At 38.8% G+C, this 72,089-nt stretch overlaps 4 protein-coding genes across 5 annotated transcripts in view; 2 read left to right on the top strand and 2 right to left on the bottom strand.

Annotated features, from left to right (window-relative positions):
• The window catches only part of LOC149004856 (putative E3 ubiquitin-protein ligase RING1a), a 17,641-nt gene extending 3,054 nt beyond the window's left edge, over positions 1-14,587 (bottom strand). Inside the window, exons 1-6 of the mRNA XM_089167923.1 lie at positions 14,107-14,587; positions 13,960-14,002; positions 11,555-11,613; positions 1,164-1,245; positions 867-987; positions 738-779 (exon numbers count right to left, since the gene is read on the bottom strand). Coding sequence (XP_089024049.1) covers positions 738-779; positions 867-987; positions 1,164-1,245; positions 11,555-11,613; positions 13,960-14,002; positions 14,107-14,251 — 492 coding nt within the window. The 5' untranslated portion in view covers positions 14,252-14,587. The remainder of the gene's footprint in view (positions 1-737; positions 780-866; positions 988-1,163; positions 1,246-11,554; positions 11,614-13,959; positions 14,003-14,106) is intronic.
• Positions 14,588-34,426: 19,839 nt separating this feature from the next.
• On the top strand, positions 34,427-34,963 carry LOC149004855 (uncharacterized). Its single transcript, XM_089135733.1, has one exon. It carries the CDS (start codon positions 34,427-34,429, stop codon positions 34,961-34,963), a length of 537 nt encoding a protein of 178 aa, XP_088991859.1.
• A 4,013-nt stretch (positions 34,964-38,976) lies between these two features.
• Positions 38,977-46,030, top strand: MBAC1 (Mitochondrial substrate carrier family protein). The gene is made up of 9 exons (XM_089169062.1): positions 38,977-39,164; positions 39,242-39,421; positions 40,963-41,052; positions 44,321-44,422; positions 44,575-44,679; positions 44,750-44,848; positions 44,915-45,115; positions 45,201-45,293; positions 45,408-46,030. The coding sequence occupies exons 2-9, from the start codon at positions 39,329-39,331 to the stop codon at positions 45,540-45,542; spliced, it is 918 nt and encodes a 305-aa protein (XP_089025188.1). The 5' UTR covers positions 38,977-39,164; positions 39,242-39,328; the 3' UTR covers positions 45,543-46,030.
• A 9,996-nt stretch (positions 46,031-56,026) lies between these two features.
• Positions 56,027-61,560, bottom strand: LOC149004853 (squamosa promoter-binding-like protein 4). Of its 2 annotated transcripts, XM_089169138.1 has the most exons (3): positions 61,372-61,560; positions 60,647-61,060; positions 56,027-59,843 (listed from the first exon to the last, which is right to left on the bottom strand). In XM_089169138.1, the coding sequence occupies exons 2-3, from the start codon at positions 61,000-61,002 to the stop codon at positions 59,633-59,635; spliced, it is 567 nt and encodes a 188-aa protein (XP_089025264.1). In that variant the 5' UTR covers positions 61,003-61,060; positions 61,372-61,560; the 3' UTR covers positions 56,027-59,632. The 2 variants fall into 2 exon arrangements, with proteins under 2 accessions (XP_089025264.1, XP_089025263.1); XM_089169137.1 differs by lacking the exon at positions 61,372-61,560 and having other exon boundaries at positions 56,028-59,843; positions 60,647-61,232.
• Between the last annotated feature and the right edge of the window lie 10,529 nt (positions 61,561-72,089).

Below are 72,089 nucleotides of genomic sequence, written 5' to 3'. Positions count from 1 at the left end.
TATTATGGTGAGGCAGTGTGGATAGCCTCTCATGGATTGCAGTCGAATTCTAAATATCAATCAGAAAGGAAATTTTGTGCTAAAAAGCGACAATGAAATATCTACCATGATAAACCCCGAAGAACCTGGTTGTTTTGTTTTCCTACCTATTGCTTTTCCAGATATACCCCCATCGTAACTGAGTAATTAAGGGAATTTTTTGTTTTGGTAGGCTGTGCAGGGGTGGGGTTGCAGGGAAGCAAAGGGACAAGAGGAGGAAAACTGAAAAGAGGGAGAGTGGGTGGATAATGCCACAATGGTGGGGAGTTGCAAGGTTAGTTTACAAAGAGGTGGGTGGGGCGGCCTTGCAGGGTTGGAGGGAGGATGAGTGGTTATAGAGATTTTCCTTCATCTAAGGACAAAGAGTGAGCTTTTAATAAAAGAATAAAAAAAATAAAAAGAAATTATAGAGGTTGAAAAGAAGGGAGAGAATGGTTTCTTTACCCTTTTTCACTCGTGGGGATTTGGTAAATTTTTCTACAAACTTGCAATTGTATAACATAATGTACATCCACTAGCTTGTAAAACATTTTCCTATCTTGTACATCCAAGCAATTTTCCCTGATTTTTAAGCATGATCACAGTAGATAATGTATAGCTTTTGACTAGCCAGGGAAGCAAAAAGATTAAGGTTCTTAACCATATGAAGCAAACCAAACTTAATTTGCAAGCAACCAATGGAATGGAGACCCATTCACCTGCTTATTCCGATCCTTCTCCTCTTCATAGAAAGCCAGTTCCTGAAAACATACTCACAAACAGTAACATCCTATACATGTGAATTGCATGGTTCATTGCTAAAGAGAAGGATATTGAGTCAATTATACCTCTTCCTCATACTTGTCAATATCTGGATATAAAGCTGCAATTAGAGAATCATAGTTTGGATCATCCCTTAAAGAACGACGACTTGCACAATGTGTTCGGCAAGCAGGACATTCATTATTCCTGTAATGAAGGCAAAGAATTTGTTTTAAGGCATATATCTGATTGCTGCCACTACAATAAACAACCATTTGTAATATCAAGATCACACAAAAAAGATAGAAATGGGGGGTGGGTGAATTATGAAGCCAGCCTCCCAATTGAACAAGGACAGAAGGTGACAATGTTGCATAACATACCCCATTCGCATTGATTTGTCAATGCATTCCCTGCAAAAGCGATGCAGGCACTCCATTACAGTTCTTGTTTTCCGAATGACACCTGACCAATAAAATGAACGTGAATTGCAGTTTCTTCCACATACATAGAAGCAAGTGTCAGCTTTTATTCCAGCTCCCTTGACAACCAACACACTAGAAATTAATAACAAGGTCAGAAGCACCCGTAGAAAGATAATGAGAAGTCCTAATTGAGGATAAAGAAAAAGAGGGGGGTTGTATGCTATGAGCAGTATGGTGGTCCACAGGAATTACAGAAAGACCTTCAATACAAACTAGAGCCGTCTGAGCATTGAAGTACCCATCCAGACCATCACCACCACCACCACCATCGTGATGATGAATATTTCCATCAGCCAAGCAATTTTATCAACCTCAGAAAGTTATAGACCAATGTCCACAGAATCAGAAGACATACCTATTTACTCTTCCTCTTAACCAAAAAAGTTGGGACTCTTATTTCTGAGCCTAATCCAAGGTCTTAGAACTCAACATGACATAAATCAGATAAGTTGTATTAGATTGATCCCAGAAAAGTTGTGTGTAAAACAAACAAAAGAAAAGAGAACGAATTTCATATCTTATTATAAAATAGTTTGACCACTTGAGACAAGATGGAGACATTAAATGTGAGCGGGTGGGTGGTTCTCTTCTTCTTCTTCTTCTTCTTTTCGTTGGGCCGGGGGGGGGGAGGGGGAGGGAAGGGGGAGGTGTTGGAAAGAATGAATAATGATGCAAATAGAACATAAATAAAATGTAGACCAACAGCTTTCAAGGTTAATTCCTTCTGCACTACTTGTTCATTAATATATGGGAAAGGTAGCAAATAACAAGCTTCACCTCAGCCAGGTACCATTCCAGCAAAATGGCTATAGCTTTGGAATGTCTATTTAACAGTAAAGCTCCCCCCCCCCCCCCCCCCAAAATTAACATACATAAAGGTTGCGAGGAGCAAAAGAAATAGAACCTTGCCCATTTCCACCACTTTTTGGCATGTGGACACACTCACACTTTTGCCATGTGGACACACTGATAGATGGGAGATCCCTATGGTAGGCTACATGTAAAATTTAGTGCAAAACCTAATGACCTAGGGGGCCTTTCTCTTGCTTTATCTTATTATTGTTATTTTTCCAATAGTCCCAGATCTTTAACTAGATCGGAATGTTCCAAACCATTTTCAGAGCATTATTTGACACACTGTTACTTAACACCATGGTATAGATTTCAGTCGAAACCCCCAATATTTCGACTGAAATTTTGGCTTTGGAAAAAATGAGAAGGGACCTGGGTGGAATTGATAATGTACTAGGTTCTGACCAGAACACTTGAAATTTTGACCGAGATGGGTTAAAAGCTCTTTAAAACCTGTGAGATTTCGTAGGTTTCAACAGCTTCCTCCAGATTTCACCCTTTGAATTTCAACCCCCCAAACCATTTTTTTTACTGGTTTTTTGTGATTTCAACCTATTTTTCGCCCTAAATCAGTAACTCCTTTGCCTTGAATCACACCATTTGCTCCTCCTTTGGAGATTTTGGAAGATTTTTGCAAGGTTTGTTCCAAACTTTCCATTATTATTATTTTTGCTTTGTTGATAGCTTGAGCGGGTGTCATACAAAGTATTTTCTCTATGACACATTTTCTAGGATGGGATGTCTTACATTATATTGATGATCCCACCTATAGTAACACATTGAATCAATTTTCAGATAACTTTAGGCATAACATGTAATGGAAGCTTTGATCCAGTATTCAGAGTACTTCTATAGACAGGGATGGATCCACCAATTCCAGCAAGCACTCGGAAATTCCAGCCAGGCACTTAACTTGGACTTGAAGCCTGGGATTGCGTTTTTGGTTATTGTATTTTGTTGTATTTAATTTTCTATCAAACAATTCACGTATGCAATACAGTTTGTTCAATTTTACAAAGTTTGTAATCGAAACCTCTCATGCGTTAGCATACCTAAATGATAACCTTTCAATGGCTTTTGTTAGCAAAATATCAATTCCATTGTGTTCATCATGCTTAAAATATGTAGGAGGCAAGAAATCAAACAAAAAAACACATCAAGGGTTGAAACCTGCTGTCCAAACTTGGTCAAAATGTTCCAAGTTTTCAGTCGAAACCAACATATCTCAAGGTGCCTCGAAACCGAGATGTTGATCCTTGCTTAAAAAAGAAATTTAACTCATTCCTCAAGCAGGGGATCAAGTGGACAAAGATGCACACAAAGATGGGTTGTCAAATGTCAATAGACACTGCCAAGCAGAGTGGAAGGATTATAGGCTGCTATTCCCACCTCATATAATACTTTAGAAAGTTATTTTAATATGTCAATCTTTAGGTATATATTTTAAATACTTACAAATGCAATCAAAATCAATTTTTCTCCACTACGATAAGATTTGTTATTCATCAAAATAAAATTACACAGGCTACTAACATCATGTTCCATACAACTACAAATGTAGTTTGGAATGATCTGAAACAAACATTCCCTCCAAAGGAGAATGTACCCCGCATTTATAACTTATAAGATAAATTTTCAATTTATTGGTAGGTCTTACAATGAATATCTCAGTATGTTTGCAGGTGAGCAAAGAAATGCATGGCTTGGGCCTTGTATCAAGTATGACCTCAAATAGAGCTGATTGAAAGGCAAGGATCCGTCTAGCCGAACACATAAGGCTGAGTTGTTGTATAGAACAGCTCAACATTCATCAACCCTCGTCACTAATCTGGAAAAGATGAAGCTTCAGCAAGAAGAATTTCAAGTTGCCATATTCATAGCCAACTTGAGTACTCATTATCAGTGTGGAAATAATTGAATACTCGGATGATCAATGTGACCCCCCAAGCCTCTTTATTTATAATAATGTGAAATATACAAGATTACATAATTACGCTCACTGGGAAATAAACAACTGAATAATAATAAACTGAACCACAGCTTATAAAACCACCCACAAACCGACCGAACCAACCAACACTCCCCCTCAAGTCGAGGCATTGATGTGAGTCATGTCCAACTTGCTCAAAATAGGGAAAAAGTCTCCATCCTTTAGTCCTTTGGTGAAGATGTAAGCCACTTGGTCTCCAGACCTCACAAAAGGCATGCATATCAGCCACTGATAACAGGACCCTAACTGGATTCAATTTTGCAACAGGGACAAAGGTCTTTTGATAATCAATTCCATAAGTCTAGGTGAACCCTTTTGCAACCAATTTAGCCTTCAACCTGTTGACTAAATCATCCATGTTCTGTTTGACCACAAACATCCACTTACAACCTACTGGTTGTTTCCCTGGATGAAAAGTAACCAACTCCCAAGTATCATTCTTGTTCATAGCTACATTTCCTCTACCACTATTGCCTTCCAATTTTTATCAGCATAGGCTTCCTACCAAGTCTTTGGAATAGAAGCAGTAGAAAAAGATATAAAGGCTCGAAAGGAGTCAGACAAAGCGCCATAGGAAACATATTTAGATAAGATGTTGAGTACATGATCTGACTCCTTTTCTAACACCAATAGGAAGGTTAGAAGAAGATATCTCAGGGGAACTTTCAAGACCTGAATCTGGATCAAGGGACTAGAGTGGGTAACCTGTCAACCTTCTCTACCTGCTGCGATCGGTTGGTTTTCTTCCTCTGATAAGTCTGAACATCCTTGTTCTGGTTGACTTGCTTTTGAAAGACCTTAATGGTGTTCTCACAGGAGTGGTCTCCCCTTGGATAGGATCCTCACAAGGTGCAGAGGAGGAAAGGGGAGATTAAGCGTCCATAGGTATGCCATCCGAATGCTCCCCCGATCAAAAATCTCTTCTTAAACCTCTAAATGGGGCTGAATTGGGTTTGGTGGGTCTCTACATGTGACAGGAATGTCCAAAGTGGGAAAGAACACCTCTCCTCTTGGGGTCTCCCCCTAGAGAGGTGTATAACAAGGGCTAGAGTCATTAAAGATGACATCTATAAACACAATTGTCCTCCTAGAATGAGGATAGTCAAACTTGTAACCCTTTTGAGTAGCGAAATACCCCAGAAAAATGCAGCAAAGGCCACAAGATTCCAACTTACTCTTGTGGGACAAAGTCCTGGCATAACACACAACCAAACATTTTTGGAGGAACTATAAAGGAAGATGTCCCTTGAAGAACCTCACTGGGACATTTAAACTCAAGGATTCGACTGGGCATCATGTTCATAAGGTAGGAAGAACTAAGAACTACATCACTCCAATATTCGTCAGGACATTCATGGCAGTCAGAAGAGAACGAGCAATCTTTAAGAGATGCCTATTCTTTCTTTTGGCCACTCAATTTTGGGCAGCTTTATCAACACAACTGGTCTGGTGTATTATGTCAAAATTAGAGAGGTATCTCTAAAATTCTTTTTCACTATATTCAGTTCCATTGTCACTGCTAAGAACCTTCACAGCATTGAATTGAGTTTTAACCATGTTATGAAAATCTTAAATGTCATTTTTTTTTTTTTTGTTTTAAAAGATAAATACATGTGGATCTAAAATGACAATCAATAAAAATCATAAAATATCGATGGCCAGTAACAGACATACGTCCATAACGCCCCCACAATCAATATGAATTAACACAAAAGGAACTGAACTTCTATTATTATTAGAAGGCAAATAACTTGAATGAGTCTATTTAGCAAAAACACAAGCTTCACAAAAAAAAATTCTATGAAAAGATGAAAATAAATAAGGAAAAAGTTTTCTTAAAGTTCCTTTAGAGTGATGTCCTAGCCTATGATGCCACTGGTGAAGGTTTGACAAGCCAAATTGATCTAATGAGGAGTAACAAGCATAGCAAAAGAAGATGTTGTATTTGGCTCCAGCAAGTGAAGTCCTTTGTCCAATTTACCACATCCAATCTCCTTCCCCGTTACCAGATCTTGGAAGGCACAGTAAAAAGGAAAAAAGGTTACCTTAAAGTTCAAGTCATTGTAAGACTACTAATTGAAAAAAGATTAGTAGAAAAATATAGAACATGTAAAACTAAAGACAAAGAAAGGGGTAGTGAATGTTGTATGGTTCCCTTTCCAGTAATGGAATTGTAAGAGCCATCAGCTATACGGGCCTTATCTTTCCCTGAGGCAGGTAAATAATTTAGGAAAAGGGAAGCAGAACCTATCATATGGTATGTTAGTCTAGCATCAATAATCCACAAAGCAGAAAGTGAAAGCATGGAAACTTGTAAATAAGCTACCTGAAATAGCAAGGTAGGAGTTCAAATGTGCAGCTGAAGGAGCATTAGAAGAGGAAGCGGCAATGTAGAAGACTGTAGAATGCACCTCAAAGCAAGCAACTCTTCCAAAAGCCAACATCTATAGTAGGTGTTGCAGGAACAGTCTCTAAATGATTAGCCTTTGGTTTACGCTTCTTTTGGGCTCTTTTTTGTTCAAAATCAATAGGCTTTCCACGTAATTTCCAACATGTGGCTTTGGTATGACAGGGCTTGTGGCAGTGCTCACACTTAACCACATCTTTGGCCGATTCAATTTTGGACACCATACTTACACTCTGAAAGAGCATATTTTTCTACTACCGGGTTGGTGCAACATAGCCAGGTGACAACTCTCGACACACTAAACAAGTGCATAGGATTGTTTCAGCGTAGGAAAGGGAGAAAGACTTAAAACTTGTACCCGGATCTGATCTACTCCACATCCAATCTAGCCAAAAAATCATAAACCCAAATTTTGTCAACACGCTTCCTATAAACAGCCACATAATCAAGATTAGTAGGGTGGTCGTCGCCATAATGATGAATGATCCAATTCTTGCCAAAGAGATCGTAATTCTGCATACTATTGTGCAACGATCAATTCCTTCTGTGTAGTTTTATGGAGTTTCTTCTGTAACTGATAGACCTATGCATCATCCTTAATTGTCCACAGGTTTCTTTAGTGGCCTTCTAAAAATGGGCCATTGTGTCAAGTAATAAATATCCCCGTGCAAGATCCGGTTGCATGGAATTCTAAATGAATGACATAATAAGAGAGTCATTTGAAATCCACTTATCCTAAGGTGTGCCAGCAATGATGGGTTTGGCGGTAGTGCCCGTAATATGGCCAATAAGTCCTCTCCTTGCAATTGTAGATAGGAAGAATGAGATCAAATCAAAAACTAGTTCCATCGAACTTGGCAGAGAGTGCTAGAAGAGTAGGATAATTTTCTGGACCCATCGGAACAGCAATAGCATCAGATATTGCCATACCTCCAACCAGATCATCCAAATCACAACAACAAAAAATATTTGGAGAAGAAAAAAACAACCACTGATCGATCCAAAAATTTATTTATGATCAAACCTGCTGTTCTTCAGCCTTCAACCTTCCAAAGTATCTGAAAATTACCTCATAGATGCTGCCCTAGAAGGAATTAAACAGCCAAGGAAGAGCCAGCAATGGAAGAAGTAGCCAATGGAAGAGGAAAAAGAAGAAAGAAAGAGGCAGAGATGGCTATCAGTGATGGTGATGAAGGAGAGGGTGGGTGTTGTAGGTGGAAGAAAGGAAGAAGAGAGTTGTCATTGGCAGAAGGAGGGGGGGGGGAAGGTCGTAGGCGGTATTTTTTGCTTCTTACGATTCTATTTTTCCCTTGGCTCTAATGCCATGTGGAACTTGGATGATCAATGTGACCCCCCCCCCCCCAAGGTTCTTATTTATAATAATGTGAAATATACAAGATTACATAATAATGTGGATGATCTATTTTTCCCTTGGCTCTATTTATAAGATTACAAGATTCTATTTTTCCCTTGGCTCTAATGCCATGTGGAACTTGGATGATCAATGTGACCCCCCCCCCCCAAGGCTCTTATTTATAATAATGTGAAATACACAAGATTACATAATCACCCTCACTGGGAAATAAACAACTGAATAATAATAAACTGAATCACAACTTATAATTGAACCAACCCACAAAGCAACCGAACCAACCCACAATTAGTTTGTTTAAAAGCCAAATACTTGCTGGAGAAAATGTACCCTCACTCACTAAATGAATATTTTGCACATTTTCAGCATCCTATCATACCTTCTGGCCATGATGCCTCTCTCAAAGATAGTTTTTGAATTTTGCTGACCATTGCTTCAATGTCTTGCTAGAGGGTGTGGCTAATGGGGACGACATAGTGCAGCCCGTGTTTTAGCTTGAATTCAAAAGTTTTTTTTAAGGGTTTATATAGAGCTACCTTCAGGGTATGTTGCTCGAGGGGAAAATGCATTCAAAGTATGCCATCTTCTTTGGGATATATAAGAGCTGAAACACTCTTGTCTAGTTTGATAAGTTTAGTAAAATTATTGGTGGATATTGAATCACTTAGAACTTCTCTAGTCAATCTTAGCCCGTAAGTTGGCGTGCTGTGATCCTAGTTGTCTACATTGTCATGTCAATTATATCATAATTTAGGTGATGACTAATCAGGCATTAAAGTGGTCGGCATTACCAGATGAAGGACTTTGGAGTCCTCAGGTATAAAATGGGGATTGAACTTGTTTGTTGCAAGAAAGGTGTCAGTAAACTTGTTTCTCAAAGAAGAACATTCTGAATATTTTGTTGAAACCGGTATGTAGGGCTGTGAACTTGTTGAAACCCTATATAGATCCAGAATTGGAACTTGGGATGTGTGATGGCGAAGACTTTGAGGATAAACCTCAATTCAAACATCAAAACTTGTTAGGGAACTTAATCATTTAGTTGTCACTCATCTTGATATTTCCTATGTTGCTGAAGTCATAAGTCATCAATGGAAAATCCTAAGGTATCGTTTGTTTGAAAGAATTTGAAGTGGGGTGAGAAAAAAAGTGGTGGAAACAGTAAACTTTTCCACAAAGTTCCAAAGCATGGTTTGTTTGGTTCAATGGGGTGGAAAAGTCAGCAGACAAGCCTCCTGAAACAAAAGGACCCCTATCTGTTGCCATGGCACCCTACTTTTCCCACCCCACTCTTTTTAAAAGTCCCACATATTTAGTGGGACTTTGTGGGAAAGTGAAAGACATAATAAAAAGTAGGACCCGCATTTGCAACTTTTCCACAATCCTTTCATTTCCTTTTCTATTCTCCCACCCCACTACATGGTCCCACATGTTTATTTTTCCCACCGCTTTTTATCTAGCAAACAAATGATGCCTTAATGTGCTCATTGGGATGCCACTTGTCATATTCTGAAGTATCTTGTGAGTGCTCCTGCCAAAGGTATCATTTATCATAGTCGTGGCCACACTTATATTGTACAGTACTCAAATGCTGACTTGGCTGGTGCTTCCAACAACTGTAGGTTAACCACTGGATAATGAACTTTTATTGGTGGTAATCTTGTTTCCAGGATGAGCACAAAGCATACTACTATGGATAGGTCAAGTGCAGAAGCTAAGTATAGACCTAGGTTCATATTATGGCTGACTTGATGTGGTTGTAGTCTCTCCTATAAGATTTGGGTTTCTCACCTTCTCAACTACTGAAGCAGTATTGAAAAAATAATCAAGTAGCAATCTATATTGTTAGCAATCCAATTTTCCATGAATGAATCAAGCATTTTGAGGTTGAACGTCATTTTGTACAAATGGCAATCATGCAAAAGCTTATTTCAACTCCAATCTGTCTGCATATACCATGCCTTGAACCCTTTGCCGTGATGTTAGCTACATGCACAACTCATCTCAACAATCAACTTGGTGAAATGTCGACGAAGTACTGTTTCAACTAACATTTGTTGGTGGTTTTTCCAAAATGGGTATGATAATATATACTCCACCTTGAGAGGAGTGTAAGAGTATCTGTATCAGTTGTACGGAATGAGGTCTCCCCAAGATGGCCAAGATACATCAGTTCTTTTAAGGTCCAAGATGAGAGAGAGGACGACCTAAAGAAACAGTATCAACTTAAGATCTCAGTATCTTGACAACATTTCGTTATTATCTCAGTATTCTACATGAACTCCAAGCTTCCCGCCCAAACCAGCAACAAGTTCAAAACAAACAAACAAAAAACAAATGAAACTAAAAAAGCACCAACTCATTGATCTTGGCAAGATCTTGGTCCAACTCAGTTTTATGCCTGCCTGAAACCATATCCAAAACCAACACCTTGAAAAATAACCAATCAGAGGTATATGGGAAGTGCTTTTCTTTCTAAGTTCATTACAGTTACCTATTTTAACTAGGTAATTTCTATCATGATTAGGATCAGCTAGCCAAGAGGTTTGTTTCTTTTCTGATTGTAATGTCGATCTGTTATAAATAATAGCGGCTGGCTGGCAGTACATCCACACAGCCTTCCTCTGTGTCTTCATCTGCTTGCTTTCATTTCTTCTTCTTTCGCTCTGGTTTTGGTTGATCAACTTCTGACCTAATTACAACCTCCAATATGGATGCTCTCCATGCTCTCACAATCCAATAAACATCAAAAAAATCAAATCTTGACTTCCACATTCATTAGAAAAAAGGAATCTAACCAGGGCATGAATGCCACTGACAGCAAGCAGACAAACACATTGTGTTTGACCAAAGAATGACCTGTACATATATGCGACTAAAGCTTAGTGAATTTATGCATGTCACAGCTTAACATGGTAATTTAGAGTTGAAACTTTTTCAGTCTCGCTCTTGGAAAGGCATAGGGTTGAGTTACATTTCAAACTATGTAATGCATATTTATATGGAAAAAATAAGAGGATATGTTTCAATTTATTGTTTGCTTTATAACCAATCCAAAAGAAATCAAAGGGCGTAGCTAGTGTACAAAGTTTTCGTGTCTAGCAAGGTTTGTGGAGGGTCAAACCTACACAGCCGTCCCCTGTTTCCAGGAATAGGAATAGAAACCATGACCAAGCATGGAGCAACTCAGCGATTGACCAATGTGCCAAGCCTGACCTTCTTTATAACCAATGTAAGTAGTTTTTTTTGGATGAACAAATAATATCATAAACCAAAGCCCCAAGAGGGGAGAGAAAGAATGTACAAGAAGAAGAAGAAAAATTTGGGGGGGGGGGGGGGGCGGGTTGGAGAGGGATGGGATTATAGCCTACTAGCTGGCAAAAAGGAAGAACCTAAACCCCAAGAGACAACAATAGTCCTATTCCCTGGGGTGTCACAAACTGGGGGATGGGGAAAGGACTGTAGTCTAGCAGAAACTCAAGGCAGATGGCTCTCCAAATCAAGGGTGGAGAGGTCCATCTCCTCAGAGATCAAACACCAATGTAACTAGTTTAATTGTACTGTATGATGTCAATAACTACCAATCTTCCATGGGAAACATATGAGCATAAAAGTTCACCCACAGAATAATATTGTTCATGGTCCACAAATAGACTAAATAGTCATACCTAAGCATATTGGGCACTGCACTTCTTTGCGTATGTCTGACAATCTCACTAGAATAAATCTGCAAAGAATTGACAAGAGACAGCAATGAGACCAAAGTAAATATTGGTAAAGATATTAAGCAGGGGGAATTGGAGACTGATTCATCTACCAGAATACAATACATATCAGCATAAAGATTTATTCCCCTCAATAACATGGCAAGAAATAGAAGGAATTTCTGAATTTCCACTGTGCTTTGCCTTCTTTAACCCAATAAGTAGTAGAATATACAGCACACAATATCCATAAAGACGTCAGTGAGCAGGCACCTGTCAATATTTTTTGTATATTATGATTGGTATGGGTCAACATCCAACCCAATTCGACAGACACCGACAACTTATGAACATCAGCACATGCTTGTAGACATTATGCAGATCAACTAGTCGGTTTACAGACCACACTAAATGGCACAAAAAGTAGTCAAGTGACATAACATGTCATCAGCAAAAAGACAAATGATGTAGCTGACCAACAACAGTGTCAATGAGATAGGTGGCTTGATGCAGTTTAAGAAACTATAGAGTAAAACCCATTCAGAATGGAAGTGGGCTGTGGTGGTAAGAAAGATTGAAGACTAATAATTTAAACAAAGACATGGACTTGGAAAAAAGGGGGATGACTCTGAGACGAATGGGAACCAAACATACAAATTTGATACAAATTGCAGACCCACTAACATTATATCTGGCAGCTGTGTTGGCAGCCCATAAGATTTCAGTGGATTTGTAATAGTTTCAGCTATTCATGTAGAATGTTACAACTTGGTAGAACTTTTCCGCGTGGCAAAAAGAAGCTCTTTCTTGTGGTTGGTCCTCGAATTGAAATTGTGGAGTATCAACAGCCACCAAAAGAATATACCAAATAGCTCTTAATTGAAAAAACCTTCTATTTTATCAGAAAATTCTCCCTGTAGACCACTCTTGGGAGTTCCTGGCTGATTCTCATGCTTTTTCTTCCACAACCTGGTGGCATGGCTTGATTTGGCAATGAAGATCTACAATAGTCCAATCAAAACTACCTTTCCCAAGACTGGATTCCACTACAGGTGGGAGCTCTGGAATGAAACAGAAGAGAGGGAAAAGGTTCTTCAATAGAAGGAGAGGAAAATATAATGAAGAAAAAATCTTGAATTATTAGGAGAAAGAGTTGACAACATGGTGTGATACCGAATGGACATGGATCCCAGCACTGATCACACTTCCAAACTAAAGTTTTCAAAAGGTCCCCGTAAGATGAACTTTCAGTATCCAACAAATAATCCACCAAGGAGAAATTCAGCCAGAAATCTCAAGACACCACGAAAATCATTTTATGTATAACTAAATCTTGAGAAACCCTTGTAATGGGAAAAAAATCAAACAAAAATGTGTTTACATTATTGGGAATCGACAAAGTGTAATTTAGCTGTTCCAATTCATGAATACAAGTAGCAGAACATTTTCCATAAGGGAGAGAGAAAATACAGTAGCTGACCGACACAGAGAACAGAACTTAAAAAAGGGGAGGGGGGGGGGGGAGGAATCATTTTACAACAGGATATCAAAGACGGACTTCAGTTGAAAAGCAAAACTAGTAAGTATTCTTTCAGGTTAAAGAAAAAAAATTTCAAAGACGCTGATTGAGAAGAAAAAGAAGTGCGCCAAGTTCTTCAATTAGAGGTTTTCCCTTGTAACGGAATTGTTTAATGAACTAAAACGATCAAGGAAATTAATTTATGAAGAAGATCTGGCGGGAAGGGACGGAAAGCGAAGAGAAAAAATAAATGGCCACAATTCCTAGTCGACGGTACACACAGCATTTTCTCGGTCTCTAACTGAAGGATGCGACAGGTTGAAGATATTCAGCAATCATAACGAACGGATTAGCAAGAACAGGAGAAAAGAAGATATGCAAGAAGCAGTACTCACATGAAACACCAGAATAGTTGGTGTTCCCCAGGAAAAACATCGAAAACTGGAGAGCCCGACATTTTCTAAGCAGGATTTTCCCAGTTACGCCAAAATTCTCTGCATGGCGACGTTGTGAAAGTTGGTTGGAGCTCAATTGGTCCATTACCAGAACAGAGAGCATGAAACATTTCTGCAACTGATGGAGAAGAAATGCTTATTCATGAAGTTCAAGGACAAACGAAATCCCATCGACGAGAACAAAAACAGAACATTGAGCTTCAAGTGCGGACAAATACATGAATAAATCACAACATGCAGATGATCTTCTACGCATAAAATCAAGCAGATCTAAGACGTAGAAAGGATGACCCACGATCCGTAAGATCGGAGGATAGAACACCACCAACATTGATGAAGAAACAATCATAAAAAAAAATACTCTTAAAAGTAAAACAGAACAGACAACAACATACTCATTTTTATCTCCGCTACTAGACGAAGGGCTTCCATTGAAATCTGAGAAAACAAGATGACGATAGTAAGATTGTGAAGGAGATAGTAACTAGAATAACGAATTCAACCACACTAAACTAAGAATACCGCTAGATGAGTACACGTACCTTCTCCATCTTCTTCATCTTCATCATCATCTTCTTCTTCTTCTACTACTTCTGCTGCTGTTTGTTGTGCGTAGTCGTTGTGGTGGTGGTGGCGATTCTGAGGTTCTTCCTCGAGATTTTCTGAGGAACGCTTTTGAGCAGGCATTGCTGCTTTCACGGTGAAAACCTTTGAAAGAGAGAAGCAAAACAAGAGAGGATTTTCTCTTCTCTTCTCTTCGCTTCTCCTCTCTCCCTCTATATTGCGTGTGGTGAGAGATTTCTCCGGGGCTGACTTGTCTTCCTCGTCTCGCTCTGCTTTTGCTTTGCTTTGCTTTAATATTTCTGCTTCTCCTACTTTGTGCCGAGAAGAAAGAGAGGAATGTAGTGAGCGAACGAGAGAGCAAGAGCCAGGAGATCTCGCGTGCCCCTTGCTTGCTGAACGGCGTTGGGGGTTAGAGGGGTAATATCGTAGTTTCGGAGATCGCGTATGCCTATTGCCTAATTGCCTATTGCCAGGCTTGCCAGCTGATCCGCATCGGTTGGCTCTTTCTTAATTTCTCGTGCCCTTGTGTGTCCGCGTCACGTTTGAATATTATTTTCAGAGTCGCCGGCGACACGGTGAATACTATTTCGCTCACGATGGGTCTTCATTAATTAAATATTCTCCCCTTTTTTTCTAGTTAATAACTTAATATTACGTTCTTATAAGAAAATACGGAAATGTAAAGTAGTTGATTCAGCACCAGTAGATGAGAATGAGATGACAGGGTGTCCTAGCAAATATGGAAAAGTTGAAGGGAAATAAGGAAATGTAGTATTTGCTGCACTGCAAGTCTGCAACAGACGATACATGAGACCATGAGAGGGTATACGTAGCAAATATGGAGAAGTTTAAGGGTGTGTGTGGAAAAATACAAAAGATATGCTCATATTTGGCATGTGACCTGCACGTGTTACAGCTCCAACTTCGTAACTTTCACTTGGAATTTAGAAGAGTGCCAATGAGACCCGAATCCCTGACCAAATGAAGTACCGATTTTCCTCTTCTTAATTTTTGAGCAATTGCACTGGCACTCCAAAATGGAGACCTTAAAGTATTGACACCCCACTTTATGTATAAAATGCACAGAGACCCCAAAATTGAATTTTTATTAGATATAAACAGTTAATTTAACTGTTTATATCTAATAAAAATTCAATTTTAAGATCTCTGTGTTTTATAAACATAAAGTGGAGTGTTAGTGCTTCAAGGGCTCCATTTAGAGGTGCCAGTACAATTTACTCTCTCTTTTTTCACTTGGAATTGAGAAGAGTGCCAATCAGCCCCGTATCCCTGACCAATTGAAGTACCGAATCCCCCCCCCCTTTTTTTTAAGTACTGGTCTGAAGGGTCTAACGAACCGTTCATCAACATGTTATTGGTTTTAATATTTAATATGTCATAATAATAATTTTACCCAAAAAGTTGTCTAATAAATCTAAAGTATTGGATGGACTTGATCGGATTTTCCTTAAGAAATGGATTTTTAAAACTTTTTAGTGGTTGCTTGTAGCACCTAATTGATTTGATATTTAGCTGCCAAAGAAAAATAGGATTTGATATTGGTTTGATATAGATATCAACAATATTAGAACCGACTGTCACCCTTTACAGAGGATGTTATACCTGATAGAGAGGAATAAGGAACCCGACGGTTATAGAAAGAAATGTGTCTTTGTGGAATTCGAGATACACGATCGTGCCATACGAAGAAACTGTAACTGATTCCGAAAGAGGGGGAAAACCCTATGATTGAACGGCCACAAAGAAAAATCACGAACAAATCCAATGATTAAGAATGACAAGTAAACTCTATATAAACTAGATGATTGCTCATTGTGAAGATATATGAATTGTTTCCCTCCATTAACATTATTTAATTAAGCTCTACAACTAGCTAGAGCTCTGTGGTGATCCATTATTGATTTAACCTTCGAATGTGGCTTCCCAACCACTGAGTTGGCCCACTTCTAACGATTGTTTTGCAGGAACCCAAGGGTGGAACAATTTTTGGACGCAGCATTTGGCGCCGTTTGTGGGAAAAGCTTCAAAAAAGATATGGTAGACACCAGATCTCCAAGACATCAAAGTCATAACTTCCAGCCTCCTCTAGAGGAAAACCTTCCCCCTCCTGAGGAACATCGCATTCGTGAAGGAAAGCAGCATGAAGACAAAGAAATCTCCAGAGGAGCTCTTTTGAATGATAGAGATATTCAGTTGATTCTGGTCATTCAAGGGCAAATGAACCAAATGCAAGTTTAGTTTTTGGAGATGCAAGCGATGCCCCATACAATAGCCAAACGCTTGGGAGCCCCAAGGCACCCGAATCCTCACGATCATGAGGAAGCTGGAAGGCAACCTAGAAGAACTGAAAGGAGAAATTCTCCAACAAGGGGACATTCACCTCGAAGAGCAAGAGACCTGACCGAGGGCCGAATTTTCCGTCAATAAGGGAACGAAGTCCTGCCAGATGCGCAGAGTGACCAGTCGAGAATAAGGTGGATGGTCGAGTTACCAAGAAGAGAAGCACAAGAGGTTCGGGATCACCCACAAGGGAGTTGAACAGGGAAGCTTACCAGGTTCAAGCGTGGGGTACGAACACACTCAGCAACATTTCAATGATCGGATAGGGACAGCATTTTTTACCCCAAACTCTCGGGTGGTACAGATCGATCGGGAACTGGAGGATATAAATCAGATATTATGACAGCTTACGAGGGGCAAAAGGATAGATGACATATACTTACTCATCAGAAAGACCCCATTCGTTGAGGCAATAGCCAGGTATGAATTCCCCCACAATTTCAGGCTCCCAACGTTCTCCCTATTCAATGGATTTGGAGATATAGTTGCCCATATGAGTTATTACCAGCAGATGATGGCGGTCGCTGGCAACTCGGATGAAATTTTGTGCAAAGTGTTCAGGTTATCACTGACGGGAGCAGCTCAAAAGTGGTTTTCGAACCTGCCATCAAGAAGGATAGCTAATTTTGATGAACTTGTACAAAAGTTTATCAGTCGATTCTAGAGTGGGATTTAGACTAAGAAGGCCGAGGAGACTCTGTTCACTGTTAAACAAGCAAAAAACGAGTCTATTCGAGACTATTTACAAAGGTTCAACAAAGCAACCATGGAGATTGAGAACCTAGATGAACAGGTGGCCAGGACAACACTTTTTACAAGCCTTTCCATCAAGCGACTCCTAGAGTTACTATTGCAGGATATGCCAACCACCTACCCCGAACTTGTTTAAAGATGCCAGAAGCTAGCAGAAGTGACGAAAATCCTTGATGCTCGACAAGGAGAAATGAAGGTAGTTAAGAAGGAGCACAAAGCTTCAGAAAAAGGCCAAGGCTCGAGAGCTCAGAATAACGATTAGACAAACAAAGGATGATCGGGATGGAGAAAACGTTCACCCGACTGTGTTGAGTATACTCCGTTGAATGCTCGATAGTCAGAGATCTTGATGCAGATTAAAGATCAAGATATCTTGAGATGGCCACCCAAGATAGTTGCCAAGCCTGAAGAGAGGAACATGAATAAATATTGTCATTTCCATAGAGACTATGGACACTACACCAATGAGTGCAGACACTTGCTATCTCAGGGGCATCTGGACAATTATATAAGGCGTCGTGATGACAATCTAGAGAGAAGGACCACTCAAGAAAAGAGAAGAGAACAATCGGGGAGCAAAGGTTGTCGGCTTGAAGCCTCCCAATCTAAGAAAGGGAAGGAGATAACAAGGATCAGTCAGTCCCCAATCCTCACAATATTTGTAACAACCCTCGTATTTCTAACCCGGATTCCGTATTGCAGGTCTAAGAATCCGAAGGTCTAGTCAGGTTAATTTGTGGAGTGTCTGGATAGAAGTCCATGATCCATATCCAGAACCCATGGATTTGGATTCTCTAGATGAAGAACCTGCCTTACTTGGAAGTTGGATCTTTGGTAGAAGGCAAGTGGTGTCTGGAGATGTCTGGAGTGAAGGTAAGACCTCTCCCATATGTTGATTAGGGTTACGTTGTGTTTAGGTTTCAACCCCTTGAGCAAAGCACCCTTGTATAGCAATATACTAGGGGGCGGTTGCTTGTGGCGGTTGATTGAACCAAGCGACCACCTGGTCCTAGTTGCTGGGTTTTTACCCTAATTTGCCCCTAGACCTCTATAAATAGCAACCCTCGCCCAATTAACGAATATTATATTTGGGATTGCTGTTTTTTGTGGTTAGGAGGCAGTGGAGACACTCTAGAAGGTGAGCAGACTGTGGACTGAGATCTAGAGATTTTCCCTTTCTTTATTTGGTGATTATGGTTAAGGTAATTGGATCTTCTTTCACCTTAGTTGGTGATTCTGGTTAAGGTAATTGGATCTTCTTTCACCCTTTCTCTTCCTTTAGCTTTTGATTGGTGTTAACCCATCCCCATGTTGTTAGTGGTAACCCAATTGGTTAGTTGTAGCTCTCTTTCCAATGTTTTTGACGGGATCTTGTCCAAAAACGAATCCCTGCATTCATGGAAATGATGGATCTAATCAAGGGGAGGATTTTGGGTGATAGATTTACGTTAATTTTAGGGTTTCGTGTTACCCCTTGGTTATGGATGTGTTAGGTTCAAAATTCGGATTGAGATCATCCCAAAATAGGATTGAAATCGGATGATCAAAAGCCTAAGTTTCGGATTGAAAACACACTGTTTTTGGGGCGGTTGCTCAAGGCGGTTGCTTGAGCCAAGCAACCGGCCCAAGCGACCGGCTGGGTCACAGTGACTATGTAGGTTTGAGTTTGGCTCTAATTTGACTCTTGACTCTTACATTATACCTTGTTTGTAGATGTCCTCTAGTTCTACTGAAAGTCTTATAATTATTTGTGGATTGCATTTTAAAGAGCTTTTACGTAATTCTAGTAAGGATATACATTCTTATCTTTATGCAATGACTTGAACATGCTAGATCAGTGTCTTTCTTTACTATTCTTTAATTGTATATCTTGCTATAACTGTAATAAGCATATTGATCTTATTGTATACTTGTTGTTTGTAATATTCTTGTATGTACTTTATCAATTATGATTGTGGTATGATGATGATTGGTGTATTGTGGTTATGATGGAAAGGGTATTCTATTGGGATATCTTGGCTTGAGATATCAGACGGTTGTGGTATGGGACACATGATCACCGATGCCTCCAGCACTATGATAACTACTAGATGACATACCTAGGGAGAGTCTAGAGTTGCATGGCTAGGTACCCCATATACTACTACCCTTTTGGTAGGGGAATTGAAGCCGGATGACACGTGACGATGGTGATGTGACTCTGTTTCATCCTACAACGATAACCAGTTCGTGTGGAGACTCAGTGGTCCACTGTTGTTCATACAATGGTAGGGTTGCATATGTTAGGGTTGGGCTCATGGACATCCAAGGAGCGGACCGGGTGTCGTGAGGAGTCATAAGAATTTTATGCCCAACAATATGTGGATGACCATAGGGTTAAGGAGTGGAGTTTAATAGCGGTAGCTTGTCCATGAGGGTTCTCATTCCTAGGTTGCAAAGGATACATAACCAAGTTGGTTGGTGCTATAGGGGATGTATCTTGACTTCATGTAGCATGTTACCATTATGACTTTCATTGGATTAGACCCCGACATGCGTCAGTACTCATGCCAATGGTCGTGGTAAGAGAGTGTTGACTAAACCCCAGCCATGGTTTGTGAGCCAGTGTGGACTTACCCCTTTACCCAGGATCCCAACAGAGGTATCCAGTCCGTGAGGGATCAGAGTGAGTAGACCTACCCAGAGGAGGGCTGGTGTATATCTTAAAGCATGTCAATTGTTAGAGACTTGCATAGTTAGATCTTAGTAGCATACATATTTTTGCATATCATACATATCATATATGCATTGCTGATTGTGTTGACATATGGATGAGAATTATGTTATCCTTACTGAGTTCGTCAGAACTCGTCCCTTTATTTCCATGTTATATTAGTTTGTACAGATGGAGGCCATGCGACGGACATTGGATTGGTACCCCATGAAGGTGTTTTCTCGTATGAAGAAGATGTGGCACCATTAGTGGGAGATGGAGATAGCTTGTGTGGGAGCTCCATGGAGTGCGCTTATAGCACCCATTAATGGACGGCGGAGACAGGTTGCCAAACATTTTGCCGATCGTATGGAGAAGAACTGGAGAACCCCTTTTCTTGTTAAATTAGAAGACCAGTTTTTAGTTAAAGAAAAAGAAACCGGAAAGAAACTTATTTAGTCTTTTTGAATTGCTTCCGCTGAACTCATTATTATTTTTTATCATTGATTATTTCGTTTATTATTTTATTGGAGTATTTGGACTCATGTAATCTTTCTATTAATTATTGCACTTATTCTTGCTCATGATTATCTATACTTGCATTTTTTATTATTGATGGTAAGACCGTGGATCCTGTGACGGTTCACTTCCACGGGTTGTCGAGCGGGTAACCGAGACTGGTGGGTGGGGTGTGACAATATTTGGGGGACTAAAACCCGAATCCCTTAGAAAACTAAAAGCAAAATCAAAGTTCATGGGATCGGGAGAAACGATCAAAAGAAAAAGACCAAGTGTTGAGGAAAGCATCATATTCAATGAGGAGGATGGAAGAGGCGTATGTCCTCCTCACGATGATATGATTGTGATCAAGGTTGAGATCAGCCATTGGGAGGTACACAGGGAGCTCGTATACATAGGATCATCGGCAGATCTGTTGTCTTATGAAGCATATCAAAAGTTAAAGATGGAGGAAGACTTGCTGAAGCCAACCTCCACTCACCTTGATGGCTTTGTTGGATGTTCAACAGTGGCAGAAGGATTAGTACAACTGGACGTAACAGTTTGGAAACTTCTGAAGGAGACCACCATTTTGGTAAACTTTATGGTCATTTGGGAACTCCCTGCATATAATGTCATACTTTGGAGGTCATCCCTTACTAAGTTGGGAGCAGTCGTGTCAACCAAGCACATGAAGATCAAATTCCCGACCAGCAAAAGGAATAGGAGAGGTAACTTCTGATCAGAATACCTCCAGGCAATGCTATGTTTCTTATTTAAAGGATAAGGTTGGATCGAGAAAACCTACGGCTTTATCAATCGAAGTTCGTGATAAACGAGACGAAGACATAATGCAAAGACCCGAGCCTATTGAAAAACTAGAGTGAATCCAATTGGATTTTGCCGATGAAGGGAAAATAACCTTCATCGGGTCAGAACAATCAGCAGGCTTCAAGGAAGAGATGAAGAAGTTACTTTGAGAAAATGTAGATGTGTTTGCTTGGTCAGCTACATACATGTTGAGAATAGACCAAAGTGTTGCAGAACACAAGTTGTGGATCGACTCGAAGGACAAGCCTATAATCCAAAAGACAAGGAACTTCTCGATCGAGAAGTATGATGTTGTCAAAGCTGAAGTAGAAAAGTTGAAGGGATCGGGATTCATTGAACCGATTGAATGCCCAACTTGGCTGGCCAATGTTGTGATGGTGAAGAAAGCGAACAGGAAATGGCAAATGTGTACCGACTACATAGACCTAAATAAAGCATGCTCGAAGGATTGCTTTCCTTTACCCCAAATCGATCTCCTAATTGATGCGACAACTGGTTATGAGACTTTGAGCTTCATGGACGCATACTCGAGGTATAATCAAATCTTGATGAACAAGGAGGACGAGAAGTTCATTGTGTTCATGACCGATTGTGAAAGCTTCTATTACAAGGCCATGCCATTCGGGCTACAGAATGTTGGAGCAACCTACCAAAGGGTCATGAACAAAATTTTTAAAGGCTTGATCGGGAGAAATATGGAGGCCTACGTAGATGACATGATTGTGAAAAGCGTTCAGGTCACGTCTCAAACTTAGCATAAGTCTTCAGTGTCCTAAGGAAATATCAAATGAAGCTTAATCCCGAGAAGTGTGCCTTCGGAGTGTCTTTGGGAAAGTTCTTGGATTCATGGTTTCTCAAAGAGGAATTAAGGCGAATCCAATTAAGATTAAAGCCCTAATAGATATGAAGCCTCCTAAGAAAGTTTGGGATGTACAATGTTTAACAGGACGCATGGCAGCTCTGAACAGGTTCATAGCACAGTCGGGATAAAGATGCCTACTTTTCTTCAAGGCTTTGAAGGATTTGAGAGGCAGTAAAGAGGCATGATGGACGGAGGAGTGCCAGAAAGCGTTCGAGAGCTTGAAGCTAATGCTAGGAAAGCCACCACTGTTTTTCCGACCAGAGAAGGGTGAAACCTTACAAGTCTATCTAGCATCATCGGCCTCGGCAGTAAGTGCAATTCTCGTTAGAGAATAGGATAAGAAGCAGTGGCCGATCTACCATATCAACCACTAGGGGTGTCAATGGTGTGGTTTGGGGCAGTTTTGGGCTGGGCTTAACTATTTCGGGCTGAAAAACACCTAGCCCAAGCACGGCCCATTAGCAAAATAACGGTTTCGGCCCAGTTTCAGTTTGGTGCAGTTTGGGTTCGGGCTAACTAACAGTTTGGGCTAACGGTTTAGACTCGGGTTGACTAACGGTTTATGGTGTTCAAGAAAAATAACAAAAAGAAACAACTGAGCATCCTACAACAAAAGCAAAAATTCTATGGAAAGCAAAGTTGCTATTGGTCAATTTCCATTAAAAGAAACCCACCCATTCTATAGAAATCAAGAACCTAGATATTAACTAGTAAAATGACTATTCAATCTTTGAATTCATGCTTAATTTTTTTTTAATTGTCTAGACCAACTACCTAGTGGTAATATAATTATTCAAATACTATTTAATTTAAAATTACAAAATGAGTTGTAAAATGGGTTATAACGGGTTGCAGTTTGGTTTCGGGTTGGTGCGGGTTCTGCCACCTTCAGCCCAAACACAACCCATTAAGGTTTGGTTCGGGCCGGTTCGGGTTATAATGGGGCGGTGCGGTTCGGGCTACAAATTGACACCCCTATCAACCACATACTCCTAGATGCTAAAACCAAATACGCAGAGATTGAAAAGCAAGCTTTGGCTCTCATGATGGCAGCAAGGAAATTTTTAGGCTCACCTGATCGAGGTATTAACTACATTTCCTTTAAAAAATGTACTTTATAAGCCAAATCTTTCGGGAAGGATGGTGGCATGGTAGGTAGAGCTTGGTGAATACCAAGTAGATTTCAAGCCTCGAACAGCCATAAACACAGGCCTTGGCTGACTTTGTGGTAGAAACCACGGCTCCAGTTGAAGAAGTGGCTAAACAAACGACCTCGATTATGTGGGACATCTATGTGGATGGCTCTAGCAACAAACAAGGCATAGGAGTTGGAGTCTTGTTTAAGAGCCCTAAGGGTTTATTATCCAGTATGCACTAAGGTTCGGGTTCGAGGCGAGCAATAACGAGGCCGAATATGAAGCATTCTTAGCTGGTCTTTGACTAGCAAAATCACTTGCCATACTTGAAATAGTTTTTAGAGTGACTCTCAACTTATTGTTAGTCAGGTACAGGGAGAGTTCGGGATTAAGGAGCCCCGATTACAAAAGTATCAGGAAATGATACAAGCTCTAAAAAAGGAATTACAAGAGGTACGAGTCTTTTAGGTCCCGAGGAAGGAGAATGTCATGGTAGTCGAATTGTCAAGGTTAGCAAATGCGAAGGAGAAAACCTTTGAACCTTCAGTCTATATTGAGGAACTAGGCTTCCCTAGTACCAAAGGAGAAGAGGAGGCGTGTAGAGGACGAACGATGCTGGATGGACCCGATCGTTGAGTACATTCTAGATGATAAGCTGCCCGAGGACCCAAAAATAGCCAGACTTATTAGGGTTCGAGCAACAAGATTCACAATCCATAATGGGAGATTATATTGAAGATCCTACGCTAGGCTATTTCAGATGTTTAGGACCCGAAGGATCGAAGAGGGCATTAGCAAAAGTGTATGAAGGCATCTATGGAGCTTATATGGGTGGACGAGCACTGGCACACAAAATGCTAAAGCTAGGGATATACTGGCCAAGATACAAGAAGATGCTTTGGAGTACATGTGTCATTGTAAAAATTGCCAAATACATTTGACAGTATCAAAAAGACTAGCAGCACCCTTGACGTCTATCCTAGACCCGATCCCGTTCGCACTGTGAGGAATTGACATTATGGGAAAATTTGCTAAGGCAACTGGCAATCGAGAGTATTTGGTCATGCCAATCGATTACTTCACCAAGTGGATTGAAGCAATTCCAATATCTACAATTACAGAAAAGAAGGTCAAAAAATTTGTACTGGAGTCCATCATACACTGGTTTGGCATTCTGAAGGTTCTTGTTACCGGTCATGGAACACAGATTGATAATCCACAATTCACTTAGTTTTGTGGCTTTTACATGATCGAGCACCTAATGTCTTCTGTGGAATACCCCCAAAGCAATGGTCAAGTAGAGGTAACCAACCAAACCTTACTAGATGGAATCAAAAAAAGGTTGGAGTCAAATAAAGCTTTGTGGGTTGAAGAACTCCCGAACATGCTCTGGGCTTACAGAACAAAGGTTCGAACTCCGATAGGGGAAACACCATTTAAATTGGCCTATGGGTCAGAAGCTTTAGCTCTAGTAGAAGTAATGGTTGAGACTCTCAGAGAACGAGAATTTGAAGAAAAGGCTAACGAACAAGGTTTGGTATATAGCTTGGATCTCTTGGACGAAGTCCGAACAAAAGCTGTCGCTCGGATTCAGCACTATCACAAAAGCATCTCATCATAATACAATGCCCGAGTAAAGTGCCGACAGTATTTCTTGGGAGATCTAGTTCTAAGGAATACTGTTGCTTCCGACCCTTGGCACCAAAAGAAGTTGGATCCTTCTTGGGAAGGATCATATATGATTGTCAAACTAATGGGATCAAGCGCTTATGTGGGGATAGTATAGTCAATTCAAAAGGCTTCGGTTAAGAACGATTGAGTCCTTCCAACACTTAGAAAAATTATCAGGAATTTTCTAAGTAAGAGGCTTCGGCTATGCCCAACTAAGACCTCCCAACACTCAGAAAAATTCTTAGGAATTTTCTACCTCCCAACACTCAGAAAAATTCTCAAGAATTTTCTACCTCCCAACACTCAGAAACATTCTCAGGAATTTTCTAAGTTAGAGGCTTTGAGTATGCTTGACTAAGACCTCCCAACACTTAGAAAATTTCTCAAGAATTTTCTAAGTAAAAGGCTTTGGCTTTGCTCAACTAAGACCTCCCAGACTTAGAAAAATTCTGAAGAATTTTCTAAATAAGAGGCTTCAGCTATGCCCGACTAAGACCTCCCAACACTTAAAAGAATCTTCTAAATAAGAGGCTTGAACTATGCCCGACTAAGACCTCCCAACACTTAAAAAAATTCTTAGGAATTTTCTAAGTAAGAGGTTTCGGCTATGCCCGACTAAGACCTCCCAACACGCAGAAAAATTCTCAGGAATTTTCTAAGTAATAGGCTTTGGCTAAGCCTGACTAAGACCTCCCCAACACTTAAAAATATTCTCAGGAATTTTCTTTTTAAGTAAAGGCTTCAGCTATGCCCGACTGAGACCTCCCAATACTTGGGGAATTTTTTCAATTATTAAGCCCGACTAAGGATCTACCAAGTATGATATTGACGATAGAAATTCAATACAGATAAGTAACAGACACTAAGTATGAAGAGAAACATTATGTTTATATTATCGAGGGCCAGAGGGGGCCCACCCTTACAAAAAAAGAAGAGAAGAAAAATACAACATGAAGGATACCAAGCGCAGTCGGTTAAAAAAAAAATAGAGAGAGAGAGAGAGAAAGGAAATCATGGTGCTTGTTCAGGAGTTTCTTTTTCAATGATGATCGGGGTTGGTTTTGATTCAAGTATGGGATTTCGAGAAGAAGAAAAAAAAGAGAGAAAGAGAAAGGAAATCATGGTGCTTGTTCAGGAGTTTCTTTTTTAGTGATGATCGAGGTTGGTCTTGATTCAGGGCTGGGAGTTCAGGAAGTATGTTGTCTTGGATAACTTCAACTTCTGACGACAGTTGGAAATCCTCGAATACCTCTAAGTGGCACACCTCTTGGTGAGGCTGGTATCAAACGAGAGATCCACCCTCATGATTGACTTCCACACTTTATTTTGCCCATCCCAATAAGCCATTGTGTTATAGGGGATCATCAGATCATTAAAAGGCTTACTATTCAGATATTTTTAAAGACAAGCCTTCCTGGCTTCGATAGAGATGTGTTTGGGTTCTGAAGGTGCACCCCAATCCTAGAGCTCCTCCTTTTCCTTCACTAGGACCTTGACTTTGGGCTCAATTTCTCTCAGGATCTCCCGCAGCCTTTGCACCTCCCGATCGAGGTCGTTAACTTTCTCGGTGGCCACCTCCAGCTAAGGGTGTCAATCAGTACGGTTTCAGTAATTCGGTACGGTACCAACTTTGAATACAAAAAACCAGAACCGTACAGTACCGAATTTACACGGTACGGTATCGTTTCGGTATTTACAAAAACGGTTCGGTATGGTTTCGGTATTAAATCGGTGCGAGAAAACGGTTTCAATACGATTTCTAGTGTGGTATAGTTTTGGTACGAATGAACTGATACCACTTTTGTTATTAGTTCATTAAGATCCTAATGAAATTGCAATTGACCAATCGATAGAATTTGATATTAATAGAGATAAAGCAAGTAAATCTAATTAATAGAGACAAAACAAGTAAATCTAAGAAGATGAGTAAAGGATGAAACGAAAAACTAAAATTGGAAATTAGGGATAGGGTAAAAGTAAAGTGTTTTAATTGTAAAATTACATTATATCCCTTAATTTGGTACGGTACGATTTCGGTACATACTGACGGTATGGAAACCTAAAACCGGAATTGTACTGAAGAAATTCAGTTTCGGTACGTACCGAGTTTTGAACGGTATGGTATAGTGTGGTTTTAGACGGCGCGGTTCGGTACAGTTAAACGGTTTCGATACGCAATTGACACTCTTTCCTCCAGCTCCTTCGTAGCCTTCCTAAGTTTTTGGTTCTCCTCGTTGAGTTGAGAGATCTCAACTCCTTTGGCCCTCACTTCCTCCTGCTGCTGCTTTGATCGGACATTAAGACGACCGACCCGAAGGATAGCTTCCATCTGCTGTGGAAGTTATCTTGCAAGCACCCTGCAAAAGGAAGGAAAGATTAGCGTTCGGGAATGAGAACTTTGAACACTTGTAATAAATTACAAGAAATACAAGTAAAAGAACTTACTTGGCCAAGGAGTTAACGAATTCCTCATTGGTGGCAGCGCCAAGGATTTTTCTCTCGACACACATTTGGGTGAAGGTTGCTCACTCCAGCGCCTGATTAGAGTCCAAAGTGATGCAGTCGGTCTCGGTCAACCTCCATCGGGGAATGTATTCATTCCCCATGTTTTTGGCTTTCTTCAAACCCACGTCATCCTGAAGGTTGTGCCTCCTCTTCGTCAGTATTACCTCATCTTGGGTAGACTCCCTAACATCTATTGGAACCTTCCCTCGTTCTGTAGCACCATGAAGCAGCTTTAAAACCCCCTTTGGAGCTTGTGGAGGCCTTCAGAGATGGCGCAGCAATCTCAGCCAAGGTGCTTTGTCCTCTGCGGCTTTTAACCCCTTGGAAGCCAAGGCTTTCACTACCTTCGAGTTATACCTGGGAGGCACTGTAAGAAGAAAAGAAAGAAGTCAGTAAAAGCATATATATACACTACAAGGCAAAAGTTAACACATAAATATAAAATGGGTTCGGGGGCTCACCAGGGGGCTAAACCCCACATCATAAGGACAACATCATACTCCATTTCTAGACCATGGATCTCCTGATGTGCCTTGATAGATTTTATCTTCTTGACAACGCTTTTGTTGGCAAGAGACAGTGACAGAGCACAATTTTCCTGGGTGTAAGAATTAAGTCGATTCTAGGTGATCAGGAAGCTAAGTTCGGATGGTGGCACTAAGCATAAAAAGTATCGATGACGTCACCCCTTATGGTTAGAAGGGCAGGTACCCTCGGCTAGGATACCGCCCGACCACCCCAATTCAATTTTGGGGTGTTTGGAAAGAAAAACCCAACTTGGAGGGTTGGATTTGCTGATGTAATAGAAATGAGAAAAAAGTGGAAGATTGAGATTGACTTCAAGCTCGAAACAAAGCCCGAGGAAGCCGACGATGTGACGCTAGCTGTTTGGGCGGAGCATCCCTAGGCAAAACTCCCAGTGATTCAAAATTTCAGAAAACAAAGGAGAGTAACAGGGAAATCTAACACCACTCTTCAAGGTGTCAAGATAGAGAGAAAACTCCTCGAGAGGGTTACAATTAACCCTCTCGTCCGGGTTAGGGACCTGAAGGAGATAGGAGAAGGGAATAGAGTAGTAATCTGAAGCTGAGGCTAACTCATCACCATTAAGGTGAGAGACGAAGAAACCAGGACCTTGGGCAGGTCTCTTTGATGGTCGGGAACTTCCTGTAATAGCCTGTTTTGAGGCTTTTTGCTTGTGGGAAATCAAAGGAGAAGCAGTTTTTCTACTCTACATCTCATTCCCGAGTTGTTCCCTAGGGTTTGAGTGAATGGAGGATAACCAACGGTTGGTTATCCTCTTACCCTTGTCACCCGACAACTCAATTGAAGCTAAGGGGGAAGGTTGGTCACCAGAATCTTCCCCTTCAATGATGTGATCAACGAAATCATCATTAGATCTCTTGTCGCTACCCATTGAAGAGGAAGAAAGGGATTCTATAGATTTCTAAGGGAAAATAGAAGGCTAAAATCCTAAAAGCAGAGATCCCAAACCCAAAATAGAAAAGAAAGGAAGCAACATGAAGAAGAAACAAAAGCAGAGGACGAAGGACTTACTTGTTTTGAATCTTAACGGAATGAAGCTTGGAGCTGAAAATTGAAGAACTGGAAATCACAAAATTTACTGGAGACTTCAAATGTAGGCAAACTCGCAAAATGACATAGTAAAAGAGAAGTAAGAGTCTGTTGGGGTTTAAATAAGAGTGAAGAGGATGATTTGTATGAACATAATTAAATTCAATCAACGGTCAAGCTCGAGTGACGTTTCGAAGCCTGATCTGACAAAAGAGATTAATTCGAATCAACGGTTGATGAGTGCTGACGGTTCGAGCATGAGAGCAATGATGGCAGCGGCTGCCAAGGGTAAGGTGGCGTGTGCGATAGGTTATAAGAAGTGCATGCAACTCAATGAACTTACCTTTGTGTAGACAAAGTAATAAATGCAACGTTTGGAAGAACGAGAGGATGTTTGGCTTTCCACCTACTAGGTTCGGTGATTGCGATAAAAGCAAACCAAGCCATCAGTTGTTTTATCCCGATTGCTTGGCCTAAGGATAAACTAACATTGAATTTGACCATTGTCGGGTCGATGACTTTGGTCGGGATTGGTTCAGTGGTTGAACCATCAACTAGCAAAAGGAATAAGGAACGAGCCTAGTATGTTACCATAACCACATTGAACACTCATGTGGGAATGTCCCCTTGGTTTGTTTGTCTGAGAGTTATGAACTAGAGTTAATGTTCTTGAAAATCTTTTTTTGCATGGAGTGTTGGTGTATTTATTGTCCTCATACCTTAGCGGTAGTGAAGATGTTGTATAACAATCAGATCCATGGATTTCGAAAGGAGGGTGGCGATCGTTTGGAGGGCATGACTTGATCAACAAGCTAAACATCAGTCTTCCTCAAGAAGCTTTCACAGCTGTACATAATCCCGTCGAATAAGGGGATTAGGTCACATATGACATTGATGTGATGACAAGAACTCCTTTTGGTAGACAAAAGGGTAGAATGTGGTAGTCAAGTAAGTGGCGGATGAATGGGAAGTTTTCTGACTGCCAATGTGCATTTAATAGGTCTCAGTACATTCAATGTTGAATTTAATGCAACGATTGACGTTTGAGAGATATGCCCAGAGTTCTCTAACAACGTTACTTTATTCTAAGAAGTGGCCTGTCGGGTAACTGCTGAGAGACTTGCCGAGAAACCTCTTGGGACAGTTAGCTGTCACTAAAAGGCGTTCTTCTCAGCAACATTCTCCGTTGAGAAGTGCCTTATGAGGCCAACGAACCAGGGTTTTGATGAACCAGGACCAAACCAAGGCACTGGTTTGATTGGTTCTCCTGGACCCAGGGGTCTGAACCAAATATCCGTACCATAAAGTTTATCAACCCTAGCTTGGGATTGCTATTCTAATGATATGCTTGTAATTGTAGATCTCATAGCAAGAAGATTGATTTCTTGTTTATCAACCCCAAATTTCTTTTTGTAGAAAGGAAAACTCGGTATATGTTGGGACATAGTCTATCAGAATGAAAAACTAATTAAATAGATTATTTTATTTTATTTATTTATTTTGGAATTGGTATCTTTATTTTAGAAGTGGGGGAGTGGGAGGACTACTACATATTTATGGGCAAGAAACAAACAAATCAAACCACACTATTAACAATAATTGTCCCACCCCACCCTAAGCATATCGGGTCTACCCGAGTAACCTGGAGTCCCATGATACAAATCTTCTGCCAGCCCATCAAATACAAAGTTGTAATTGAGCATCATTTATAATATCTACGCCATCGAGTAAAAGAAGAAAAAAATCTTAATATAGTAGTATGAAGGCTTATCTATAAATTTGGTTTATTAAGGTACTTTAACTATTACAGTTATCCATATGAGATGTCAATTGTAAAATTTCCTTAATAATGGTAAATATCAAAATATAAATATGAACATGCCCATCCCTAGGTGAATCGTAGGAACATGTATAGTAGCAACATAATGCATCGTGTAACGGTATGAAGGGTTCCTCAAACTCCACAATTCCCTTTGGGTTGGGACATCTCTGAAATTGGAACAATCTCAAGCCTTGTAACATCATTTAAAAGAGAAGAATTCATGAGGAGTAAGTTCCACCGAACTCGTGCATGATATGCAACCTCCATATGCTATCCATAAACGTGTATCTTATGCAGGTCTCTGACTATTGTATTATGCATTAAAATAACACTAGTCTTCTATGGGAGGGTCACACACAATTCATGACTGGGTCTTTAGGGTAAGGGCAACACCATGCACTACGACCACAGTTAATGATCTTTCGATCTGCTTGTATCACATCTCATCTCATCTTGTCATCATCTTATTTCTTCGTTATCCTCACTATTGATCATCATCATCATCACCACTTATGGAAGCACAACTAGTGGTATAGGACTAGCACATGTTAGGGAGTTAACAAGCGCAATGCAAGATCTTCTACTCGGAGGGTGCATACCATGGTCAAGCGATATCATCCTCAAGTACGTTGCTCTATTGGCCTGGTATCCCCCACCATTCTTGGAGTATAAATCTTCAAGTATGTGCTCTATTGGATGTATAGCCTAAAACCCCTATGTTGATACCTCAAGTATGCTACTATCTTGGAATGACATGAATGGTACATTAGCATACTTACTATCCATTCATGTTCTCCATTCTGCCTTTTAAGTGCTCACTAGTACCACTACTCTGTACCATAAGTTGCCAATCTCAATACTTCTGTTAATAAGGTGATTGCACCATAAGGTTTAATCCCCTTTACTAATTACCCTACTTAAAAATGGTATATTAGGAGGCCATGACCCTTTTCTACTCAACATCTTCGTTTTTTTAAAGTGTGTAGGTGAGGAAGTAATCTAAGGGTGTCAAAACCTAACCCGTACTATTAAAACCAAACTGAACCGGCCCCAACCGAAGCTTAACGGGCTGTGTTTGGGCTGAACTGTTGGAATATGCTCTTTGAGCATGAGTGAATGTGAATGAAAATCATTCATGTGGAAAGTTTGTGGAAATAAATGAATTTGTGGAAATAAGTGGATGGAATACCAATGGACTATTTGGTGATTCATTGCACAAGGAGAGTCATGAATGAAGGGTTATGGGAATACCTATGGACTATTAGGTGTTTCATCTCCCAAGGAGAATTCATGAATGAAGGTTATGGGACCTTCTATTTCCTAACAACAAACTTCTCATTTCCCTAAGATAATTATGGAGGGTTTTGGGGACTCTTGATTTCAAGAAACTTCTCGTTTCTAGCTTGGTTATTAATAAAGCTTTTCATTTCCATAACTTAATTCATTAAGTTTGGGGAATAATGACTATGGTTTTTCATCTTTCAAGCTAGTTAAAGAGACATAGAATTCCTCTATAAATAGGGATCCCCCCTTGGTGAAGATGGTAGTTGTGATGTGTTTTCAAAGAAGAATGTTAAGTGTGATTTAAGAGTTTTCTTAAAACGTTTGTGAGTTCTGTTTCGAGTTTGGCTTCGAGTTTGGTTTCGTGTTTGGTTTCGTGTTTGAATCGTGTGGTGATAGAAGGAAGGCACATGTCAAGTTCGTCGTTGCGATATACTTTGTGCTAAGTACATCGTTGTTCGTCGTTGTATCCTGAGAGACAGACGTCTATTGAATCCTCAAGCACACTGTGGAGGGGACGAATCTGTTTTAAGGAAAGCGTCTGACGCGCCTCGACGGTTTTCCTTTACTCTTCTTTTTCGGTTCAAGTTCTGTCTTTCCGGATCTTCTCTTAATTCTTTGATTCCCCTTATTATATTATCAATTTTGGCTAACAATCTTAAAACAGATTATTTAAGGTATAAGGCATGGGTTCTTGTTCCAAGCGTCAAAGAATAGAAGAAGTCCAATCTCTGGATGAGAAGATGGAAACCTTTGATGGGCTAGTTCTTAATAATCTTTTGAGTTTCTGGAAAGATAAATTACTTACTGCAGATGGTGGTGTAAATGAATGGACAGTAGTTGTGGTTGAAATACTATGGTGGTGTAAATGAGTGGACAGTAGTTGTGGTTGAAATACTTAGTGATTGGTGCAAGCATGGTGAAAGTCATCTTGATTTTATTGCTGAAAGATTATCCTCTTCAATTGATTTATTAGATATCATGGTAAGGGCAGAGAGTTTCTTAGACTCTTTAGCTGTTAAGAAACTCCATGAACTACTATCTAAATTGCTTCATGCTCCTTTCCTAAAGACCTAATGAAAGGGGACCATATGATATTTCCACCAATTTTGATGTTTGAAACATCAATACAAGACTATTATATGTTTGTTTGTTATATGTAATCCTAATGAAAATCGTTATTGAGATATTACATAGTGGTTGTTGCTTTAGTATGAAAACCTTCCTTAAATTCTGAGAATGAATTTACAAGGATGACTACCATGGATTTTCATCTATTTATTTGGTTGTTTAGAATGTTAACCTATCATTATAGGTTAAAATGTTATTTACTTTACTTTCTCAATATATTTAATGTAAGGAGAAATAAAGTTGAAAGGAAGAGAAAATGATGATGTGTACTGCTTATATGGTTTTTCATATTCCTGTGCTAAATATGGGTAAGTAAAAGGTTTTTCCAAAGTATTGCTTACTCAAGATAAGGGCACCATTACATTGGTTTGTGAACTTATTATTTCAATTAGTTCATCTAGTACGTATTGAATTGTGACGACTAAAAATCTGTTAAGAAGTATGGGAAGAAAAGAAGATTTTAAGTTCATCTTGTGAATATTATTCTTCTGTGAGATACTTTGTTCAAGGTATTTACCCAACTTTATCATGTTTTATTTAATATGATTTGTTTTTGTTGGGTTGGATGAAAAAACTCTAAATGATCAAAGTTGTTAGCCTTGAGTTTATTGTTTCATAACAAAGTTAAAGGCATGATTCTTTTGGAACTACAGCAGTTCATTGGGTTACTATTTTCATGAGAAAATGTGTTTACTTGGTTCACGTGATTGTTATATCAAACCATCTTGGTATTTCCAAAGAGAATGTTTTGGAGTTTATGGCTCTATAATTGTATTATGGAACGGATGAATTGCATAGACATATGGGCTAGATAATATTCTAGTGTGATCAATATGTGTAACTCCAATACTTTGGTATGGGATTATTGAATCATATGCATATTGCAATTTCCTATACTCATAGAGTATCTTGGCTTAAAATAGCAAAAAAAAGTATGGTCTTGAAATTGGATATTAACCACAATTAGAATTGCTATCTATTGGAATCTAATTTATGTACTCTTTCATGTAAGTGAAAATAGATGGAAAAGTTTGAAGGGTTGAACCTTAAACTTGGATAGAAAAGATGTTGTTTTGTTTAACAAAACTATATCTAGTATGATTCTTAAAAGCTAATCTTCCTACTGTTGGAGAGGTTGAGTCAAATGCATTAGCGGTTCAGATTTTGTTCAAGTTGAAATATGGGAGATAACACAAGTGTGAAGGCTCCTGCGGCCATGACTCAATCGGTCTCGATTCCAGTAAATCACCATGAGAAGCCTGAAAAGTTTAGAGGACTAAACTTCAAAACTTGGCAACAAAAGATGTTGTTTTATTTAACAACTTTGAATCTTGCGAGATTCCTAAAAGAGGATCCTCCTATTGATGGGAAGGATGGTTCAAATGTTCAAACGATTGAATCATGGAAACAATTTGATTTCCTATGCCAGAACTATGTTCTGAACGGCTTGACTGATGCATTGTATAGTGTGTATAGTCCTAAGGGTTCTGCCAAAGAACTTTGGGAGTCCTTAGACCATAAGTATAGATTTGAGGATGCTGGTGCTAAAAAGTTTCTTGTGGGTCAGTTCTTGAATTTCAAGATGATAGACTCAAAGACTGTGATGAGTCAAGTTCAAGAACTCCAAACGATCATTCATGAAATTCATGCTGAGGGAATGACCATGAGTGAGTCTTTCCAAGTAGTTGCAATAATTAAGAAGCTGCAGTCTTTGTAGAAGACTTCAAGAAATATTGGAAGCACAAAAAATAAAGAGATGATTTTATTCTCTATTGATATATGTGCAAGTGTATTTACTTGTATGTTGCATTATGCATATATGACAACCTTGGGTTGTGTTGGAAAATTTTTCTTGTTGATTACATTTTGTTGTAATCATATGAGGTTGCATGTCGCAAATTCATCAAGTGTATTTAGACTATGTGGATTATGGAAATCCATAGTTTGCCATGAAAAGGGTCGTAAGAGATGAAGGATGTAGCATAATTCATGCAATCCAATTCATTAGTGTTGTGCGCATGGTGCTTATGACTTACATATGAAGCACATACCAAATATATAAGGTTATAAAACTTTATATATATTAAACCCGAATTGTGAGGGGTTATGTGAATTTTCATGGAAAAATGAAAAGATTTGAGATCACGGCAGTCATGTGATAGATGACTTCTTTATCAGTTTATGACTGAAAGTAATGGATCTCGTAAAAATCCTTCAAATTAGAAGGTGGTAACCAAATTCATGATAGAATTTGAGTTTGTAGCCTTGGATAAATGTATGGCAAAGAGGCCAAACGGCAATGGAACTTCTAAGAAGATAATCCCGAGTTGGGTATATATGAGGTTATTTTTAAGGCATTCTAGTGGTTAGTATTTGGTCCATTGAATTGTTATGGACTTATTTTATGGATGATCATCCGGTTTAACCCACTATGATATTCTCAACTTGACCGCACCCATCCATATGTATTAATTGCTTAAAATACATTATTGATCATGATGGGTTTGAGAGGTGCAAGTTAAAGTTGTTTATATTATAAGAGATGTGAGGCATAGTCTCTTAATGGTTAGTGCACTTAAAATCTGTGGAGTCCATCCATGGACAGAATATGTTGATGCTCCATTAGTAGTAACTTGACAATTATGAAAGTGTATGCGCATACCTACAGACTGCCTCTATTTATAAGTTTTATCGGCAATGTGGTTTTGCAAAATTGTTTTATCTATGGTAAAAACATACCTATTTTCATCTCGGATTTTTGCAAAACCAGTCTTGTTTTGTTATGGTAGTTCTATATTTTGAGTTCCTTAATTAGTTTGGAACTTTTGGTAATTGTCAAGGCAAGCTAGAAAGCAAGCTACAAGGCTTGCTACAAGGCAAGCTAGAAAGAAAGTTACAAGGCTTGCTAGAAGGCAAGTTAGAAAGCAAGCTAAATGGCGAGCATCTCATGTAGAAATGGACTGTATAGCTGATCAGCTTCAAACTAGAGATTTATATATCTCGAAGTTACACGGGCAAATGAAATTTGTTTTGGTTTCTAGCATCTTTTATGCCTGCTATATGTATAGCTAAGCTTCTATTGAGAGAATGCAGAATGTGATGTATAACAATGAGTCAAGACTCATATATCGTTGACATAATACTGTTGGCTAATTGATCTCGAATGAAGTCATGACATATGACTGTGTAAGGTCAAAAGAAAAGGATTGCAAATCCACTGACCAAAGGTTGAATTGAGATCAAGTTAAACAAACATCAAGAAGAATGCGACTCAAGCCCATGAATGAATGGGTTGATTACAGTGGAAACCTAACCTAGTTGATTGGAGATCCCAAGATCTAGGTTCAATAGGACAACTAAATTGTAATGACCGAGTGAGATCACTGTGGGGGTTCATCCTCTACCCATTCCTAAGATGAAAACGGTGATATCCGTATGGAATAGGTTAAGCTTATGCTTTTAATGATTCTTATGCATTGGACAAACGTTGGATCCGAGTGGAGTAATGCAGGTTACTCTTAAGTAAGAAATCACCTATGTGAGAGAGAAGAGGGGCCGCTTCAAAGGAGAATTGTGAGGGCTCAATTCTTTAGAAACTCTCGCAGAATCAGGACGATGTCCACGGCCAAAATGGACATAACCATGAGAACTGTCATTGTGTCAGGGGAATGTCTGTGTGGAGTATATCATCATTTACATAAATGGCAGAACAGTTCAAGGACATCGCGTCTACTGATCAGCTAGTAAAGTAAATATACTTTCACAATGGAATGTTCAAAGGCAAAACCTACCTATCCTATGCAGGCTTTCACCGTAGAATTCTATCACCTTGTCGGTCGTTGTTTATTTTGTTTTTCGTCGTCATTTTCATTCATGTGGGGGATTGTTGGGATATGCTCTTTGAGCATGAGTGAATGTGAATGAAAATCATTCATGTGGAAAGTTTGTGGAAATAAATGAATTTGTGGAAATAAGTGGATGGAATACCAATGGACTATTTGGTGATTTATTGCACAAGGAGAGTCATGAATGAAGGGTTATGGGAATACCTATGGACTATTAGGTGTTTCATCTCCCAAGGAGAATTCATGAATGAAGGTTATGGGACCTTCTATTTCCTAACAACAAACTTCTCATTTCCCTAAGATAATTATGGAGGGTTTTGGGGACTCTTGATTTCAAGAAACTTCTCGTTTCTAGCTTGGTTATTAATAAAGCTTTTCATTTCCATAACTTAATTCATTTAGTTTGGGGAATAATGACTATGGCTTTTCATCTTTCAAGCTAGTTAAAGAGACATAGAATTCCTCTATAAATAGGGATCCCCCATTGGTGAAGATGGTAGTTGTGATGTGTTTTCAAAGAAGAATGTTAAGTGTGATTTAAGAGTCTTCTTAAAACGTTTGTGAGTTCTGTTTCGAGTTTGGCTTCGAGTTTGGTTTCGTGTTTGGTTTCGTGTTTGAATCGTGTGGTGATAGAAGGAAGGCACATGTCAAGTTCGTCGTTGCGATATACTTTGTGCTAAGTACATCGTTGTTCGTTGTTGTATCCTAAGAGACAGACGTCTATTGAATCCTCAAGCACACTGTGGAGGGGACGAATCTGTTTTAAGGAAAGCGTCTGACGCGCCTCGACGGTTTTTCTTTACTCTTCTTTTTCGGTTCAAGTTCTGTCTTTCCGGATCTTCTCTTAATTCTTTGATTCCCCTTATTATATTATCAATTTTGGCTAACATGAACAACCTCAACCCGCACTGGTTCGGGCTGGTCCGGGCCAGCCCGTGTGTGGCCTGCTAACCCGAACCGTTTGGCAAACCTAGCCCAAACCCGAACCAGCCTGTTAAATTTTAAATAAATATAATAAAATAAATTTAAATGTAAAAGACTGGAAAACCCCAAGTATCAATTTGTTTTCTTTAATTGTTTTGCTTTGGAATATGCAAACAACAAGCCTATCAAAGCCTTCACCATTTGAAAGATGGGTTTAATAAATATTTAGCAAATGTATTATCATTTGAAAATCTTTTAATGCTTTATTTTGATCCATTTTTACAAGTGTCAGGAAGGGGGAGGAGAATAAGCAGACAACCCATTAAAATTCATCAAGATGCCAGCTTTTTTTTGTATATTAGTTATATAGTTTTTATTTCTTTGTAGAAAAAAAGTTTTTGGTTTTGAACACTCAACACAAGAGACTTTGAGAGAACTTAATGCTTATATGTGTTCACATGCTCTTGATAAATTCCATACATCAACAAGGCACTCAAAACATACCGCTAGTAAACTCGAACCAAACCGTTAGTAAACCCAATTCTAAACCGTTAATCAACTTGAACCCGCACCGCATCGACTCGAAACCGTTATTTTCTTAATGGGCCGTGTTTGGGCTGAGTGTTTTTCAGCTCGAAATCGGACCAACTTGAACCGTTGACACCCCAGGGGTAATCCAAAATGTTAGCAAGTTTGCGTGCCAGTTTGCATGCACCTCGATTACATCCTCAGAGAGAGTTTTGTCGTTCACGAGGGTCGAACCCATGCTTCTCCGCTAAGATGTATGGATCTTACCACTCGACCAACCTTGCATTGACACTAATAAAGAAATGTTTGCTACATGTTTTTTTTTAACTGATTCTGAACCTTCAGATCGGAATATTCTATCAATGATTCTACAAAGGTTCCAAATCATCATGCATAATTGGACTGGAGCACACTCATCAGACGTCAGCTGGAGTTTTGGACCGTCAGTGCGGCTCGCTGCCGGTGTAGCAGTGGCCTATGAGTAGTTCACCATCGCATTACTGCCAGTTGCTGCTGAAGATGCTTCGACAGAACCGGGGACCGGCGGAACAGAGGAAGGAATGACACTTCCAAGAATCGAAAATATTATAGTTAGAACTTGAGAAGACAGAATTGAAGAAGGTAAAGGGGTTAAAAAATGGTCGATTCCCTGTCGAATGCGCCTTTTTCTGAATTCCTTATCTGATGGTTGCTTGCAGATTTGATGTATCTATCTTGACGATGGTTTGCGAAGAATAAGATGAAAAGGGATCAAGATTTTAGGAGGGTAGCAAATACGAAAAGGGATGTCTGAGGCTTCCGCTTACAAGGATTATCTATCCGGATTCGCCGCCGGGATTGCTACTGTTGTCGTCGGTCATCCCTTCGACACCGTTAAAGTTTGTTTTGTCTTGTTACTCTTTAATTCTTTCCTCGGTTATAATTCTGCATTTTGTGACTGCAAATTCAACAATTCCTCGACTGGAATTTAGTGATAAATCCGCTAATTTAGCTACCTTTTGTATACTCTAGCTTTTACTTCTTGGTATCCAGTAGAACATTCTTAAGAACTTGAACAATTTGAATATGTTGGAAAATTATAAAATGATTCTATGTATGTTGATTGCCCTTTCCTTTGGCAACTGCGAACTTTGAGAATACAAGAGAGAAGACCTGAACTGTAAAACCTAGCACACATGAATAAGGGCGTTATGATTGTAGAAACTTGCTCGAACTCCAACTCGACTGGTTCCTCCATCCGTTAATTGTTGGTTAAATGGTCAACATTGAGGGTTTAACGGAAATTAAAACGTAACTACTCTATTTGACATGGTATTTGAAGTTATTAGCTTGAAGAGTTGTAGGTGGATAACAAAGAAATAATTTTGTAGAGAAAGTGACCTAAAAGCTCAATGTATTTAACCTTTAAACCTGAATCTCTACCAATTCCATTTTGTTGGGATGATTGGATACAAATGAAGGATCTTAGGTTTATAGCAATCTCATGGGATCATTATATTTTGGTAGTGGTTTGTCTTATGACAGCCAGTAAAGTTTTCATGTTCATCCGTCACTTGGGTTGGAACAACAGATGACATACAGTTTATAAATGGAATCTGAATTTACTAAATATAATGCACCTCCCTAGTCTGTTGACTATCATGATGATATGCAACCAGGGAATCATCCCAAAAAACTTGTACTAAATGGATGTGTAAAATGGTTGCAGAAGATTATTCATGCAGTGAAATAATTCCAAAACATAGGCACACTCATTAATTATGGTTAGGAACACAACCTGTTTTGGTTTTCTAGAAATCGTAGTGATCTAAGGTTGCACTTCGTGTGATGGTTTAACAGCTTAGATTGTAGCATGAGGTTGTGGCATTTCAGGTCTAAGGGAGGCTAATTTCTGCAAATTGCCCAAAGCTGGGACCATCTGTAATCCAACCCTCCTACTGCAAAGCTAGAATGCACTGGGTTCCATGCAATGAGGGAAGAATATTCCTCATCTCAAGTACTCCAAATAAAATGGGCATTTTTATATCTGACTTGTGATTTATGACTTTATGACACCTTTCTGGGAAAGAAAAAAAAGGTCATCCAATACAATTATTACCAGAATAATGACATTTTTTTTTTGGGGTAATGCCAGATGATGACATGATGATGCCTTTTTGGGAAAGGAAAACAAGTCATCCAATACAATTATTACCAGAATAATTACATTTCAGAACTATAAAATTTGAGATGTTACATCTTTTCTTTTACTTTTATGGTATTTCATTCTTTTTAAAAACTTCATTATTGAACACATTGTTGATTTGTTTGTGATGTGTCAGTGTGTCACTAATGTTCTTTAATATGTGTTAGTCACCATTTCCCTCAGTCAGATGTGCATTACATCATCACCTAAACTGTGTTGTTCTACATGTAACAGGTGAAACTACAAAAACACAATACTGAAGCACATGGAATTAAGTATAAGAATGCATTGCATTGTACCAGTAGGATTCTGAAGAATGAAGGAGTATGCTTCTTGATCCTTTCCCTTTTGAGATGCAACATCTACTTGCTTTTTCTTTTATTGAGTGTATGATCATAATGGGTCTAATAGCCTCCAATATGGGATCCAACCAACTGTTTTGATGGACCTTGATGGTTTTCCTTTACGAACATTGGAGGATTGTGTTACAACTTACAAATGCATTGATGTAACCACTTTGAAGAAATACATAACAAGGATAAAGCATTTAGCAAAAGAATTATTGTCTGTTGATATACATTGTTGTGGCCTTTTACTTAATGCTATGAGCTTTTGGGATAAGCGGTTGTAACAGGGTATTAGAGCTAGGAGGTCGGTGTTCAATCACTGGTAAGTGTAAACAGTATGTGCCATGACCAGGTGTTGTTGGTAGAGCCATGTATGCCTTAGGGGTTGTGGGGCGGGGGAAGGGGGTGATGGGCGTTGACGTATGTTCATTGTTTTGGTGTTACTTAACAGCTTGAGCTTTAGGGACTAGTGATTATAATGACTAAGAAAAATGTAAATTATGGTTGACATTAACTTAGTTATTTCTAAGTTGAGTTGTGTATGGATGTGATATCTCTCATTTCAACAGACTTTCTCACAGGACGTCTAAACCACACTGCTTCACTATAGTGCCCATATTCAATGGGTATAAATACGAATCATAAATCCACTTCATAACAAAGACATTTTTGACGAGTAAGAAGCATTGATTAGGGGATTGTTCTAGTGGGATTTTCATTGCTGTTGGAAATTTTGGGTAGTTACCAGTGGGAAAGAAGTGATCATTTATGTTCTATGTAGTTAGGAGAATTGTTCAACTAGAATTTTATTTTCTGTCAGAATATTTGGGGAGATTCCAAACCTATACGGTTCCATATTATTGGTAGTTGAATATTCTCTAATACCTATTGGACTTTAAGCGATGCTGATCCTTGATGGCTCATATCTTGTACTCTCTATTTATTTATTTATTTTGGGATGATTATCTTATTCTATGTTATTTAAACCTAATCATTGATGTTGGATTATGTTGAACTTTCTGTAGTTCAGAGCAGTTGGTTTACCATTTGGCCATAGAATGTAGTGTATATTGACAGGTAATTTGTTTTCTCAATTTTACCTTGTTCTTTCTAAACAGTGTCATTCAAAAAGGAGAAGCGATTTCATTGCTGGTCTTATACTGGTTGTTCTTTTCTATTGATTACTGATAATTACCATTCATGTACCATATCCAAGAAGTATGCGTTGTAACTAAGTCAAAAAAGGGAAAACTACAAAGAAGATTAGAAAAGAAGGGCTATACAATTAGGATGTATAAGACACTACTTTAAGATATATAATTAGAATAAGGAAACAGCAGTTGTAGCCTGAGATCAAGGTATCAAAACAGTCTCTCAACACAAATTATTGGGGTAAGGCGGTGTAGGAAATTGCCCTCCCTCATGGACTCTGCTTATGCGGAAGCCTTCAGCACCGGCTTCGCCCTTTACTGAGAATAAGATCAATTAAATCGATGCCCTTATTATATGATTAACTATTGATATACACATAAAACAACTGTCTTGTCCCAACTTAATTTGGTTGCTACATGGATCCTTACCCTCTTATGCATGTCTTTCATCCCCACTTCTATTTGAGGTCTGTCTGTATCATTTAGATCCTTAAATCTGAATCACATCTCTTCGTACTTGATCATCCAAAGCTCTCCATTGGACATGATTATGCCACCTCACACAAATTTCTCATCACTTACCATGTATCGGAGCTACCACCAAATCAGCTCTAACATGATTATTTAACAAGTCAGCTCTAATGTGGTAATTTATTAGTCAACTCTCCTAGTTTTGCATTTCACTATTGTCAACATGCTCATCCCTGTTACACTCATGTTATTTATATGATGCTTCTTACCCCTTGTTCTTCCCCATTTCTTGTTTCCCTTTTTTTGATTCTTTTCTAAAGGAATACACCAATCATACAATATTGTGGACACACCTGTCCCACCTCATCTATCCTATTTTAAATTAACTATCATCCTCTCTATCACTTTTATTTATGATTGAGTTGAATAATAAAAATAATTAGTTTGCAAAGTTTTCCCCTCATCGTTTTATCCGTTCAAATGTAACTTAAGTTACACACCATAAACTCAGTCTTTGTGCTACCCGTCCTAGAAACTTTTGATTCCAAGGTTGGTCTCGATAATTCCTACTCAGTCTTAATCCTTGCTTTTGTCTCATCCACCAGAACAATATCATCAGCTTTTTGGTTAAGTCATCTATTATAAGTTCAAACAACTAGTGTACATACATTTTACCTTAAAGATATGTTTTAAGTTCTAATATGGTGATGAGACTTTATCTTGGTTAAGCAGATGTGCCCTTGCCTCATGCTAACTGAGAACTGCTTTGGTTTGGTTCAAATGTTTATTGGGCAGTCCCTGTGTTGTGTCATATTCTACATGTAAAATCTCCTATTTATGGATGATTATCCTTAGCTAAAAAGCTTTCATTTGTTGCCTATGCACTGAGACTCTATGAAGGAATTAGTTTCTTGTCCTTCCTTGGTTGGTTGACTATTATGCTTATGGATGAAAACCAACTACTTACTGACAGAAAAGTTGTAATTTTGTGACACGTGGCTTTGATGTGGCATTGTGGTAATTAACCACTATGTTCCATGTGGATTGTAGGGCTGATTGTATTAGTAATGTGAATGCTTTTTCATTTTTATTAAAAACTTAATAAAAAACAAAGTTGAAAATCAACACATTTTTCTCTATGCCAGTTTTTGAATCTGCCAGTTACTAATTCATCGCAGAGATCTCATGTAGAAAACATATACAATTGGTTCTGACAGATGGTTTTAGGATTTTCCATTCAGTATATCTATGCTGTATTACAACCAGTGCACAAATTGAGTCACCTTTTCATCTTTCTCGAACAGCATTTTCATGCTTTGACTAATGCTCCATTGTGAACAAGTGGTTACGAGTTAGAGCTCTTGAAACAGCCTCTCCATGAAACCAGGGATAAGGCTGCACAAATTATGACCCTCCCCAGACCCCCAAGTGGTGGGAGCCTAATACACTGGGCACCCACCCTTTTAACTAATGCAGAACTCAATTATTCAGGTTGCATTTAATGTTTAGTCTGACAAAAAAATGCTTCACATTTGCATTGTGTGGGGATTTGACTTTATTTTATTCTAAAATTATTTTAGTCCATTTTATCATAGTGAGATGAATTGATTGTCAATGTTATAGGTGAAAGGTCTTTACCGGGGTGCAACATCTTCATTTGTTGGGATGGCAGTTGAAAGCACACTTTATTTTGGCATTTATTCGCAAACAAAGCAATCACTTCAGGTTTTTATGCATTAAGAAAATGAGCTGAGCTTGCTGTTCTCTGGTTTTATTTGGCACTGTTGGCTGGTGACTTACTTCTGAAGATATGTTTCTTTTGTCTACGGAAAAGTTTAATTAACTAATATTACATTTTTGCTATGCTTCTTACATAGGGAGAAGCGTGTAGTAGTAGACCACAAATCCAGGTCATTGTTCCGGCAGCAGCTTATGCTGGAGCTATAATCAGTTTTGTTTTATGTCCATCAGAGCTGGTGAAAGTAGGTGAATTCAAAGAAACTGTGCTTGTAATTTTCCTTTTACTTTTCATGTGACATTGAACTGTTTCAGTGTAGGATTCAAGTTCAAGGGACCGATTCTTTAGTTTCCAAATATGATAGATACAGCAGTCCTCTTGATTGTGCTGTTAAAACCATGAAGACTGAAGGGGTGAGAGAAACTCTTTTCTTTCGGAACACATAATTAAATTACTTTAATTAAACAAGTCCATCACAGGTTAAGGGTATATTCCGTGGAGGTCTGACAACTTTGTTGAGAGAGTCTATTGGGAACTCAGCCTTCTTCTGCACCTATGAGTATAGTCGTTACTACTTGCGGTCACAACTGAGTTCCATCTCATCTGCTCATGATGATCTGCAAAACGCATTTAGTGATGTACTGGTTGGAATAATCAGTGGCGGGCTTGGTGGTGTGGCTGTAAGTATTTGATAACCTTTTAAATATGTATCAGAGAAACAGGAATGTATCTGAAAAGCTGTTTTTTTATTTTATTTTTTGGCAGTTCTGGTCGACTGTTCTGCCATTAGATGTGGCAAAAACTATTATTCAGACTTCTCCAGATGCTAGTAGGAACCCATTTCAGATATTGAGCTCGGTATTAACCTCTTGTCATCTGTAGCTTTCTGTCTCTCCATATTGTCTACTATACAATTGGTTTGAGTTTTTGCATAAATTGGGTTTCATTTTTTATACATGTCTCTTTTTACAGATACACAGAGTTGCAGGCTTCAAAGGGTGCTACGCTGGTCTTAGTCCTACATTAGCAAGAGCATTTCCTGCAAATGCTGCTGCAATTGTTGCGTGGGAGTTTTCTGCAAAGATGTTAGGGATTAAGCGCGACTGAAAACGGGAACTGGCTTAATGTGAATGACTTGTGTTCGTTATCCTTCTATTTCAGCATTTCCATATGGCTGTTTGTGAGTCCTTCCTTTCCTTGCAATATTCTTCTGAAAATCGGAGGAGAATTTGTTCAGTGTACGCAGTAATTTTTAGTTGAGGCTAGATTTTGGCAGTTGGGAATTCATTAGAATTTTTTTTTCTGTTCTCCCACACCATGGTGGTCTGCTCTATGTATGACTGAATTCCAACTTCCAAGTCCACAAAATAAATTCATGTTGGTCTTTATAAATAGTAGTTGCTTTCTGACGGTTTTTGATTCTTTATGCATCATAGCTGATGTTAGTCATAACATGGTACTCAATACCTGATATAGCTAATCGCTTCCTCAGTTATAAAAGTAATTCATATTTATTTTTTAAAAACCACCGAATTGACTGCGACATTGTCATCATCCATCCATCCTTGTGGATCCTGTGTGCTCGATCCGGATCCTGTTGTCCTTCAGATTTAATTAAAACAGAACCCTTAGGCTGCGTTTGTTTCTTGGAATAAAGGTGGTGTGGGAAAAAAGGGGGGTGGGAAAATTCTTGAAAAATGTGTAAATTTCTTACTTTTCTTTTAAACCCTAAAATGGTAGAGTGTTTGGTTGCTTGGGGTGGAAAAGTGGGAGACAAGGTTCCTTGAATCAAGGAACCTTGTCTGCTGATGTGGCAGTTCAACTTTTCCACCCCATGCTATTTTAAAACCCCACATATTTGATGGAATTTTGTGGGAAAGTTGGAAAAAGTAAAAAGTGGGACCCACCCCATATCTTTTCCACAAAACCCTTTCCTTTCCTTTTCTTCTCCCTCACCCCACTACATGTGGGATCCATATGTTTTTTTTTCCCACCCCTTTTTTCCCACCCCACCTTTGCAAACAAACGCAGCCTTAGGTTTTCTTCACTCAAGAAGAAATTTTGGAAGGGAACCGGCATGGTAAAACCAGTGAACTATATTTCGGCGAAATTCGCCTGGTTCGAAGACTAGCGAAATAAAAAACCCTTCGAAATCGATATTTTCAAAAGTCGCCGGAAAATCGCCCGAAAAAGGGTCGATTTGCCGGCGAATTGGCGAAAATTCGTAAAACTTTGCGAATTTGAAAGTTGAAAGGGTAACAACATAACTCAAAATTAACAAACTAATGCAAATCAGTCAAGTTTCCGGCGGTGAAGAAGAGACATACACCCGCAGAAGGCAAAACTACAGAAAACCACAATGAAATCTCACGGCGGCAGAATGTAAGAAAAAAAATCCAAAAAAAATGCTTTGAATCTGTACTAGAAGCTTGAAGAAAAGTATGATACGAAATCGATTAAGCTCAAATGGCCGATCAAATGAATTCGACGATAACATCAACTTCCCTGAAGCCAAATGAAAAACCGGATATGCGATCAGAGCAAAGAGGGAGAGCTTAGAGACCGGTGACGCGACCAGAGAGAAGAAGAATGGCGGTGGAGATATTTCGTTTGGATTTTCTTTTTTACTTTTTCTATTACTTAAATTGAAAAGATAACTTACACTTCACGTCTTCACGTGCTTGCCTGTTTGGTTTTATATTTTTTATTATTTAAATTAAAAAATCAACTTACTTAGTACACTCCACGTGCTTCCTGCCACTTTGCCATTAATTATATCACTTCGAAACATGGCGAGATTTTTGTCAATTTTCGCCGAAATTTTCGGCAAAATTCGCCAATTCGCCTGGAATTCTACTTCCCTTTGGGTAAAACATATTATCGAAATTCGGCTGAAATTTGAAAATGTTTTGGTCAGAATGGCCGAACGAGATAAAAATACAGGCAAAAACTGCTAAAACTTCGCCGTGTATCTCTTTTTTTCGTTCGAACCTTCGTCTCCATTTCTGAAATTTGCAGGAAGAAACTTCTAATTTCTGCTACTTAACATATTATAGAAGAACCCTTAGCACCAAAGCCCTAAACCGATAAAGAAGATTGAAGCAGTAGTAGAACTGAATGTTGTGAGGTACTTCTGTGTACAGAAAATGCTACGTAAAAAGTAACCCCCCCTACATAAGCCTAGCCTGTAGAATCACTCCTTCAGCTGCAGAGGAAGCTCAAATCTTCAAAACCAGCAAGATGAGTTGTACCCAATCCAAGATCGAGAATGAAGAAGTTGTATCTCACCGCAAAGATCACAAGCAGTTCATGAAAGATGTCGTCACCGCTCGTAACGCTTTTGCCACTGCTCATTTTGCCTACACCATTGCTTTGAAGAACACTGGTGCTGCACTCAACGATTATGGCCCAGGTGAAGTCCAAGAACTCCCGCCCATCTTAGCAAGCTCCCTTGGCGAAATTAAAAATGGAAGCCCTTTGTCGAGGAATTGCAATTCGACAAAATGATCCGGATCTTCTCTCCATTGACTAAATAGTCCAACACAAGGGAAAAAAAATTGAAAACCTAATTCCCCCGAGCATTGCTTGTGCGATCGAGGCAATATTTAATGATTGAAGAGGAATTTTTGGAGATCGAATCTTTGATGATAGTATTTTAGTGTTGATACAAACTTCAGTGTTGCACTTTAAATGCGCAATTTTTTTTTTTGGAATAAAATGCGTATATTATATAATATTATATACTTAATAGTAGATTACAAACGATAATAACATGACCACTCCTATCATCATGAACGATGTCACTCAGATGGTGTGGCAGATGTCTAACAAGCAAAGAAATCTTAGTGTAATCTTGGACATGGTTAGCCAAGAAGTCTACTGCAACATTAACCTCACGTAAGTTATGAACAAAAACATAATTAACAAAGGCTTCGCAAATGTCCCCTATGTATTCCAGAAGATCATGCACACACTAGAGCGCCGCATCAGGATTAGTAACTTAAGTAACTGCCTGGGCGGAATCACTCCTTACTTCCACCGAATGAAAACCCTAGTTTATTGCAGTTTGTAGTCTCTTTGCCATGGCTTGTAGTTCCATTCATAGCACATTATTGTCTTGGCAACTGGCTGCAACTGCAAATAAAACTTTCTCATCACAGCTAATTGCACCATAGCCACCATAGTTAGAGTGCACAGATCCATCACAATTAATGGCTATCCATCCCTCTCGAGGCCTGGACCAAACTAAATGACCTTCCTGCGGATGGAAGTAAGCCATGTTAATATCCCAAGAATTAAAAAATCGACGATGCTCTGCACTATCCATGACTTGTCGATTTTCGCTATGATAACGATTTCGAGAATCAGAGAAGATACAACAAAGTACCAGTTATGTATGAACCTCTTCATTATATAAAACTTTGTGCTACCTATGGTCAAGATCAAAATCTCGACCGTCTATTTCGCTTTTCACCCACTTGTGAAAAGGACGGTCAAGATCAAAATTTAAGTTGAGATCTCGATCTCTATCCTAGGCAGTAGGTTCTGCACATTAAATGCACAACATTCAAGTTCATTTCCTAGTATTGTGGTCAAATGTTCAGCTTAAATTTGCAATTAGAGATTCAAGCTTAAGAACAAGACAATTTTCGAGTAGTTGCAAACTCGAAGAAAGAGAGAGAAGAGAAAGTATCTTGATATCATTCATATCTTTTTTTTTTTTTTGAACAAAATTCATATCAATTGATTACAATGAACTTCCTTTTGTAAGTTCTAAGGAAGAAATCAGTTACGACTAGTTAGTTTCATAGTCTTCCATTCATGTTGGTGGTTTCCCTACACGCTTAGCTGGCATCATCTCCCTTGCATGTGTGCTTTTCTTTTGAGGCAGATTGGGAGACTATTGAGGCTGGAGTTGGGCTCTCTTGTAGTGAGGCTGAAGCAAGGCTTCTTTGTTGGGTGTGCGCTGGGCTGAAAGGCAAATGGAGTTGCTTATCAGGTACACAACAGAGAAAGCAGAGATCAGCAAGCAGGAATCTGTTTGGGCGCTGGTATTGGGTGTTTCTCCAGGAATTCGTGGAGGTAGCACCTACGTTTTGAGTAGCAGAGTTTTGCAAGCAGCATCCACTATCAAATCAGTTGTAGTTCCTAACTAATCAAACCCAATGGAGATCAGAAAACTCTGGTACAGCATCGGATACGAAATCAAATCTTAATAATTCTCTCGTATTTCTAGAAGCATTAACTTGGCACCTTCTTTTGCACCTACAACTGCTTCGGTTTCCTTCTATTTAGGGTTTTTGACATCTTTTAAGTCTTCACCTCTCTGATTTTCGCAGGACTCCATTACTATTTCGTCAAAGGAGAGAATATCAGGATCAATTCATCGAATTGCACTTCTTCAACAAATGCAAAACATCATCTTTTTGGGGGTTAAAAGTGACCTAAGTTAAATCTTAGGGAGTTTAGATAAAATTACCCCCTTTTTTTTTTGGAACGAACGATTTTTATACATTGGAGTTGAGGGTATTACATAATATACCATCAGACATAATCAGACCACAGTCACTTCACTAAGAGATGTAGGTTTTACCAACCAAGTAATCCTAGATGACCTGCCTAAATGAAAAAAAAATTAGTTGAAATAATAAGAAAACCAAACTCATGGTAGATTTTTATTTTACTTTTTTGAATTTTTTTAATTTAGGTACCTATTTAAGTTGGACTGAAACTCTTGATTGTTCACTTGGGAAATATTACTGATTTTCTAGTTTTCACAAATCTTAAAATTACCTACCCACAGGCCATAGTTAGCCTTCAACCATTTTTTATTATGTTTCAACTTGAAATGACAATTTTGCCATTCTTTCTATAAAATTACTTTAATACCCCTACCTCTTCACTCTAACTAAACAGTAACAAAAATACTAACAAAGAGAGTGTGAGAAAGTATACATGAGAGTGAATAACAATAAATCAAAACCAAATTTTGAAAAAAAAGGGAAATAAAAATTAGAAGATTTAATGGAATAATTGAAAGCTTCGTGTTTAACCAGTAATCCATCAGTTGATTGGGTGGCAATGGAGTGTTATTATGGTCTGTGATAAGAAACTTGTATATACTAGGGTGGACTCCTGCACTTTTGCTAATAAAGATGAAGCCGTCCAAGAAGGCGTGGTAGATGGTGTTTCTTTTGCTAAGACCAATTTACTATAGCTTACTCATCTATGGATGAATTCATCCAGCTTGGTGACAGCAATACCCTCACCTAAACAGGAACCATGGCCATACTATTTTGTACATCTTCTCATCCAACTAGAACTTCATTTTTGGTAGAAAAAAAAAGCTTCATTCTAAAGACGGTAAAACTGAGGCCGTAGAGATCAAATCTATAAGCCAGGAAGTGGAATTAGGCCAAACAGTCGCTACCGCCAGAGACATCGGCTTTCCTGGATAGGTGGTCAGCAACAGAATTGACCTGCCTAGGAATAAAGTTAAAATTACATGGTTCAAAATAGGGAGTAAGATGTTTGATATCTGCAATGATGGGCTCAAAGTCTCTTCTAATTGGACCGGCATTTTGAATGTAGCTCAACACTTCTTTGCAACCTGATTCGATGATGACCTTTGCAAAGCCTTCACCCAAAGCATATAGGATCGCCAGTTTGATTGCCAGAGCCTCCCCAATTGCTGCCGATTGAAAGGAACTGGTTTTGATGCTGCTAATCTCACTCGCCCTTGTGAATCTCTAATGATTAGCCCGAGGCCCATAGTTGGCCCACTTTCTTTGAAGCTGGCATCATAGTTTGCTTTGAACCAACCAACTGGAGGAGCTTCCAACTTGGGATTTGTTGGGGGCAAGTCCAAATTTCTAATGGGGCCCATGCTTTGATGCTGAGACAAATAAGGTCTGTTGGATTGATTGGGCTTTTTAGCTCTCCAAAATTCATCATGGGCTTGTACAACCTTATTTGCTACATCTTCTGCCACTTCCATAGGGTTTTTGTTTTCCTTTCTAAAGAGCAAGTTGTTCCTAGCTAGCCATATGTGCCAATATATGAAGAGACAAACTGTAGAACTTGTATGTCTCCTCTTTAGATCTCATATTTATTTTCCTCAAGCCTTCCAACCATTGCTCCAGTGAAGGATTTGTTGGTGGAGTATAACCAAGAGGGCAAGTGAACCATAAAATTTCCTGCAAATGGGCAGTCAAACATGATGTGATGAATATCTTCTTTTGCATTCAAACATCTTTGGCGTTATTCATCCACTTTGAAGTGTCTTCTAACCATTGCCTCACCCGCGGGAAGGCCATCAGCGCGTGCTCTCCATATGAAATGCTTCATTTTCTGTGGAGCTTGACAATTCCATATAAATTTCCAAGTGTTGCTATCAATAGATTTTCATCTAGGTAGATGAGATGATTTAGCTCTTTCTTTGCTGTTTTGTTATTTGGCATTGATCACAGCATGGTAAGCACTCTTGACAGAGAAGTTTCCTTTCTTGCTAGCACCCCAAACCTACCTATATTCTCTTGGGAAAAGGCTAAAATGATTTTTTTTTAATGTTGGTTGCATCTGTTGGGTGGAAGAAATGTTCTAGTAGCTCCCGTTTCCATGTTCTATTTTCAGCATTTATCAACTCTTCAACTAGAGTCAGTTGGCATCCATCCAGCCTTGGGAAAAGGATTGTGTAGTCCTTTGAGTTTGGTATCCACTTATCACCCCATATTTGAATTTTGTTGCCCTTCTCCACTTGACAAACAAGATTATTTATTAGCACCTTCTTTCCTTCCATTATACTTCTCCAAGCCCATGATGGTTGATTCTCAATTTTTACATCATGAAATTCTCCATCGGGGAAGTAAATTGCTTTTGTGAACCTTGCCCAAAGAGTATTAGGTTTACTCCATAATCTATAGGCCACCTTAGTGAGTAGAGCTATATTTTGACTACTTGAATCCTTGAAGCCAAGGCCACCTTTTTCTTTAGATTGACATAGTCTTTCCCAAGATACCTAAAGTGTTTTTGTTCTTCCCATATTCCACTCTCCAAAAGAAATTTGCTGTTTCCTTCCTCAAGTATTTATGGACATTTTGAGGGATTTTGAAATGGCCTCTTGCAAACTGTCAGAGGCAAAGGTGACAGCTTTCAAAAGTGTATCTTTTCCTGCATATGACAACAACTGCACTTTTCAACTATCAAGTTTTGCATTCACCCTGTCTTTCAAATATGCAAAGGTATTAGCTTTAGAGATACTAGTCTCTGGCGGTAAACCCAAGTGTTTGGTAGGTTCCTTCTTGTAGGACACTTTAAGAATTCGGGAGAACCACTTCTTGAATCTAGGTTGAGTGTTGGGGCTGAACACCAAGCTAGATTTGTGAAGGTTTATAGCTTGCCCACTACCTCTGCAATATATATCAAGAAGGATTTTGAGGTTGAAGATAGTCTGTAACTTTTAATTCTGAGAATAAGAGAGTATCATTTGCGAAGAGCAGATGTGAGATACTTGGTGCTCTATTCCTCACACGTATACCCTATATATTTCCTCTATCTTCTTCTTGCTTAATGAGGGACCTAAGCACTTGAGCACAAAGAATAAAACTAGTTGTGGAAAGGGGGTCTCCTTGTCTAATGCCTCTTGTGAGAGTGATAGTGGGTCTAATGTTACCATTGATCAATAGATTATAATTGATTGAGGTGATGCAACTCATAATCAAAGAAACCTGTTGTTCACAAAAACCAAGTTTAAGTAGAATTTCTTTAATATAGGTCCATTCTAACATGTCATATGCTTTCTTCATGTCTAACTTTAGGCCCACCAGCTTCTTCTTTCCTTTCCTTTTTTTTTTTTTTTGATGTAATGGAACAACTCATGTACCATAATGATGTTGTCAGAGAAAGCCTCGATGGTACAAATGTTGATTGGTAGGGGCTCACCACCTCTGGAAGGATAGATTGAAGTCTGTTGGCAATGTTTTTGGAGGTCACCTTCACTGCCACCCCTGCCAAACTAATGGGTCTATATTTATCTGCAGAATCTAGAAAAGGAACTTTAGGTATCAAACAAATATAAGATGAATTTATGTTAGGTTCTATATATCCAGAAGTAAAAAGTTCATTAATAAAATTGATCAAATCGTCCCGATCACAGTCCCACAACTTTTGAAAAAACATTGGGGGGAGGCCATCAAGACCAGGAGCATTTGTGTGAAATCTTAGGGCATAAAGCATGCATTTTATACACTTAAAGTGGAGCTACCTTGGATTTTATGTTATTTTTGTAAATTTTAGGACTTTTTAATATTTAAGCAAACATTTGGAGTTTTTATATGAAACATGCAATTTTACACGTCAAGAGGTCCGTTCAATTTCTCAAGTGTAAAAATGAGCCTAATTTGGAGCATGATGGGCTAAATATGTGATTATGGGCCAACTCCAAAATATCTTAGAAATAAAGAAGAACATGGAGAGAAAGAGTCCTTGCATGCTTCAATATTTTATTTCCTATTTGGGACTTTGATCAAATAAGGAAAAAGAGGAAAAATAATCATATTCAGAGAAGGAAGAGGGGAAAATCCCGTTTTTGAGTATCTCTGTCCAGTTTCGATCAATCCCTTCATCGAATGATCATCTGGTGTCCGATCGAGCTGATTTTTGGAGGAGAGCTTCACGACTTATTGACCCTCAAATACAGTGGTGAAATTGTGCATTTGATATTTCTAAGTTATTCCGTTAAGTATGCCAAACCCTCATTGATTGAGTCAGATTGGAACTTTGAGTTTGATTCAAATTCTGTCAAGAATCATATCCTATGTAATCTAGGAAATTATTTTATAAAAGGAAAGCATACTTCAGCAAATGAGAACGTTTCTGGAGCTTGGAGGAGCATACTTTCTTTTCTCTTTAGTTTGTTTTAGGCCGTCTACAATTTTTCTTTCTCTTTAGTTCATTTAGGCTTTCTCTAGTTTTATTTGATTGCTTTGTTGGATTCTAATTTCTAGATTAAATGTTTAGGTTCAATTTTTCTATGTAATGCAACTTCAATCAATTTCAAGTTCAAGTTCAAGGGAAGGGGACTTTAATTAGGATGGCTTTGACCATGGACCCTTTGCCGTAGTAATCTCTTTGGGTTCAGTTGTCCATGTGCCATTGTTTCTTTTGATTTTCAAGATCTTGTTTGTTTGTTTTCTTTGAAGCGTTGATGCATGGAAGAAGGCTGTATTATTGTCTCCTCCTTGAAGCCAAGAGATCCTTGATTTTTGCAGCCAAATTTGTTCCTCTCTAGATAGCTCTTCAGCCAATAGCTCAACCAGTATATTTGCTTTATCTTGTGAGAACAGCTCGGGTGGTTGGATTTGTAGCCTCTCCAATTCTCGTGACAACTTTTGGATATTTGTTTCCACTTTTCTAGTAATGGATGTTTTTTGGCCTCGTCAGTCAAACGAAAATTATATTCGATCAGATCTTTTACTTACAAAAACGAAGAACAAACAGAATCGAAGACTGGATCGGAAGATAAAGAAGGAACGAAAAGTTTGGGTGGCATTGGAAAGATTTTCCCCTCGAATCTGATCTCATATATGATAATTTTCCATGAGAAACAGATCTTTCCTTGCCAACCGAAGCCTATCTTCCCAAAATTCTACCGTTTTCTACTTATCCTGTAGCCGAAAAAAATCTCATTTCATTAATAGAAAGCTGTGTTAAACTAGTAATCTATGGCCCCGCTCATCTCTGTGTTAAACTAGTAATCTATGGCCCCCTTAATCTCTGTTATGAGTTCATAAATCGACATGTTGCATTGAAAATCACCTGTGCTTTTCATCAAGTGTTTGGATTGATCTGGGCTAGAAAGAACAGAGTATGATAAAGGAATACGAATGGAGATTGCGGACATTGCAAAGAATACTAAAGAAAGAATTTTCTATCATGTCACAAACAATTGGTAATTTTTGTTTTTGAATGCATTGGGGGTGGGGATTCATGATTCATTCCTCATGTGGCAGAGAATGGGAACGCCATAATATTGACCGAGCTGCTCATATTGTTTCATCCGTGTCTGGTTCTTCAAATAGCAGGAGGACCAATTGACTCATCAAATGCCAATATTTTTGTATTCACTCGTATCCAAATTCGAATAGCAAAACTGCTATCTAAATTTGAATCAGGTAGAAATTTAGAAAAGACATTTGAATTCGAATCCGGAACTTTATATGATATCCGATAATAATCCGATCCTATAGACTAGCTGATTATTGATTGGTGATTGTTATTTTATTATTTTTTGATTTCTGATTTACAATTTCCAATTTTCGAATCTGATTAGCAGCCCTTTTTAAGAGAAAAATGTTTAATACTTTACTCTAACCGGGTAATTTTCGATTTCCAATTATCTGGTTACTGATTACCAGTTTTTGAATCCGATTATTATTTAGTTTCAGAGAAAGAAAAAATGTTGAATACTTTATCTGGATAAATTTTTATCCGGATGTTATTCGATTCAACAATCAATTATTTGAATCCGAATCCGGTTGCTTAGAGGACAAATACGGATATTTTTCGATAAGAAAAATTCCGGATACAGACATCCTTAAACGAATACGAATGGGAATTCGGAAGAAGATTTTGATTATCCATTTACAGGTCTAGAACAAACCATGTTTTCTCTCATTCAAAGAAAAGGTTTTTCTGGGCTCTCAAAGGACCATAGGTTTCCCATTTTCTTGTTGCTGCTGAACTATCAACCCCTTGGATCGGGCACGATCCGCCCAAGTCAACGTATTGGTCTTTGGCTGAGCTTTCACCTCAATTCGTTTTGTGTTATGCGAGCCTGAAACTATCATCATGACAAGGAAGTCCAGCACAGTAGACCTTTCTAAGTGCAGGGCCATGATAGTTTTAACTACTAGGATTGCTATGGGAAGACTTTTATGTAGTACATATGCTGCCTTCACTGTCTGCTTAGAAGCTATAATCATATAATCAAGGACCAGACATCTCATTCTAGAGAAACAAGCTCTCAGTAAGAAACTTACTATATTGACTTACAGTTTGTAAATAGGTCTTTTAATAGGCATGCTGACTATATTACTAAGGGTGGTAGAATTTTCTCTTTACACAGGTGTTGTTGGAAGTTGGAACTTCCACCACTATTATGTTGAACTCTTATTTCTTTACTTCAAGGGTGATCACCTGGGAGGAAAAAAAACAGAGAACTTACTGGCATGATAGGATCATTCTCCCTAGAGGTGAACATCCCCCAAATCAAAGAAAGCCATCAGAGTAAGCAAACGCCTACTGAAAGAATAATCATAGCCTTTCAGAATCTGTTTTCAATTATTCAACTCTCTTTCCCCCATTACCCAACCAATCCCAGTGACAACCTCGTCCAACTGAACTACATTAATCAGCAAATATTCACCATCATGTACATCACCCACTTTGTTGAACACAGTTGGTAATGCAGTGACAGGGTGTTATGTAAAAATTAGTGAGAATAATCCACTTCAATTGCTAATCCCTTTTTATCCAGAGCAAAGGTAAAAGATAAACAAGATTGCTTGTGTGAAGGATAGCATGACTCAAAATTCACAAAATTCCTGCCATTGATTCAAAGAATCTAAGAGCAGAACAGTGACTGCATCTCTTATCTGTAAAGAAGCATACCAATCATACTAACTACTTACCTGCCACACCAAAACTAATACATGTAAGTTTTTGGTGTGTGCCACATCCCCAGATAAGGGTTGAAAAAAAGGAGGAGATAAGCCCTTTTAAGGGTTGTGGCCATAATTATGTAACTTCAATGATGAGATAGGAAAATAAAGTCATGGATGGTTTCATCAAACAATTAAGACCTTAAATGCAAGTTAAAATCCCACTGAAAAGTTTCTAGGAAACCACGTCAACTACCAAGACAAGGATAAAAGGAATTTATTGTTTGAAGGCTTCAAGTGTAAGTCTAGGAACAGGTATCCATTGTGGAAAATTAAGGGTTTATCAGTCCAGGTGTGTGCATTGCAATTTTCTTATCCAACAGCAATTAGGTTCATATCAAATCCAAAAGAGAATCTCCTGGAAAAACAAAAGATGATCAAATCGTTCAATAGAAGAGTTGTTAACAATCACAAGCTATCTAGTGCATCCTAGTGCTCAAGAAACAATAAATTTCATTGGCATGAACACTCAGAAGACACAACAACAAAAAAACAACACACGCCTTGCCTTCCAGTCAAATCTATTTGAATTTAAGGTTTTCGAATCCACCTAAAAGGGTTTGACTGAATTTTTCAGGTTGCACCAGCAAAATTAATGAAGCATTGCAACATGTAACAAGATTATGCTGTTAAGATGTACAGAAATGTGACATGAATCCAGAGGAAAGGATGCTAGTTTTTTGTTACAGAAGGTATACCAGTGATGCCACTTTCCTTCTGTAATGGATGCTATACCATGTAGTTAACAGCTAAAATTGCAACCTAATTAGAATCAAGTGAGATTTTATACCCTCTCGTAGTGTAATTAAGAACAGTTACAGTCCCTGAAAAGGATAGATTTTCTTCAACAAATTTCTGGACTTTGTTAATACATGAATTCTTTTGGAGGTGTTTTATTTTGAAATTGCAGGTTTTCACTTACATGTGTAATCTTGTGGAATGAGAAACACGTATTCCCTGGGTGGTATCTGACCCCCAAAAGAAATGGAACTAAAAAGGAAAAAAAAGAAATAGAAAAGAGAGACATATGCCAGCAAGTTGAAAGACACACAGAGCAAATGGACCAACAATCTTACTGGGAAACAAGAAACAAAGAGAACCATTGTAGTGCTATGAAACATTAAAAATCATTACACAAAAAAGTATGCTACTGACAGCCACTATGAAGTATCTATCTATTGACGCTATGCACATCAAAGAAACTGATGAACATGCTCTGGTAAACAAATATCTTTAAGAGCTAAGCAAAGCCCATAGCATATTGGACAAAACTAACCATGAAAATGGATTAAATAATACTATCTTGACCCCTGTAAGAGGAAGTAACATAGAGTAGGTAAGCAAACACACAAATATCCTGGCACCTTCAAGAAACATAGATTCAATCCAAGTCAGAGGAGAAAAGACACATGAAGAAAAGAAACTATTTCTAGTCTCCCCTTTTTTTGCCTCGAACACGGACAGGAAGAAATATTTGAGGTACAACCATATTGAACTAAAAATTGCTGGAAATGGGACGTATTAATCGGTAAATTTGAATTGCTTCATATATCTAGATGTCACTCAACCTTATACATGTTCAAAGGGAGCAGTGAAAAAGATCAATTCTTTTTTTTTTTTTTTTTTGTTGGTAAAGAAAAAGATCAATTCTGGCATGCACAAGCTGTGCAACTGTTATCTACAAGCAAAGCACTAGATTGCAACTGGCATAGTGTATATTAGGTGCATTCACAACATCATCAATATATACACCTCACCAGTCCGCAAAGAATAGCAATCATGATATATTAAAATCCAGAAAGCATTAAACAAAAACAAAACATACAAATGGCCAAAGCAATGAGCCTCCTGATAAATAAAACCTAAAAAGCTACGAGAAAAATATGTAACTTTGAAGTCACAAAGGATCACAACTGATGGAGCATGAAGGGAGGAACCACCATCATGGGGATGAGGGAAGAAAACAAAAGAAAGAAAGAATGGAAGCAATACATGCATGCACAAGGAGTTTCTGTGGCCACCACTAATTAAACCCCTCCCAAAGAGCATGATTGATCAAGTGCCTCTTGATCAAGGCTAATCTCTTTATGTTAAGCTCAGAGCATTCTCGAACAAACTTCAACATGGGCATGACCTTTATTCATGAGATAAAAAAGTTACACAATCACCCTTCTTAAGCATAATAAAGTAGTAAGTATTCATTCAGTTAGAATGAAGAACAAGTAGATAATTAGACATAAGGTTACCCACATGAAACAGTACTTTGAAAGAAGTAGTGGAGTAGAACAGTTTCAACCTAATGCCGTAACCAGCAGTTGGGCAGGACCATAGATGGATATGACTCTGCTGCTAGATTTTGCATTTGACTTAGATACAAATCTTCCATACATTGGAATAAATAACAGTAGTACCAGCATGTCAAAGGAAGCCATCGGATGACAGAAGAGAGAGAGCATGCTTGAGAGTTAACAATTAATCTTATCTGATCTGGAAATGTTTATAGGAGGCATTTCCTTGGAGGCTTATTGGCATCCTCCCACTTTGGTCAGCCTGCCTACAATGGTTTTCCTTGCGGCTGGAACCTTCTCCTTGAGAGTCAGTTGAACTCTTTCTTCGCCGTTCATTGTGTCCAGCCAAACGTCTCCGGCAGCTCCTCTTTGCCTCATCAAACTCCGTCAGTTCATGGAACCTGAGCAGTAGGATACAATTGTAATATGCAGGTCAAAATAACAAAGGATGATGAGGGAGAAAATGGAGGAATATGATCAGTGTCTTACTTTTCTTAGATAACTATATATGCATGGAAGACTAAGACAACAGAAAATCTATGTTTACAGTACCAAATTGATGGCTATGATTTAGGGGAAAAAACCACAAATGTCTTAAAGTACTGCACAATAAGAAAAAGAAAAATCATGGACTCCATTATTATGTCACAAGAATCATACTGAACTTAGCAAGCAGACAATGTGGTTGAAACCATCTCAGCAGAATCAGTTCCTTAGAGCTGAAACATGGAGTTGCTTGCTTTCTTTATATAGGATGTTATCATTTTTGGTAAGTGCCCTTCAGGTGTGAGGCGACCTTGGGGCACAAAGGTTCATTTGTTTACTCAGCCTCAGTGGAAATTCCCAAAATTCTGAAAAGCCCGTTCTTACTTTTCGTTGATGACTTGGAACAAATAGAGATTCTACCATGAGATTGCAGATTGCAGACACCAGAGCTCAAAATTAAAACCCATGTTCGCATACAGAAAGATCAACACGGACAAGCTTAAGAAGCAAAAACTATCAGGCAAACTAGTTAATTTAGCAGGTTTTCGGTAAGTTGCCCAAAAGAGAAAAAGGTAAGTTGGGATGAAATTTCACTACAATTAGCTAACGCAAGAAAAATGAACATAGTTCCAAACTCGAAATTTCTTTTGAATTACGAATCTGTTTAGGGGAAATACAGAAAAAAAGGGAGGAAACTTTAGTGAGTTATCAAGTGGACCTGCTGCATTGCTGGCAGAAGCGCTGGCGAAGGCCAGCGACAAGAACAACAGGGGCTTTGGAGTGAAGCTCGCAGACCTTGTGACGGCGATGATACTTCCTAGCATCAGACAGATCAGCGTTGCACTTCTCAGCCTGGCAGCTAGGCGGCGACACCCCACCACCACCGCATCCACCGGATCCTTTTTTAGTAGCGGAAAATGCCACCGTCGGCCTTTTTTTCTTGTCATCTTCGTAACCAAGACCTTCTTCGTCCTCCTCGTCATCTGGGTCCTCCTCAACTATCGCAACTACTTCCTTCTTCGCCTTCTCCCTACCCCCACGCTTCCCTTCGTGCCGGCTACTCATCGCCTCCATTCGTCGAAATTACAGGCACAAGCGGAAGAGGAGGAGGAAGACTTAGGGAATCCAAGACCTTGGGAGACAAAAGAAGAGAAGAAACGATCAGTGAAGGACGAAGAGAAGCAGAAATCAGGGGAAAAGGTGAAAAAGAGAGAAGGGTGTGTGAGGACCACAAGCTCCATTCGCTCTTGTCAGTCAGTATAGAGAGCAAGAGAGAGAGAGGAGGGGAGAGGGGGGAAAGAATTGAATGGTAACAAAGAAATCTTCCAATTTGTTAAAAAGATTGGTTGGTGGATTAGCTGTTGACCCTGAAAGCAAATGCAAATCGGTCTCTCTGTTTTTTCTACACAAAAACTAGTGAAAGAAAGAGAATTTCTTTTTTACCTGATTCTTGTCATCGTCAAGCTTTGCTTTAAATTTCTCTTTTTACTGGTGGAAATCAGTGAGCGTGTAAGTGATGATGACGATGAGATATGATAGGTTCTTTGAAGCCTGTAAAACCATCCCCAAATCACGAACCGTTTTGAGGGTCTGAGAGCGACCAATCACCAATCTGTCTGTTAGTTAGCACCGAAAGAAGAAGAGAGAATGTGGCCCATCGACCAGCTCTCCCCTGTCATCACTTGTCAATCGTCAGAACAGACATCAGCCCTCAACTGTACTGACGCGTGCTGTACGTCTTCTGGTTTCTACTTTCTTTTCATTTTTCCTTTCTTGGTGGCAACTTTGTCTTCTACCCTACCCATCTCTCTTTCTCTCTGCTGCTGGTCCTCTGCTTTTTAGCCCTTTTCCTTTTCCTTCTCTGGTTCTGTTTCTTTTCACGCTGGGTAAATCTCGAAGAATCCTCCTTATTAGGCATTCCATCATGCTATTAGCCTCTCTAACCAAACTCCAAAAGTGTCATAATATTGAGAAAGAAACATTTTGGCAACAACCCTTGTCCCATAAAGTGTGGAAAAAATCAACTTTTTCTTTTTTTTTTCTTCTGTTGTTTAGTTGACATTGATGAATTAGGAAAAATGACCATAACCCATAATAGGATGTTTCTGAGATTATCCGATGGGGGAATCCTTCTTTCAGGAGGAATCTCTTTATCATCACTATGTTGGTTCATGCTATCTCATAAAATAACCCATTCTATCAATTCATCCAAGCAACCTCAGATGGGTTTAGAACTTGGAAAGTGATACAGGGATCGCCTGCCTCACTCGGATGATCTTTTTGCTATTAAAATCCAACTTTTTTACTCTTAATTCTTTCCAACATCAAACCAGGAGATTTTCAATTCGATAACTCAATATATATAAGCGAATCTACTGTTAAAAAAAAAATAAAAAAAATCTACCAATGAGATGTCATAATTAACTTTTTGTGTTGTAACAAATGTCACAAATCAATACTGTCTTTTCTATTATTCTAAAAGAGTCTCGATCGAATATCAAAGCACAGTGAAGGGATTCTATCTTATGCCACTTATCCATCTACTATGCATCTTCCGTTTTCAAATAGAGAAAGGAGATTCATCTTCCGTTCGCCTCACCTTCGACCAACCAGTCTAGTGTGACCCCAGAAAGCTACATCTTTTCTTTTTCTATAGTTCTTACCGAGCAATGAATCACAAACAGTTGTAAAATTCAATGATTATGTATTCCTTCTACCACATAAGGCTTTTGATTAGCATTCATAACATATCCTGCAACAATGAAAATATTTTCCATCATTCACAAGTAGGAGTTAGACATTGTTGTTCATTTATTTTCACTTATTAGGGAAAAAGAAAAAGAAAAAGAAAATTGATGTTGATTTATGACTGTATGGTCCCTTCACTGCCCATTCACCAAAAAAATCCGTTCTTCTCATTGTTTAGCTGATTACCCAAAAAAAAGTTTAGTTATGAATTATAAGACATGCTTGATTGGATGGGGTGGGGGGACAATGGGAGCCTTGATGCAGTATTTGCAAGGACAAAGCACAAGGGAAGAAGTGCTAAAGGAAGAGAAAAAGCGGGAGAGGACAGATAAGGACCAAGTGATAGTGTGATTCTCATTACTTTAGTCATCTTTCTTCCATATGCTTTCTGGTGCATCGACAAGGAAATGACTTCCCACTCAGACAACCCATGTAATCCATCTTCATGTCTAGCTCTCACCAAGAAAAAGATAGTTTCTGGTGACAAACTCTGCAACCATGGTGCTCTTATTATGGCTTTTTTGTACCTTTTGCATCATTGAGATTTTAACTTTTTTACTTTTTTTTTTCGTTAGAAGGAAACATATATTAGGCTCTCTTAAGTAGGGAAATAATCCTGAAGGCAAGAGTAGTAGTATCTACAAGTCCCCAGACTCTCTTAAGGTAAAACTACAAATAAGCTCCCTTGACTAAGTAATCTGCAAATTGATTCACAGATTTATTTACATAATTAAATTTTATAAACTCAAAACTAGATATGTATGTAAGTACCTCATTAGATAAACTGCTAATGGCTCAATCCAATGAACTGGACCGTCCATTAAGGACTAAAATCGCAGGTTACTCTACCTATTTTGAGGTGTAGAGCTAGCTGAATCACATCACGAGTGCCTTCTAATTCCATCATTCTCCATTGGTCATTATCATTTTGGCTATTATGAAGATCCCTCCCCAGTCCCAAACTAAACAACCGCAACCTCTCTTGTTTATGGATGAGTCCAAGTAGAGTCTAAAATGATTTTAAAAGAAGTTACATCACTGTTTGAACTGAATAAACAATAGCCTAGAACATGTTCTAAAGGATTGATGTCATTTGCTCTCGGTAAGGAATGAATCTCCCCTACTAGCTATGAAAGAGAAGATATGGAGTTATGGAGGGAAGGTATGTACTTGTTAAAAGCCATGAGTTAGGGTTAGAGATACATGTTTTTGGTGTGTGAGAGAGAGAGAAATCAGTATAAGAAACTCAGTGTTCGAGTGCAACTCTGAGTCTAATCCACTTGTGGATAAGATGTAATCTGATGGAGTCTCTTGAGTAGTTGAGTTTGAGTCTTGTACTTGAAGTATTGCATGCAAGGAGATAGTTGAGTTTGAGTGGAGTTCTTGAAGCCTTGCATGCATAGAGTAGTGGCGGCTAGGGCAACCCTAGATTCAGCTAGGGTTTCCAGTGATTTTCCTGTTTTGCCCTCAAACTGCGAAAGACCATTATTATCCTTAGCACGCCCCCTCAAACTTAGAAGAATATTGAACCGTTGATGCGATAGAGGCTTTGTGAAGATATCTGCAAGCTGATCCTTAGTAGATAGATACAGAACTTGGAGATCACCCTTTGGCAACCTTATCCTAACAAAATGAAAATCAATCTCCACGTGTTTAGTACGTGCATGGAAGACATAATTGACTGTAAGAATATGTGGCCCCCATAATATCACACCAAGAATAGGAGTAGAAGGCAGATAAACCATTAACTCTGTTAACAAAGATTGTAACCAAGTGAGTTCAGCAGCCGCATTTGCTAGAGCTCCATATTCCGCCTTAGTACTAGAGCAAGTTACAGTTTATTGCTTCTTAGAACTCCAAGAGATAAGATTGTAGCATAAAAAGATAGCGTAGCCATTAGTAGATTTTTGATCATTAGGGCAACCGACCCAATTAGCACCAGAGAAAATCGATAAAGAATTCGGAGATCGATGATGAATAAAAATGCCATTAGAGGAAGTTCCTTTTAGGTAGTGTAAGATGTGCTTGACGATAGACCAATGATCAACAGTGGGAGAGTGCATGAATTGAAAAACTTTATTGACTGCAAATTGAATATCAGGCTGAGTCATAGTTGTATACTAAAGAGCACCAATGATGCTCCAATAGAGAGTAGGATCCACCATTAATTCACCTGTAAGCTTACTGAGTTTGTCATGGTGGAGGCAAGAGTAGAGATAGGCTTGCAAGCATACATATTTTTCCTCTTAAGAAGATCTTGAATATATTGATGTTGAGAAAGATGAAGGCCATCATGAGATCAAGTGACAGACATGCCCAAAAATAATGAAGAGAGCCCAAGTCCTTTAGGGCAAAAATAGAGCCAAGATCACTGAGGAATTGGGCCAATAAAGCATCAGAACTACCATTAGAATAACATCATCAATATATACCAAAATAAACATAGTGCCAATAGATCCACAAAAAATAAATAAAGTAGTGTCAATCTTAGAGCCAATAAACCCATATTCAACTAGAAAGAAGCTAAGCCGGTCGAACCAAGCACGATGAGCCTGTTTTAAACCATAAAGAGATTGGTGAAGTTTGCAAACATGTTAAGATGAAAGGAGTCAGTGAAGCTATGTGGTTGCTTCATATATACAATTTGATGCAAAAACCCATGAAGGAAGGCATTTTGAATATCCAATTGGTGAATAGACTAAGACTGTGAAACTACAAGAGCCAAGACCAGCTTAATGGTAATTGGTTTGACCACCAGGCTAAAGGTTTTCTGATAGTCGGCCTTCTTGTTGATTAAAACTCTTAGCCACTAAGCGGGCTTTGTATCTTTCAATAGAACCATTTGCCTTTCGCTTGACTTGAAAAATCCATTTACATCCAATGACATTATGAGAAGGAGGAGGAGGAACAAGAGATCAAGTACCATTATTCAAAAGTGTAGTGAATTCTTCATCCATAGCCTTCCACTAGTGAGGGTATTTGTTGGCAATAGTAAAGGAAGTAGGTTCAATGTGGGTGTAATCAATTTATGTGAGAAGAGCCCTAGGGTTTACTTTTGATCTAGTGATCATGGGATGAGTGTTTTGTGAAGGTTGGGAAGTGATGGGTGGTAGAGTAGCCTGGGAGTCAAAGGGTAGGTCAACAACTAGATGAATAGGAGAGAGAGACTCGGCTAAGGTAGGTGAGGAGGGAGAGGATTCAATCCAGGGGGAGGGGGAAACCCTAAAAATGTGGGGACTAAGAGAAGAAGCCATAGGGGAGGAGATGTGGGACCCAATGGAGAAGTTGGGGGTGAAGGATTCTCTAGGAGAGTTCAACTAAGGTGGGGCTCCTAAAATTAAGGGAATGGGGTTAAGGTTTCCCACTAAAGGTGGAGGCCCTAAAATAGAGGGAAGTGGTGGGGGTAGGGGAGGAGGTTACTGTCACATCCCACCTAGCCGGATTTGGTCATACCCAAATACCCATGTGGATGATACACCACAAGACCTAAGTTTAGTGACAATTTCATACAACACATGATATAGCATAATTAAAAGGACAAGAATAAATCAAATTCAAATATAAAGTTATAAAATCTGAATTATCAAAAGGTTACAATCACCCATTATCTAAAGTTAATCAAAATGGACATTAGAGTTTGAAGGAAACATAGATTGTTGCAGCGAATAGCCTTTCATTCATAATAGGGGTTGACCACTCACGCCCGTTAGGGTTGAGGGGCGATTAATAATCATAAATTAGAGCCAATTTGTGTTTCAAAAGATATCTCAAAATATGTCCATGAAAACACAATTTTGACCACTAGGTTAACAAAAGGTAGTTCTCAACCTCACTAGTGAATGGTCTTTATTTCACCACCCATTCAAAGTCGAATCGAAATGAAACTTTGAAAAATTTTAATTGACAGTAATAGAATCCTAAGGGTACATTCAATTTAATCCAATTCTATCTAGATCAAAAAGCCCCAAATTGGCTCTCCTAAATCACCCGCAGGCATCTCGAAGAGTCAAAAAGTCCTCGCAAGGATTCGCACCATTATCTCTTATACTAGAAAGGAATATTAGAATAAGAATTGAAGAGCATTCAAGATACCTAACACTCTTTCTTTTCAAGATCTCACAATTAGAGAGAAGAGAAATTTCCACAAACTATGATTAAAGATAAGGGTTTAAGAATTCTAACCTTTCCTAACGTTCCCACAATGGTCTAAGTCACAAAGCGCCTTCGATTGGTTGGGATATACTCTTCTCCTTGGTTTCTCCTCTTGCCAAAGCCTCCACCTCATTCTAGCAAATAAAAAAAAATGCATTTAGAGGTGAGTTACAACTTAAAATAAGGTTTAAAAACCCGAAATCCCGATTCTGCCCTGTAACTGAAAATTGGGTGGGGGGGGGGGTTGGGTCACCCAACCGGCCCAATAGACCAGTCCATGGTTGGATCCCCAAACGAACTTCAATTTTGGTGATTTTTGGCTTGATGGAAAGGTCTTTCGACGATCTTCATTTGGATACCTTAATCTCGTCAATTAGACACTCCATTGTCAGTCTACAGATGGTCCAAAATCACCCTTTTTACACCATCGTGATTGATCTTCTCTCTTCTCTTAAACTCTAGAAGAGTTGTTGAGTCATCACAAGGTCCATCCACCAACATTGTCCATTTTCAAACCTTTGGGCTCGACTTGAATGGCTCACAGTTGTTGCCAACTTGAGACCCTTTTGCGGTCTTGAAATTACGGGTTAAAGGGGTAGAAATCGGGAGGATTTCACAGTAATGGTAGTCACAAAAGTAGAGTATTTAACTCCCAGACCATTCAAGACATGAAGACAAAGTTCTTCATCATTCACAGGCCATCCCACAATGGCCAATTGATCAAAAATATTTTTTATACAAAGAAGGTAATCATGAATGCTACTGTTACCTCTTCGAATATTTTGGATTTGAAGGCGAAGTTGCATTATGCGAGTGGAAGAGCAAGTTGAGTAGATTTTCTCAAGCTTGGACTAGACTTATCCAGAGGTAGAGCAACCAATAACTTGTGCATGAACTAGTTCAGTAAGGGAATCAATGATCCAGCACATCAATGGTTGATCTTGACGATTCCACTTTTGACAGTCACGATTTGGTCGAAAGATTGCATCATTCTCTTTATTAGGAATGGCAGCGGGTGGGCAAAGAGAAGAGCCATCAACAATCTTAAATAGTTCGTATGTCTTCAAAGAGGAACTATGTGAGATCTCCATAACAAATAATTCGTCTCATTAAACTTTGGGGAGAGGAAGCCAATGAGGGAGAGAAACAAATGGGAACCTGGTTGCTTTTGAGACACGTTTTTGGGTGATGGAGAGAAAGAGAAAACGTGGGAGCGACAGAGAGAGAGAGAGAGAGAGAGAGAGAGAGAGAGAGAGAGAGAGAGAGAGAGAGCGAGAGAGAGAGAGAGAGAGAGAGAGAGAGACTCGAGAGAGAGAGAGAGAGAAACTCAGGGGGGGGGGGGGGTTTTATGTGGTTTGATTGATCTTTGTGACCTACATCCACAGAAATGTGATTTGCTTGCATGAGATTGACTATAGTACAAATTACATATTTATAGTTACAAGAGTCTTGCTCAACATTAATCTTGGACTTTAACTCTAGAGTTTGAATTACTCAAGTTATCTATTTGTGTTTGGTATGAACTCTGTCTCTCGTGTGTTTGAGTGCAACTTTGAGTCTAATCCATTTGTGGATAAAATGTAATCTGCTAGAGTCTCTTGAGTAGTTGAGTTTGAGTCTGGTTCTTGAAGTCTTGCACGCATGGAGCTAGTTGAGTTTGAGTGGAGTTCTTGAAGCCTTGCACGCATGGAGTAGTGGTGGCTAGGGCAACCCTAGATTTGGCTAGGGTTGCTTGTGATTTTTCTATTTTGTCCTTAGGCTACGAAAGACCATTATTATCCTTAACAGAACTCCAAATGGAGTTAATAAGCTCAATATTTGCAAAGCCTAGAAACCTACCTCTATAAAATTCCATCCAATATTCCATAATTGATTCTCCTATGAAATCATTGACATCTATACTTAAAGTAGAAGCTTTCCAAACATTTCTAGCATGATCACAATGAAATAACACATGGGCCACTAATTCAAATGCTGCCATACAAAGAAGACATAATGGGGAGGGGAAGCTATGTCGATCAAAAAGTTGTTTTCTAGTTGGGATTGCCTCATGAGCTGTTTTCCAAATGAAACTTTAATATATGGAAGGGTGTTGAGGTTCTAGATTTTCGTCCAATGAACTTGATTTGGAGTGGAAGCTTGGGAGTTCTCCTGCATAGAGAAAGAAATTTACAACCTAAAAGAAGTTGATTTAATTGTAAATTTTCCATGTTTTGTAAACTTCCAAATCCATGAATCTTGTGTGAAGAGACATAAAATTGGAAGCAAAGTGATAGCAAGCACCTTGGTCTCAAAGAATAGAGATCTAAGCATGTGGATATCCCACACTTTAGTATTCCAAAGAATAAGCTCATTAACCACTCTTAGTCCTAACACAAGGGGTTGGGGTTTGGGGGGGGAGGTTGCTTATGCTGTATGATGAGGCCTTAGGGAAGGTTTGGTATCCATGGATGAAGATAGATATTTCTATTAAATCCATTTCCTATATGCCTCACTAATCCCAACTTGAGAGTGTTCTCCCTACTAGGATACTTCTCCATCTTAGAGATGCTCCTCTTGGTGTAGGGGCTTGGAAGAAGTGATGGTGTTGGAGATACCTTGCTCTCATAGTTGTGGCCCATAGTGAACCAAGGTTAGTTGGGATGCGCGAACTTTGTTTAGCAAAAAATGGTTTATGAAAACTATGTAACTCCATAAACCCTAATCCACCTACTTTCTTATGTTGACTTAACTTCTCCCACTTGGTCCAATTGATCTCATATGTCTTATCATTCTTCCACCAGATGTTTCTAATGAGTTTGATACGTTTGTACTAGCTTCTTAGGGTAGAAAAAAGTTGGACATGGCATAGGATGCTAGAGTTATGGCCACTGCTTTGATGAGTACCTCCTTGGCTCCTTCCTTGCATTTGACAATAATTTCTATTTCCATCTAGCCAACTTGTAATTTAGTCTATAATGAATAAAGGCAAAAGTTTGTGATTTGGACTTACCAAAGATGGATGGGAGACCTAGATAAATTCCATTGGTGGACACCTCACTAATGGCAAGAAGAGAAGAATTATGCTTTCAATTGGGTGATGGTGTGCCTTTGCTAAAGAGAATGGATGACTTTGAATTGTTACTATGTTGACCTAAGACTTGAGGGTATTCTTGGAGAATTTGAGCAATCGTAAGAGCATTCTCATGGTTAGTAGGAGTGAAAAGCATATAGTCATTTGCAAAAAATAATAATTTATTTATGAGCTCCCTCTCTCTCTCTCTCTCTCTCTATATATATATAACCTTGGAAGTCTTAGAATTCTTGAATGTGAGGTGAGTCTCTTTGGAAGGGTCTCTTGAGCCAAAATAAAGATATAGGGGCTAAGAGTGCACCCTTTATCTTAAGCCCCTATGAGGTGTAATTCTTTTTGTAAGCTACCCATTGACCTTGATGTGATATTCTACAGTGTTAATACACTACATCACCCAACAAGTCCATTTCTTTAACAAACCTAGATGTTAAGGCAATCTAGGGGGTGAATAGGTTGCAACTAGTGGCCTCATTTTTTTGGGTTTAATTGTAAATATGAAATATTATGTAACTTTAAGTGAGATTATGATGTTGCAATTAATCACTAGACAATGGATTTTATAGTGGTTTGCCTTTGCAAGTCTACATCCACTCCTCTTTTGGTCTTAAGAGAGTATTCCACAAATGATTCTTTTTCAATACAATGGGTAGATATCAAACCATTACAATCTATGTTCTATAGGGTGAGAACACCCTTTATAATCTTTGTTCTATGTAGGGTAAGAGTGCTCTTTACAATCTTTGTTTATCCTAAGGCAAGAGCACTCTTAAGCAATTCTAATCAACCTAGATTAGAATTGAACAAACACAATACAATAAATGAAAGATATTACCTAACAAGGAGTATGATACTTTACCCCTTGTGTGAGTGTGATGCAATGAGAATGAATGTTTGGATGAGAATGGATGCACTACTACTTAGACACCAATAGTTGTTAATCACCTCAAGCTTAGCTTCAATGAGCTTGCTTAGACACCTTGGTATGTTCTTCAAAGTTGAGTGAGGTTGAAAGGCAAGTAATGAATGATTCTTCTCAATTTGAGAGCTTGAGAGTTGTAGCAAAGTTATTGCTCAATGGACAAGGTAGAAGCTCTCAAATGGGGTTGGTTGGGCTTATAAAGATGGCATTCATTTGCTTGGCCCAACCTCCCCCAACAGATAGAATTTTTCACCCAGTTTTCAATCCAAACGGACGTCCGTTTAAATCAAATGGAGCTCCATCTAGGAAGTAGCCGTTAAGGCATTTTATAAGCTAGACATAAATCTGTTTGGGCTACTGAGACTGAACGGATTTTCCATCTGGCACTCTATGACTAGATGTACGTCCGTTTGTAGCACAGAGTGCCCAGTTAGTCAAGTCTAGGCACATGGGGGGTTTAGGTAATTCTAGCCAATTCTTAAGCCTCATACACTCTTCTAACATGTCCTAGGTCAGTCTAATGACATGATACACGTGCAATTGAGTGTGATTTCATGTGATTGTGTATGAAATTGCCCTAAGTCTTGAATTTTCAAAGTCCCTTTTGCTTGAGCTTGACTTGATATTCTTGAGTCTTCTTGTGCTTCTATCTTCTTGCTCAATTTGACTTAGACTTCTTGTTCAAGCTTGGCACATCTTGACTTGGCTTCGAACATCTGGTGAGTTGGCTCCAATGAGTTGGATTAGGTCCACTTGCTTTCATATTGAGCTAGACAATCATAACTAAGTATGGACATTAGTACTTCATGTTTAGGTTGATATGGCAATGCTGACATGACATTTCCCAACACTAGATATATAAGGGTTTCTCAATAAAAGACCATTCTAGTTTAGAACAAGCCTTGCATAAATCCAGTTCAAGTGCCATGTATCCAGATTTAGATTTGGTTTTTTCATAAAATGATAAAATGCAAACTGTAGGAAAATGCCATGTCAGTATTGCCAACATCAACCTCCACTAGTTTTGATGATATATAACATACATGAATTACTAATGGCTATATTGAATTGTGTATGCCTAGAGCAAGTGGATCAAATCCAACTCATTGCCGGATGCTCAAGCTCAAGTCAAGGCCAAGACCAAACCAAGATGGACATGAAGACTAAGTCAAGATGAGCATGAAGAATGGAGTACAAGAAGATTTAAGACATTAACTCAAGCACAAGAAAGAAGACTTAGCAAATTAGGACCTAAGACACATATGTGTA

Source organism: Hakea prostrata, chromosome 9, assembly GCF_041222555.1.
Source record: "Hakea prostrata isolate BN-2017 chromosome 9, UWA_Hpros_2, whole genome shotgun sequence".
Taxonomy (NCBI): Eukaryota; Viridiplantae; Streptophyta; class Magnoliopsida; order Proteales; family Proteaceae; genus Hakea; species Hakea prostrata.
Note: the sequence above shows the minus strand (reverse complement) of the source record. Positions and strands in the feature narration are given on the sequence as shown.

What these genes read in the sequence shown, in the direction of transcription:
- LOC149004855 (XM_089135733.1), top strand. Translation starts at nt 34,427, where the DNA reads ATGGGAGATAACACAAGTGTGAAGGCTCCTGCGGCCATGACTCAATCG.
- MBAC1 (XM_089169062.1), top strand. Translation starts at nt 39,329, where the DNA reads ATGTCTGAGGCTTCCGCTTACAAGGATTATCTATCCGGATTCGCCGCC. An exon ending in ATCCCTTCGACACCGTTAAA is followed by an intron (nt 39,422 to 40,962) that starts GTTTGTTTTGTC and finishes TACATGTAACAG; the next exon opens with GTGAAACTACAAAAACACAA. An exon ending in AAACCATGAAGACTGAAGGG is followed by an intron (nt 44,849 to 44,914) that starts GTGAGAGAAACT and finishes AGTCCATCACAG; the next exon opens with GTTAAGGGTATATTCCGTGG.
- LOC149004853 (XM_089169138.1), bottom strand. Translation starts at nt 61,002, where the DNA reads ATGGAGGCGATGAGTAGCCGGCACGAAGGGAAGCGTGGGGGTAGGGAG. An exon ending in TTCTGCCAGCAATGCAGCAG is followed by an intron (nt 59,844 to 60,646) that starts GTCCACTTGATA and finishes CCTACTGCTCAG; the next exon opens with GTTCCATGAACTGACGGAGT.